The sequence below is a fragment of the Cervus canadensis genome, chromosome 1, assembly GCF_019320065.1.
Source record: "Cervus canadensis isolate Bull #8, Minnesota chromosome 1, ASM1932006v1, whole genome shotgun sequence".
NCBI classification, from domain to species: domain Eukaryota; kingdom Metazoa; phylum Chordata; class Mammalia; order Artiodactyla; family Cervidae; genus Cervus; species Cervus canadensis.
Genome location: NC_057386.1, coordinates 59,523,255 through 59,595,343, shown reverse-complemented (window position 1 = coordinate 59,595,343; position 72,089 = coordinate 59,523,255). Strand labels below are relative to the sequence as shown.

At 37.6% G+C, this 72,089-nt stretch overlaps 1 protein-coding gene and 4 pseudogenes across 1 annotated transcript; 2 read left to right on the top strand and 3 right to left on the bottom strand.

Moving 5' to 3' along the window:
* Positions 1 to 13,735: 13,735 nt before the first annotated feature.
* On the bottom strand, positions 13,736 to 14,683 carry LOC122452369 (olfactory receptor 8H1-like). The gene has a single exon (XM_043485950.1). The coding sequence runs from the start codon at positions 14,681 to 14,683 to the stop codon at positions 13,736 to 13,738; it is 948 nt and encodes a 315-aa protein (XP_043341885.1).
* Positions 14,684 to 28,347: 13,664 nt separating this feature from the next.
* LOC122438325 lies at positions 28,348 to 29,227 on the bottom strand (annotated as a pseudogene).
* Positions 29,228 to 35,119: 5,892 nt separating this feature from the next.
* Positions 35,120 to 37,243, bottom strand: LOC122438275 (annotated as a pseudogene).
* Positions 37,244 to 37,259: 16 nt separating this feature from the next.
* Positions 37,260 to 41,990, top strand: LOC122438215 (annotated as a pseudogene).
* A 20,450-nt stretch (positions 41,991 to 62,440) lies between these two features.
* On the top strand, positions 62,441 to 65,692 carry LOC122438145 (annotated as a pseudogene).
* Positions 65,693 to 72,089: the final 6,397 nt, after the last annotated feature.

Here is a 72,089-nt window from a genome sequence, read left to right as displayed (position 1 = left end):
TTCCCTTGGCAACATAATCCTCCTTAAATAAAAGGGGGAAATGAGAAAGTCAATTCCTCGGCAGATTGATAAGAAGTCCAGGGGTCCCCAAGGAGAGAGGGGTCTGGAATTCTCAAGGAGGAAGAAAGGACAAACTTTTTTTGTTCCTCTACATTCCTTAGGATTATACAGCAATAATGTATCCTGCTTGAGGACAGTCTCTGGAAAAAAAACTTTGGGCTAATCCTGTTATCTTAAGGTGTAAATTATGGGAGTAGCTCTAGCAAGGTCTTTACAACCTCCAGACATTCTTTTGATTCACTATAATAACTAATTACCTTGGACGTGTTGCAAGAGAGCATCAAAGGGCAGGCACACTGAAACCATAATCACAGGAAACCAGCCAATCTGATCACATGGACCACAGTCTTGTCTAACTCAATGAAACTAAGCCATGCTGTGTGGGGCCACCCAAGACGGAAGGGTCATGGTGGAGAGGTCTGACAGAATGTGGTCCACTGGAGAAGGGAATGGCAAAACACTTCAATATTCTTGCCTCGAGAACCCCATGAACAGTATGAAAAGGCAAAATGATAGGATACTGAAAGAGGAACTCCCCAGGTCAGTAGGTGCCCAATATGCTACTGGAGTTCAGTGGAGAAATAACTCCAGAAAGAATGAAGGGATAGAGGCAAAGCAAAAACAATACTCAGTTGTGGATGTGACTGGTGATAGAAGCAAGGTCCGATGCTGTAAAGAGCAATATTGCATAGGAATCTGGAATGTTAGGTCCATGAATCAAGGCAAATTGGAAATGGTCAAACAGGAGGTGGCAAGAGTGAATGTTGACATTCTAGGAACCAGTGAACTAAAGTGGACAGGAATGGGTGAATTTAACTCAGATGACCATTATATCTACTACTGTGGGCCGGAATCCCTTGGAAGAAATGGATAGCCATCATGGTCAACAAAAGAGTCTGAAATGCAGTACTTGGATGCAATCTCAAAAATGACAGAATGATCTCTGTTCGTTTCCAAGGCAAACCATTCAATATCATGGTAATCCAAGCCTATGCCCCAACCAGTAATGCTGAAGAAGCTGAAGTTGAACAGTTCTATGCAGACCTACAAGACCTTTTAGAACTAACATCCAAAAAAGACGTCCTTTTCATTATAGGGGACTGGGATGCAAAAGTAGGAAGTCAAGAAACACCTGGAGTAACTCAAAGGCAAATTTGGCCTTGGAGTACAGAATGAAGCAGGACAAAGGCTAATAGAGTTTTGCCAAGAGAACACACTGGTCATAGCAAATGCCCTCTTCCAACAACACAAGAGAAGAGTCTACACATGGATACCACCAGATGGTCAACACTAAAATCAAATTGATTATATTCTTTGCAACCAAAGATGGAAAAGCTCTATACAGTCAGCAAAAACAAGACTGGGAACGGACTGTGGCTCAGATCATGAACTCCTTATTGCCAAATTCTGATTTAAATTGAAGAAACTGGGGAAAACCACTAGACCATTCAAATATGACCTAAATCAAATCCCTTATGAATATACAGTGGAAGTGAGAAATAGATTTAAGGGACTCGATCCGATAGACAGAGTACCTGATGAACTATGGATGGAGGTTTGTGACATTGTACAGGAGACAGGGATCAAGACTATCCCCATGGAACAGAAATGCAAAAAGTCAAAATAGTTGTCTGAGGAGGCCTTACAAATAGCTGTGAAAAGAACAGAAGCGAAAAGCAAAGGAGAAAAGGAAACATATTCCCATTTGAATGCAGAGTTCCAAAGAATAGCAAGGAGAGATAAGAAAGCCATCCTCAGAGATCAATGTAAAGAAATAGAGGAAAAGAACAGAATGGGAAAGACTAGAGATCTCTTCAAGAAAATTAGAGATACCAAGAGAACATTTCATGCAAAAATGGGTTCGATAAAGGATAGAAATGCTATGGACCTAGCAGAAGCAGAAGCTAAGCTATTAAAAAGAGGTGACAAGAATACACAGAAGAACAGTACAAAAAGATCTTCATGACCCAGATAATCACAATGGTGTGATCACTCACCTAGAGCCAGACATCCTGGAGTGTGAAGTCAAGTGGGAATTAGAAAGCATCGCTAAGAACAAAGCTAGTGGAGGTGATGGAATTCCAGTTGAAGTATTTCAAATACTGAAAGATGATGCTGTGAAAGTGCTGCACTCATAATGCCAGCAAATTTGGAAAACTCAGCAGTGGCCACAGGACTGGAAAAGGTCAGTTTTCATTCCAATTAGAAAGAAAGTTAATCCCCAAAATGCTCAAAATACCACACAATTATGCTCATCTCACACGCTAGTAAATTAATGCTCAAAATTCTCCAAGCCAGGCTTCAGCAATACGTGAACTGTGAACTTCCAGATGTTCAAGCTGGCTTTAGAAAAGGCAGAGGAACCAGAGATCAAATTGCCAATATCTGCTGGATCATTGAAAAAGCAAGAGAGTTCCAGAAAAAAACATCTATTTCTGCTTTATTGACTACGCCAAAGCCTTCGACTGTGTGGATCACAATTAACTGTGGAAAATTCTGAAGGAGATGGGACTACCAGACCACCTGACCTGCCTCTTGAGAAACCTGTATGCAGTTCAGGAAGCAACAGTTAGAACTGGACATGGAACAACAGATTGGTTCCAAATAGGAAAAGGAGACCGTACATTGTCACCCTGCTTATTTAACTTATATGCCGAGTGCATCATGAGAAATGCTGGGCTGGAAGAAGCACAAGCTGGAATTAAGATTGCCAGGAGAAATATCAATAACCTCAGACATGCAGATGACACCACCCTTATGGCAGAAAGTGAAGAAGAACTAAAAAGCCTCTTGATGAAAGTGAAAGAGGAGAGTGAAAAAGTTGGCTTACAGCTCAACATTCAGAAAACTAAGATCATGGCATCAGGTCCCATCACTCCATGGGAAATCGATGGGGAAACAGTGGAAGCAGTGTCAGAGTTTATCTTTTTGGGCTCCAAAATCACTGCAGATGGTGATTGCAGCCATGAAATTCAAAGAAAATTACTCCTTGGAAGGAAAGCTATGACCTACCTAGATAGCATATTAAAAAACAGAGACACTACTTTGCCAACAAAGGTCCATCTGGTCAAGGCTATGGTTTTTCCAGTGGTCATGTATGGATGTGAGAATTGGACTGTGAAGAAAGTTGAACACCGAAGAGTTTATGCTTTTGAACTGTGGTGTTGGAGAAGACTCTTGAGAGTCCCTTGAACTGCAAGGACATCCAACCAGTACATCCTAAAGGAGATCAGTCCTGGGTGTTCATTGGAACGACTGATTCTGAAGCTGAAACTCCAATAATTTGGCCACCTGGTGCGAAGAGCTGACTCATTGGAAAAGACCCTGATGCTGTGAGGGATTGGGGACAGGAGGAAAAGGGGATGACAGAGGATGAGATGGCTGGATGGCATCACCGACTCGATGTACATGAGTTCGAGTAAACTCCAGGAGTTGGTGACTGACAGGGAGGCTTGGCGTGCTGCGATTCATGGGGTCCCAAAGAGTCAGACATGACTGAGTAACTGAACGGAACTGAACTGATCTGAATAACAATTAAAAGTAAAGTAAAGTTGCTCAGTCGTGTCCAACTCTTTGTGGCCCCATGGACTGTAGCCTACCAGGCTCCTCTGTCCATGGGATTTTCCAGGCAAATGTACTGGAGTGGGTGGCCATTTCCTTCTCTAGGAGATCATCCTGACCCAGGGATCTAACCTGGGTCTCCAGCACTGCAGACAGATGCTTTACCGTCTGAGCCATATAATTCCATTGCTAACACTTGCAAGGGGCTACTCTTTCTGCCCCCTTCTGATGCCTATGTCAGAAGCTTTCTCTATCTCCTTATACTTTAATACAACTTTATTACACAAAAGCTCTAAGCAATCAAGCCTCGTCTCCGGCCCCAAATTGAATTCTTCTCCTCTGGAGGCCAAGAATTCCAGTGTCTTTGCATGGTTCAGCAATACCTTTCAAGATCATCCTGGAGATTCTGGCCATGTACCCAAGGAACATGGTCAGATAGGGGGTCACCCTTGAGACTGTGGGCTTTTGACCCAGGTGCAGGGTGTTGGAGTGGCGGAAATCCTGGATAATTTGCACATGTGACCCCAGGTAAAGTGTCTGGGAGGTAAGGTCACCTTGGAGACTGTGAATATGTTACCCAAGGTGCAGGATGTGGGAGATAATGTCACCCTGGAGAATGTTGATTTCTAGCACAAGGGATAAGTTCTTGACATTGGTGTCTCATGGGAGACTGGATGATTCCGCTCAGACAGTGTGTGGGGATGGGATTCACCCTGGAGACTGTAGATATGTGATCTCAGGTACAGGATTTCCGAGGGGTCACCCTGGAGCCTGTGAATATGTGATTCCAGGTGCAGGGTCTGCGAGGGAGTCACTATGGAACCTGTGTTTGTGTGAGGTCTACAAGTTCACGGAGGGGGTCACCCTCTAAGACTGTGGACATGTGACCCTTGTTTCAGGGTCTGGGTTGAGGTCACTCTGGAAACTATTTGCTGTGTGACTTAGGTGCAGGTTTAGGGGATGCGTTCACTTTGGAGATTGTGGTCATGTGACCCCAGATGCACCATTTGGGAGGCAAATCATCTTGGAGACTGGATACGTGACCCTAGATCCAGGGTCTGAATGGGATCCCCCAAGGTGAGATTGTGAAACCTGTGTTTGTGTGACTCCAGGTGGAGGATCTGGGAAGTGACGACACTCTGGAGACTGTGAACATGTGACCCCATTACAGGGTCTTGGAGGGGGTAACCCTGGCACCCAAGATCATGGGACACCATGTTAAATGTCTGGGCGTGTGGTAACCCTGAGACTATGGAAGTGGGACCCCAGGTACAGGTTCTGGGAGTTGGGGCCAACCTGAGTGACTGTGGATGTTTCACCCTAGGTACAGTTTCTGGGAGGTGGGGTCACCCTGGAGACTTTCAAGTGACCCCAAGTGCAGAGTCTGGGAGGGGGGCTAACCCTGGAGACAGTGGACTTGTGACCCTAGGTACAGGATCTTAATGGTGGGGTCATCCTGGAGTCTGTCGACTTGTGACACCAGGTACAGGTTTAGGTGGGGTGTCACCCTGGATACTGTGGATGTGTGATCCCAGGTGCATGGTATGGGAAGTGGGGAAGCCTAGGAGACTGTATATATGACACTAGGTACGGGTCTGGGGGATGACACCATGGAGAATATGGACTTGTGATCCCAGGTGCAGGTTCACAAGGTTCAGGGTACAAAATGGGTCTCATCAGGCAGACTGTTGAACTGTGACCACAGGTTCAGGATCTGTTGGTGGTCACTGTGGCAATGGTGATCGTGTGAAATCTGGAACAAGTTCAGGGAAGAGGTCACCCGTGAGACAGTGGACATGTGACCTTAGGTGTAGGTACTTGTATGTGGTCACTCTGGAGACTGTGGATGTGTGAGTAAGGTGCAGGGTTAGGGGATGGGGTCACTTTGAAGATTGTGGACATATGACCCCAGATGCACTGATTGGGGAGGCAAGTCATCCTGGATACTGGACATTTGACCCTAGATGCAAGGTCTGAACTGGGTCCCCCAAGACACTAGGATATCTGAACCCAGGTACAGGGTCTGGGATGGGGGTGACCCAGGAAACTCTGTATATGTGACCTCAGGTACAGTGTCTGGGAGGTACGGGGTCACTCTTGGGACTGCAGGCATTTAATGGCAGGGAAATGGTCTGGAAGGGGTGTCACCCTGCAGGATGTGGATATGTGAGCCCAGGTGCAGTGTGAAGTGGGGTTCATGCTGGAAACTGTTGACATGTGACTCCAGGTGCAGGGTATGGGAGGGCGAACATCCTGGAGATTGTGGATGTGTGTAAATAAGCACAGGGTCTGGCAGGGGGGGGTTACCCTGGAATCTGTGGCCAAGTCACCAAAGGTATAGGGTATGAGAGGTGGGGTCACACCGGATACTGAGGACATGTGACCCAAGTTACAGAGACCAGGAAGGGGGTCACCACGGAGCCTGTGAATCTGTTAGCATATGTGCAGAGTCTGGGAAATGACATCACACAAAAGTCTGGGGACATGGGATGCCAGGTGAACGGTCTGGGAGGGAGTCACCCTGGAGTCAGTTGACGTGTGACCCCGGGTACAAGCACTTGTGGGTGGGGAAAGTCTCGAGACTGTGGACATGTGATCCCAGTTACTAGCCCTTGAATGTGGGTAAATCCAGGAGACTCTGGACATGTGACCCCAGGTACAGGGTGGGGAAGTTGGGGTCACCCTGGTGACTGTGCCAATGTGATCCCATGTACAGAGTCTGGGGAGGCATGTCTTCCTGGCCACCATGTACATGTAACCCCCAGGTACAGGGTTAGAGATACGGGGTCACCCTGGAGACTGGGGCAATGTGACCAGAATTACAATATTCTGTGAGGTGTAGTCACCCTGGAGACTGCAGAGGTGTGAGACCTGGTGCATGATCTGGGAGGCGTTGCCACCCAGGAGACCATGGATGTGTGACCCTAGGTTCACGGGCTTGGAATTGGTGTCACCCTAGAACCAGTGGGTGTTTGAACCCAGTACAATTGTTTGACAGGTGGTGTTACCCTGGGTGCTGTGGACATATGAACCCAGGTGCAAGCTCTGGCGAGTGGGGTCACCCTGACACTATCTACGTGTGACCCTAGGTACAGGGTTTGGGAGTTGGTGAATGTGCCCATGTGACACCATGTACAGTGTCTAGGAGGGTGTTCACCCTAGAGACTGTGGGTATGTGTCCCAAGGTACAGTGTCTGGAATGTGGGGTCATGCTAGAATCTGTGGACATGTGACGCTGGGTGCTGGGGTCAATAGTCCAGCATCTGGAAGACTGTGGTTATGTGAGCCCTGGTACAGTGATTTGAATGAGTCACCTGTGAGACTGTGGATATGTGGCTCCAAGTGCAGGGTCTATGAGGGAGTCAACCTAGAACCTCTGTTTGTGTGCCTGCAGGTGAAGGTTCTGGAAGTGATGACACACAGGAGACTGTGGACATGTAAACCACATTACAGGGTCTTGGAGGGTGTAACCCTGTGGACCAGGGGCATGGAACAGGTTCAATGTCTATGGAAGAGTGACTCCAGGTACGGTAATGGCATTCAACCATCTCATCCTCTGTCATCCCCTTCTCCTCCTGCCCTCAATCTTTCCCAGCATCAGGGTCTTTACAAATGAGTCAGCTCTTCCCATCAGGTGGCCAAAGTATTGGAGTTTCAGCTTCAGCATCAGTCCTTCCAATGAACACCCAGGACTGATCTCCTTTAGGATGGACTGGTTGGATCTCCTTGCAGTCCAAGGGACTCTCCTGAGTCTTCTCCAACACCACAGTTCAAAAGCATCAATTCTTAGGTGCTCAGCTTTCTTTATAGTCCAACTCTCACATCCATACATGACCACTAGAAAAACCATAGCCTTGACTAGATGGATCTTTGTTGACAAAGTAATGTCTCTCCTTTTTAATATTCCATCTAGGCTGGTCATAACTTTCCTTCCAAGGAGTAAGCGTTTTTTAATTTCATGGCTGAAATCACCATCTGCAGTGATTTTGGAGCCCAGAAAAATAAAGTCAGCCACTGTTTCCCATCTATTTGCCATGGAGTGATGGTATCGGATGCCATGACCTTAGTTTTCTGAATGTTGAACTTTAAGCCAACTTTTCCATTCTCCTCTTTCACTTTCATCAAGAGGCTCTTTAGTTCTTCTTTGCTTTCTGCCATAAGGGTGTGTCATCTGCATATCTGAGGTTATTGATATTTATCTCAGCAATCTTGATTCCAGCTTGTGCTTCTTCCAGCCCAGCATTTCTCATGATGTACTCGGCATATAAGTTAAATAAGCAGGGTAACAATATACAGCCTTGACGTACTCCTTTTCCTATTTGGAACCAGTCTATTGGTCCATGTCCAGTACTAACTGTTGCTTCCTGACCTGCATATAGGTTTTTCAAGAGGCAAGTCAGGTGGTCTGGTATTCCCATATCTTTCAGAATTTTCCACAGTTTATTGTGATCCACACAGTCAAAGGCTTTGGCATAATCAATGAATCAGAAATAGATGTCTTTTCTGAAACTCTCTTGCTTTCTTGATGATCCAGCAGATGTTGGCAATTTGATCTCTGGTTCCTCTGTCTTTTCTAAAATCAGCTTGAACACCTGCAAGTTCAGGGTTCACATATTGCTGAAGCCTGGCTTGGAGAATTTTGAGTATTACTTTACTAGCGTGTGAGATGAGTTCAATTATGTGGTAGTTTGAACATTCTTTGGCATTGCCTTTCTTTGCGATTAGAATGAAAACTGACCTTTGCCATTTCCGTGGCCACTGCTGAGTTTTCCAAATTTGCTGACAAATTGAGTGTAGCACTTTCAAAGCATCATCTTTCATGATTTGAAATAGCTCAACTTGAATTCCGTCACCTCCACTAGCTTTGTTCCTAGTGATGTTTCCTATGGCCCACTTGACTTCACATTCCAGGATGTCTGGTTCTAGCTGAGCATGAGTAACATGTATACTCATTTTATTTTTTCTTTATTGCCATACTTTGGTCTATTGAATGGCTATATCACACTTTATTTATTCATCATCTTCTGATGGCCGTTTGAGTTGTTTCTATTCTATAGCTGTCATTCATACTGCTTATGAACATTTTCACACATTTGCTTAAGTGGATTCATGCTTTCAGTTAGCTTGGCTAGATACTGAAGAGTAGATCCAGGCACAGATGTTTTTACTGGTAAATTCTACCAATACTTAAAAAAAAAAAATCAATGCTTTCAACAATGCAGAAGAGGGCAACATTTGGGAGCTAGCCAATCAAAAATATAAAAGAAATGTAATTTCCAGGATTATTCTGTGAAAAAGTCATCCAGGCACCCTAACCAGTTAACATCTAGGAGTTTGCAGCTGAGGCTATATTTTTTTCTTTATTGAGCCACTGTGTTTCTGAATCCCACTCTTACACCAGCATAGCCTGTTCCCTGACTATTACAGATGTTTTTTAAGAATAATACTTTTGAGGGATAAACTGTTCTTTATTTTACAAATTTTTTTCTTCTGTGAATAGGACTGTTTCTTCTGTGAATGTGGACTAGTTTCCACAGCTAGTAATGCCAAAACTACACTGTCTTCAATCAGCATTTCCAGAGAATGTCTGCCAGCAACATACATCTTTCAACAGCCCCATGGTATTTTCTTTAATGTTTTCTTTAATATAGCTACGAATTCTACTTTTTCAACTCTGATAATCATAGTACAATTTTGTTTAAAAAATCCAATCAGTGAGTGGTGATAAAGCATATTAAAACTAGAGTTAGGGTTTCTGGGTTCAAATGTGAGCTTGTTATTTAACTAGTGGAGTGACTGTGGACCACTATTTACTCTTTCTGCTCTGCAGTTTCCTCATCTGTAAATTGCAACCTTCAGATACATTTTGAGGCATAGATCTAATGCTGGGGATACAATGTTGAGCAAAGCAAGCAAGAATCCTGAACTGAATAAGTTTATATGACAGTGTGTGTGGGAGGGGGAGGAGCAGACAAGAAAAAAAATGCAAAAATGCTCTAACAAAATATTAATGATCAGATGTAGATACTTGGTATGGGAAACAAACATGAAAGGGAATACAGAACAGGTACAATTGTAAATAAAGTGGCAAGGATGTTTTTATTCAACAGAATAAGGGGGAAAAATGCAGTTGTCTATGAAGAGGAATTTCTGAATGAAGCAAAAATGGAAAAATCCCAGGTAGTATCAGGATTAGTATATACAGAAGAGATTAGTATATACTGAAGAAGATACCATGTGGTTAAATCAAAATGAATATAATTGATACAATAGTAAGGAATGAGTTCATGGAGATTAGGAGTGGATGCAATGTTTTTATGGATTAGTGGGATCTTATGAAGATTTTCCATTTTACTCTTAGTGAGATGAGACTTGTAAGTTTATTGAACAAAGTAATATATTCCAACTTACTCTTTAATAGTATGATCTCTCTGGCTCTTACATTGGCATTTAAATTCAAGAGGGACAAGGCCAAGCAGAGACAAGCCCAGACACCACAGCAATAATTCTAAGACTATGATGGTTCTTTGAAGGCAGCAGAAAAAATGTTGAGAAGTAGTCAGACTTCAAATATATCTTATATTTTGAATCTATATACTATCTTGGTAGATTGAATGTGAGGTGTGTGAGATAAAGAGAAAATTTCAGGATTCCTTTTAAATCTTTGAATGAACAATTAGGAGGATGGCCTTCCATCACCTGAAATTAACATGTAGATGTTGCTGTTATTTACCTGAATGTTATCTTGTGAAGAAAAACTCTTTTCACTCTATATCTAAAACCCTTTGAGTATTGGCTGGTAAATGGGAAATACTTAACAAAATGTATTATCATCATTCTATTTATCAATTATTTGACAGTAAATGCAGCTATCTATGTTTTTGGTATTTTTCTCTGTATCATACTTTTATTAAATAGCATTTTGGCATGACACTGTAAAAAAGTATATTATATTTTAAATTACTTCAGACTCCATTTTACATAAAATGTGGTATGCAGTAACATAACAAGGAGCATTTAGGAAAATGAAAATGGTTGACATATTTCATATGGCCTATAGATTACATAACATAATGCACATGTGTAATAACATTACTTACATTTATATTATCATAAAATATATTCTAAACTACATTATTATAAGAATAGTATTGTCAATGTATAGAGTTTAAGTTGCTTTATAGTTTACCTAATTTAAGAATTGTCCACATCATAGAATCTGTTCATCATATTTGTTTGCAGAAAATAAGAGGATACATTTCCTAATCATAGAAATGGAAATGAAAGCATAGTAAAAGCATAATTTACAAAAGTGGCTAGAAAACTGAAAAGGGCTCATATATATAGGAAAGGACATTATGCTTATGAATGATAACAAAGGAGACAAAAAGTATATTATTAAACTAATGAAAGCAAAAACAAGTAGCAATTACTCTAAGTAAAGAATCTAGAAATCATGGAAATCAGTCATGATAACTTCAAATGGCCTTGATAAATGATCAGTTTATCATGTAAACAAAGTATCCGAAAATAACATATTTAAAACACTTAAATTTAATAGTTTTGAATTAGTAAAAATAATGTAAACTTTTAACTCCTAAAAGAGAATTGTACTTCTGCATATTATTATTATTAAAATAATCAAATATAGTTTTTTAGAGAAAACAATATTAATTTTTAAAAATGAAAGTTTATAATCATTATAGTGTGAATAAAAATGATCTATCCAGTTACAAAAATTTAAACAAAAAATTTTAAATGCTTGGTAAATGAAAAATATGTTCTTAACCTTTAAATATCAGAGTAGATTCAGATTGAAATTCAATATTATATCCAAGAAAAACTTAAAAATAAGGGAAATTTTTAGCACTCTACCAGACTAAAATTAATGAGCTAACACAAAGTCTGAATTCATTGTAAATTTGTAGCTTTACAACTTATCTCTGTTAAGTAATTTAAAACAAATGAGTTAAGCACTTAATTTAATTAATTTAATTTTAATGACCATCAAAATTCTATAGAAATCAGGAGAAAGGCAATTATACTTTAAAATACACAGAGGTTCAATTTAAAAGCAATTTATTGAAGTTTGTTAACAGATCATAGAAAGGAAGGATTTTTTTTAATATTTTCAGTCACTAAAGAGATATAACTGTCTGCAGATTTTTTTTTCATTTATTTTTATTAGTTGGAGGCTAATTATTTCACAACATTGCAGTGGGTTTTGTCATACATTGACATGAATCAGCCATGGAGTTACATGTATTCCCCATCCCGATCCCCCCTCCCACCTCCCTCTCCACCCGAGTCCTCTGGGTCTTCCCAGTGCACCAGGCCCGAGCACTTGTCTCATGCATCCAACCTGGGCTGGTGATCTGTTTCACCATAGATAATATACATGCTGTTCTCTCAAAACATCCCACCCTCGCCTTCTCCCACAGAGTCCAAAAGTCTGTTCTGTACATCTGTGTCTCTTTTTCTGTTTTGCTTATAGGGTTATCATTACCATCTTTCTAAATTCCATATATATGTGTTAGTATGCTGTAGTGTTCTTTATCTTTCTGGTTTACTTCACTCTGTATAATGGGCTCCAGTTTCATCCATCTCATTAGAACTGATTCAAATGAATTCTTTTTAATGGCTGAGTAATATTCCATGGTGTATATGTACCACAGCTTCCTTATCCATTCGTCTGCTGATGGGCATCTAGTTGCTTCCATGTCCTGGCTATTATAAACAGTGCTTCGATGAACATTGGGGTGCATGTATCTCTTTCAGATCTGGTTTCCTCAGTGTGTATGCCCAGAAGTGGGATTGCTGGGTCATATGGCAGTTCTATTTCCAGTTTTTTAAGAAATCTCCACACTGTTCTCCATAGTGGCTGTACTAGTTTGCATTCCCACCAACAATATAAGAGGGTTCCCTTTTCTCCACACCCTCTCCAGCATTAATTGCTTGTAGACTTTTGGATAGCAGCCATCCTGACTGGAGTGTAATGATACTTCATTGTGGTTTTGATTTGCATTTCTCTAATAATGAGTGATGTTGAGCATCTTTTCATGTGTTTGTAACTTGATGAATTTACAAACACTTCATGTCCAAAGAATTGCAAAGTCTAAATCTTTCCCATGTATCAAAAAACACATTCATCTTAGAATTCATTGACAATTAAATAGTCAAAGGTTAATCTTGTAAGTGTACACTGTAAACTGCAAAAAAAATACATATGAAATGACAGAAGTATTGTTCTAACACTAAAGTGTGCATATATATACACATATATGTGCATACATAATTATCAATCTGGAAGAAACTGTACAAAGTTATTAATTTTTAGGACATTTCTGTTTCCTGAAATTTTCAATATTTTTCAATTTTCTCCAATATTGACAGGTACCATTTTAAATCCAAACCTGTGAGGTGCTGAGTTTTTTTCTTAGCTGTTTGTGTGTTTATCCTTTAAATTGACCAAAAGTAATTTTTTACAAACAAGAGAATATTCTGTAAGAATAAGATACTGCACATTAAAAATACTGAAGAAATAAACACTTACATCAATTATATGATTTAATCTTTACAAAAACTCTATGGACCTGGATTCATAATTTATTATGTTTGATTGAAGAAATATTTTATTTAAGGGTTACACAGCTGAAAGAGTTGCAGATCTAGAATCATAAGTCTGGAATGTTTGGTTCAAAAACAAGAGTATTCTGCTATACTGCTTTTCCACAAAGTAAATGAAATAAATTATAAAACTGCTAACATTGTTCCCAAAATGAAGCTCTTTTCCATCATAAAATTCTCTGGATCTTCATGATGTACTTTAAAAGGTGGTAAAAGTAATTTCTGTTTTGCTAATCAGTTACCCTTAAAAACAGATACATTTGCACCATGGATTTAACATGTGTCAGTGTTTCCAATTACAATGTGGATTTCTAAAGGCATATTATAATAAATGTCCAAGAAAATATTTAGTCAAGCAAAGGATAATTCTACTGAATAAAAGAATAAATAAAGAACAGGTGAAGTCTTCAATTCATTTTTGAAGAAAGAGGAAGGAAATGCTATAGAGGGAAGAAGAAAAAAATAGCTTAAAAGTTCAGCATCACTGTTATTTTAATTGCTTTGAAACCTTTCTTTTCTGAATGACTCTACTGACAGCATTTTTCACTTCTTTGTTTCTAAGACTGCATATGAGGGGATTCAGCATGGGGATGACAATAGTATAAAAAACAGAAGCTACTTGATCGTTTCCCAAGGAGTAGGACTTATTTGGTTTTAGGTAAGTGAAAATCATAGTGCCATAAAAGATGGTTACTCCCAGGAGATGGGAGGCACAGGTAGAGAAGGCTTTCCACTTCCCTGAAGTGAAAGTAATTTTCAGGATGGTGGACAGGATGGACACATAGGACATGGATATTGTGATAAGACACACCACTAGGGTACAGCCAGCAACAATGAATATCATGATTTCAATGTTGTGTGTGTCAGTGCAGGACAGGGATAGAATTGGGGATGTGTCACAGAAAAAGTGATAGATTACATTGGAGTCACAGAAATGCAATTTGTTCATGCAAAACACATTGACAAAAGAATCTGTAAAGCCAATCAAATAAGATCCAAAGACAAGAGAACAGCATCGCCTGATGGACATTACAACGGGGTAATGCAGAGGGCTGCAGATAGCTACATAGCGATCATAGGCCATGGAGGAGAGAAGGAAACATTCAGTGGCACCCAAAAAGACAAAGAAATACATCTGAGTGAAGCAGTTCAGGTATGAAATAGTTTTGATAGAAGTCAGTAAGTTGTCTAGGGTTTTAGGGGTGATGACACTTGAGTAAATGAGGTCAAGAAATGACAAATGACTGAGGAAAAAATACATGGGTGTGTGAAGCTTGGAATCCAGGCAGATTATCAGTATCATCCCCATATTCCCCAGCACAGTGATCAAGTACATCAGGAGGAAGAGGGTGAAGAGGACCAGCTGGATGTCTTCAGAGTCTGTCAGTCCCATGAGAAAGAAATCAGACAAAAGTGTGATATTCCTTTTACCCATAGTGTTCAAATGCTCTATACTGCTGAAAAATCCAAGTTGAAACCTATCAGAAATTATTTCAAAAAGCTTTGTGTTTCTGTATATGACATGACATATTTATATTTGTTTAGCATTTCCAAGAACTGATGATAATGAGGTGTGGACTGTGTATGAAGAGCAAAATATGAATTTGATTCCCAATATAGAAATAGATGTAAATTGACATTTGAATACAACAAAAGGTAGTATATTGAATAGTTTGTATAAGCCTGACACAGTTCTAAATGCTTCCCATTGTTAATACATCTAATGCCCATAATATAATTATTCCATAGAATTATTAACCACATTTTTCACATGAGAAAAAGGGAGCATAATTGGGTAATATATTCATAGTTAGAACCATTGAATGTTGGCTCTGTATTTCTACCAAGATAGATTTTCTCCAGAGAGCATGTCCATTACATTCCTGTCATAGTAATTTCAAATATGCCTATTAAAATGCTGTATATAGATCATAAACAATCATGATAGAATATTTTAATATACCATGCTTTTCTATTCCCCCAATATTATTTAATATTAATTAAAAATAGCTTTCAATCTTTGGACTTTAGTAGAGGTACCACATACATAGCATTACTTTCCAAAAGATACAAAGTTATCATAACCTGACCATTCAAAATCAAATTTCTTCCAAAACTATATTCCTAAATTGCTAAAAGACCATGATTATAAAAACTCTATATTTCTGGGTCCACCAGTCCTGGCACTACTGAAGGCAAATATATCTAAAATGATATCTGCATGCATACATTTCTGATATTATCCTTGCTTTATTTGATTTCAACTAAAACCTTCCAGTTTTGAAAATAATACCTACTGGGAGGCAAGGTTGATCAAAAAACACTTTTCTCCAAAATTATCTGTCTAGAAGTATGTCAACTTCAACATTTACTCACAAATAAAATATGAAGACCATTTCAGTTGAAAATTTTTGTACTATAATAATTTTTCCTTTGAGGTAAATTCTTTTTAAATTTTAGTGTAGTCATTCTGCTTTATTCTGAGGAAAAATTAATCAACCTAGAAATTTTGTTCAGTTCCTGATCAAATGTAAAATCTTCCAGGAATTTATGTCTAAAATGAGTATCAGAAGCAGAGCAGAGTATGCCTTGCCTCTTATCCTAATAATTCCAGGGCACCTCATATAGTGGGGATTGATTGCAACATTTTGTCATCCCTGTGGACCAATTTCCAAGGAAGAATTCTTGTCATATCTCCAAGGGCAAAAGGGACTTGGCATATCTTCAAAGACTAAATTGCAGGTATGCTAGGTCATGAGAAACTAAATGTCTTCCTTTCCAAGACCTACAGTGAAGGGCCTAATGATTTGATCTTCCTGTATGATGCTCTAAAATTTTGCCTGGGTGGTAGAGAAACTATTTCTAGAGAAATACTTACTTACTCATGCCTGAAACTGTAAGGGAAGGTATGATACATTTTTCACAATGAGTCTTTTATATTTAATTGTGTGATACTATATGGGAGGGGATATTTTCATTAGAAACAAATTGAGAATTTAACAAAATTGAAGGAATGATATGTATTTCCATACAAATTGTGAAATTATTTGTTCTAGTTCTGTGAAAAATACCGTTGGTAGCTTGATAGGGATTGCATTGAATCTATAGATTGCTTTGGGTAGCATAGCTATTTTCACAATGTTGATTTTTCCAATCCATGAACACGGTATATTTCTCCATCTATTTGTGTCCTCTTTGATTTCTTTCATCAGTGTTTTGTAGTTTTCTATATATAGGTCTTTCGTTTCTTTAGGTATATGTACTCCTAATTATTTTATTCTTTTTGTTGCAATGGTGAATGGTATTGTTTCCTTAATTTCTCTTTCTGTTTTCTCATTGTTAGTGTATAGGAATGCAAGGGATTTCTGTGTGTTAATTTTATCTCCTGCAACATTATTGTAATCATTGATTAGCTCTAGTAATTTTCTGGAAGAGTCTTTAGGGTTTTCTATGTAGAGGATCATGTCGTCTGCAAAGAGTGAGAGTTTTACTTCTTCTTTTCCTATCTGTATTCCTTTTATTTCTTTTTCTGCTCTGATTGCTGTGACCAACACTTCCAAAACTATGTTGAATAGTAGTGGTGAGAGTGGGCACCCTTGTCTTCTTCCTGACTTTAAGGGAAATACTTTCAATTTTTCACCATTGAGGGTAATGTTTGCTGTGGATTTGTCATATGTAGTTTTTAGTATGTTGAGGTATGCTCCTTCTATTCCTGCTTTCTGGAGGGTTTTTGTCATAAATGGATACGAAGGATTAATCTCAAAAATATACAAGCAACTCCTGCAGCTCAATTCCAGAAAAATAAATGACCCAATCAAAAAATGGGCCAAAGAACTAAACAGACGTTTCTCCAAAGAAGACATACAGATGGCTTACAAACACATGAAATGATGCTCAACATCACTCATTATCAGAGAAATGCAAATCAAAACCACAATGAGGTACCAATACACGCCAGTCAGGATGGCTGCTATCCAAAAGTCTACAAGCAATAAATGCTGGAGAGGGTGTGGAGAAAAGGGAACCCTCTTACACTGCTGGTGGCAATGCAAACTAGTAGAGCCACTATGGAGAACAGTGTGGAGATTTCTTACAAAACTGGAAATAAAACGGCCATATGACCCAGCAATACCACTCCTGGGCATACACACTGAGGAAACCAGACTGAAAGAGACATGTGCACCCCAATGTTCATCGTAGCACTGTTTACAATTGCGAGGACATGGAAGCAACTAGATGCCCATCAGCAGACGAATGGATAAGGAAGCTATGGTACATATACACAATGGAATATTACTCAGCCATTAAAAAGAATTCCTTTGAATCAGTTCTAATGAGATGGATGAAATTGGAGCCCATTATACAGAGTGAAGTAAGCCAGAAAGATAAAGACCAAGACAGTATACTAATGCATATATATGGAATTTTAAAAAGATGGTAATGATAATCCAATATGCAAAACAGAAAAAGAGACATAGATGTACAGAACAGAAAACTCTGTGGGAGAAGGCGAGGTGGGATGTTCTGAGACAATAGCATTGAAACAAGTATACTATCAAGGGTGAAACAGATCACCAGCCCAGGTTGGATGCATGAGACAAGTGCTCAGGGTTGGTGCACTGAGAAGACCCAGAGGGATGGGGAACACATGTAAGTCCATGGCTGATTCATGTCAATATATGGCAAAAACCACTACAATATTGTAAAGTAATTAGCCCCCAACTAATAAAAATAAATGAAAAATATATATATAGGCCAAAAAACTTAAAAAATAAATAAATAAAGTACTCATCTTTAAAAAAAATGATATGAAAATTTTCAAAACTTTTGTAACACTTTGATAAACTTCTCAGGATGATTTTTTTTTAATAGAATGATTGTTTGCATACCTGTAGAACTTCACAATTATTATCATACTGGATATTCAGTACTCATCCTTGTTTCATAACTTAAATTTCATAACATGCTATGGCCAATGTTATTCTAGCCTCTTATGAAACCAATAACTTCTTGTTTTATTTATTGACCAATAACCTATAACCAACTTTATTCTAGTGAAGTCTTCTTCAGATATTAAGAACTTTACTGAACATTATTTATGCAAGATGAGACAACAGAGAAAGACTATAGAAAGGATAGACTGAGAATCAGATGGAAATACTTTAATGAATCTTTCATTAATTCATGACAACTAAACCAATTTTCATATAGATTTAAAAGTTACTCTTACAGAAAACTCAGATCATACTCCAGAATTTCAGGAGATAATTTTTTGTTTGGAAAAAAGGGGAAAAAAAGGTGTATTTATTGTATTTTTAATGAATTTTAGAAGAGCAATATACTCACTGAAGCTTCATTCTGCTAGAACAGGTGTGAAGTAAAGTCTACATTTTTCATGAGACCAGAAAAATTATAAACAAAAATTTTCCTCTGGCCTTTCACCTCCTCTCTCATCTCTACTGTGCATTGTGTATCTGCATTACGCATTGGACAAACCTCCACCATCAACAGAAACACCTACTCAGCCTTAAATAACAACATTCTTCTAGCATCAACAAAGCAATTCCTTAAGATATTGCTTCTTGAGATTTATGAAATTTCCTTCCTTTATGAGATTTATGGGGGAAAAAATAATTTTCACTCTGTCCTTTCAGATTTTTGGCTAAAACCCACCTTCTTGTAATGAAAGGCAGATAACCAAGAGAAAAACAAATAGAAATTTAGTAATATGTATACCCCTTTTATACATGGGAGACACACAAGAAAACTGAGTAATTCTCCAAAAAGTTCCCAAACCCCTAAATACCATCTCCAGCTAAAGATAAAAGATGTGGGAGGGTGGGAGCCAGAGAAAGAATAGGAACCAAGAGTGCAATTGTTAATGCAGACTCAACTTCATTCCTTCTTCACTGAATAGGGATTTAGCCATCTTTCTCTTCCTGGTATAGAAAGGGAGGCAAAGTGAAAGTGATAGTCATTCAGTCATGTCAGACTCTTTGTGAATCTTTGTGACCTCATGGACTATAGCCCGCCAGGCTCCTCTGTCCTTGGAGTTCTCCAGGCAAGAATACTGTAGTGGGTAGCCATTCCCTTCTCTGGGGGATCTTCCCAACCTAGGGGTCAAACCAGGTCTCCTGCATTGCAGGTAGATTCTTTACTCTCTGAGCCAGCAGGGAAGCCCACAGAGAGGGAGTCATCCTTCCAAATGGAGAGTAGTAGTGTTAGTCACTCAACTGTGTCCAACTCTTTGCAACTCCATGGATTGGATTGTAGTCCACCAAGGTCCTCTGTTCATGGGGATTCTCCAGGCAAGAATACTGGAGTGTGTTGCCACTTCCTTCTCTAAGAGATCTTCCCCACCTGGGGACTGAACCCAAGTCTCCTGCATCTCAGGCAGATTCTTTATCATCTGAGCTACATGGACATTTCCTCTTTAAATGTAAATGCCTCCTACAAAAGGATAACTTCTACTCAATTTCCAGAACATCTTCTGTGTCTACTGTTTTATTTTATTTTTTTAAATAACCAGAAAATTCTTGAGCCTAGAAAGCATCTATTGGCATTGAAAACTCTGTTCCCTATCAGGTTGAATTTATTGTTTTTTTCTAGGACCTAGTAACACCTACTTGGCCCATTCTGGAAAGATGCATATTAGAGGTTTTCAGGGACAGTACAGATAGAGCAGTTCAAAGAGAAAATGATGAGAAGTCACCAAGGATAAATTTGAGGTGTATATCAAACTATGTGTACATCTGGACATTTAATCATAACTTGACAAATAAAATATATTTCTATATTTTATGATTAACTGGAAAATTGTGGTATATTTCTGCTCTTAGAGAGAGATTAACTAAGAAACATTAAAACATAAAAAATAACAATTGATATATAGTTTTATTAATACTAAATAAATATAAAGGCCTGGAATGATCTACAGAATACATACACAGTGTAAGTACAAATAATACATACAATTAGAACCAAGGAAAATATAGGTAAATATAAATAAATTTCAACAGCTGTCATTTTTCACACAATTATAAAAATGTGAGCATTATAGTTATAGTGCATAAATGAAAAGCTTTGATAGAGAAAAAATAAAGGGAAATATCAGTTTAATAATTTTCCATGATGATGGTAAAATATAATGAAAGCAATCATCTAAATCTGATATTGTGCTTAGAAGGAAAAATGTATGTAGGTTTAAGAAATGGAATGAGTGATGAGTTGTTAAGACAGCCTTAATAAGCCTTTATATATAATATATAAAATATAATATAGTATATCTCATCAGCTGTCACTTGCAATAGTTTATAATGTAAAATCACATTGTAAAGTGAAGTTTTCAGGAGTCAGATATCAGTAATGTAGACCAGAGAAGAAAATTAAAATTTCAAAACCAAATGTATACATTGTGTGTGCGCGCACACACACACACACCCCCTTTCACATGAATTGTCTTCAGCTAGTTCCAAGACTGAAGAACTGAAGACTGTTTATTTCTTCAGGAGGTTGGTTTGTGATATACATAAGATTATAAGAAGGCCTATCAGTTGACTGCACTGATTACAAAACACATCAACAAAGCATAAATCCACATACACTCATTTCCTTATCCTAATCATTAAAGAAAAAAATCATTTCAAAGGAAATCTATTAATCACTACACCATTTTTAATATACAAGTAAGCAATGTTTTTGAAAGAATTCTAGAAATAGAATTTTCAATTAATGTTTTTTGAGTGCTGATATGCACAGGGTTGTCTAAATATCAGACAAGATATAAACATGAATAAGATAGAATTCTTAACCTTAATAAATTCATCACTATGTTTCCACAAGCCAAAAAAGCAAAGAAAGCATTTACTTATATACTGCATATGTAACACATTTGTTCCACGCTGTGGAGAGCAAAACTATGACTAAACAAGTTTTTCCCAAAGAGCTTACAATCTTGTTGAAGAGAGAGACAAATATTTTAAACACATGTATTTTATCCTAAAAGAACTTCATTAAATTAATCTTTGCTTCCCTGGTGGCTCAGAGGTTAAAGCTTCAGCCTCCAATGTGGAAGACACGGGTTCGATCCCTGGGTCGGGAAGATCCCCTGGAGAAGGAAATGGTAACCCACTCCAGTGTTCTTGCCTGGAGAATCCCATGGACAGAGAAGCCTGGTAGGCTACAGTCCACAGGGTCGCAAACAGTCAGATACGACCGAGCAACTTCACTTTCTTTCTTTCTTTCACTTTCCTTTCAAAAAATGTTTTTGTTTTTTTGTGTTTTTTTGGGAATTCATTACTTTTATTTATTTATTTTTTCAGTGGGTTTTGTCATACATTGACATGAATCAGCAATAGATTTACACGTATTCCCCATCCCGATCCCCCCTGCCACCTCCCTCTCCACCTGATTCCTCTGGGTCTTCCCAGTGCACCAGGCCCGAGCACTTGTCTCATGCATCCCACCTGGGCTGGTGACCTGTTTCACCATAGATAATATACATGCTGTTCTTTCACAACATCCCACCCTCACCTTCTCCCACAGCGTTCAAAAGTCTGTTCTGTACATCTGTGTCTCTTTCTCTGTCTTGCATATAGGGTTGTTGTTACCATCTTTCTAAATTCCATATATATGTGTCAGTATGCTGTAATGTTCTTTATCTTTCTGGCTTACTTCACTCTGTATAATGGGCTCCAGTTTCATCCATCTCATTAGAACTGATTCAAATGAATTTCTTTTTAACGGCTGAGTAATATTCCATGGTGTATATGTACACAGCTTCCTTATCCATTCATCTGCTGATGGGCATCTAGGTTGCTTCCATGTCCTGGCTATTATAAACAGTGCTGCGATGAACATTGGGGTGCACGTGTCTCTTTCAGATCTGGTTTCCTCAGTGTGTATGCCCAGAAGTGGTATAGAAGGAACATACCTCAACATAATAAAAGCTATATATGACAAACCCACAGCAAATATCACCCTGAATGGTGAAAAATTGAAAGCATTTCCCCTGAAATCAGGAACAAGACAAGGATGCCCACTCTCACCACTCCTATTCAACATAGTGTTGGAAGTTTTGGCCATAGCAATCAGAGAAGAAAAAGAAGTAAAAGGAATCCAGATAGGAAAAGAAGAATTGAAACTCTCGCTGTTTGCAGATGACATGATCCTCTACATAGAAAACCCTAAAGACTCTTCCAGAAAATTACTAGAGCTAATCAATGAATATAGTAAAGTTGCAGGTTATAAAATTAACACACAAAAATCCCTTGCATTCCTATATACTAACAATGAAAAAACAGAAAGAGAAATTAAGGAAACAATACCATTCACCATTGCAACAAAAAGAATAAAATACTTAGGAGTATATCTACCTAAAGAAACAAAAGACCTATACATAGAAAACTATAAAACACTGATGAAAGAAATCAAAGAGGACACAAACAGATGGAGAAACATACCGTGTTCATGGATTGGAAGAATCAATATTGTCAAAATGGCTATTCTACCCAAAGCAATCTATAGATTCAATGCAATCCCTATCAAGCTACCAACGGTATTTTTCACAGACTAGAACAAATAATTTCACAATTTGTATGGAAATACAAAAAACCTCAAATAGCCAAAGTAATCTTGAGAAAGGAAGAATGGAACTGGAGGAATCAACCTGCCTGAACTTCAGACCTACTACAAAGCCACAGTCATCAAGACAGTGTGGTATGGCACAAAGACAGAAATATAGATCAATGGAACAGAATAGAAAGCCCAGAGATAAATCCACGAACTTATGGACACCTTATCTTTGACAAAGGAGGCAAGGATATACAATGGAAAAAAGACAACCTCTTTAATAAGTGGTGCTGGGAAAACTGGTCAACCACTTGTAAAAGAATGAAACTAGAACACTTTCTAACACCATACACAAAAATAAACTCAAAATGGATTAAAGATCTAAATGTAAGACCAGAAACTATAAAACTCCTAGAGGAGAACATAGGCAAAACACTCTCCGACATAAATCACAGCAAGATCCTCTATGACCCACCTCCCAGTATATTGGAAATAAAAGCAAAACTAAACAAATGGGACCTAATGAAACTTAAAAGCTTTTGCACAACAAAGGAAACTGTAAGTAAGGTGAAAAGACAGCCCTCAGATGGGGAGAAAATAATAGCAAATGAAGAAACAGACAAAGGATTAATCTCAAAAATATACAAGCAACTCTTGAAGCTCAATTCCAGAGAAATAAATGACCCAATCAAAAAATGGGCCAAAGAACTAAACAGACCTTTCTCCAAAGAAGACATACAGATGACTAACAAACACATGAAAAGATGCTCAACATCACTCATTATCAGAGAAATGCAAATCAAGAAATGTTTTGACTGCTCAATTTGTTTCATTACTTCTCAATGATTCATGCACAGTGAAGGCAGCAATGGAGATTTCATCTTTTCCAGAGGTCATTTTGTAACAATGCTGGGAAGAGTACATTAAACTGGGTTGTTGTTCAAGTCTCTTTTTAAGGAAAAATGAAAGCAAAACCCGGTTTCATTTTTAATACCATCAACTTAATGAACTTTTTCTGCCTGATTTGGAGAAATGAAAATCTCTAAATATATTTCCAAAATGACTTAGGAATTATTTTTCTCTGTTAAAAAAAAAAATTAGATGAACCAAGCATTCAGATTAAGAATTTAGTTTTAACAATCATATCAAACCTGTAGAAATCAGGAGAAAGGCAAAAATGTTTTAAAACACACAGAATTTCAACAAAGATGCATTTACTGAAGCTTGCTGACCTGTAACAGAAAGGTAGCCTTATTAAATATTTCAGTTGGAGAGGGTGTGCCAACCCAAGAGTGAAGGAATATACATATACTTATAGCTGATTCAGAATCTTTGCAACCCCATGGACCTTAGAGTCTATGGGATTCTCCAGGCCAGAATACTGCAGTGGGTAGCCATTCCCGTCCCCAGGTGATCTTCCCAACCCAGGGATTGAACCCTGGTCTCCTACACTGCAGATTATTTACCAGCTGAGCCACAAGGGAAGCCCAAGAGACCATTCAGGTATGACCTAAATTAAATCCTTTACGATTATACAGTGGAAGTGAGAAATAGATTTAAGGGACTAGATCTGATAGACAGAGTGCCTGATGAACTGTGAATGGAAGTTGGTGAAATTGTACAGGAGACAGGGATTAAGACCATAACCATGGAAAAGAAATGCAAAAAAGCAAAATGGCTGTCTGAGGAGGCCTTACAAATAGCTGTGAAAAGAAGAGAAGCAAAAAGCAAAGGAGAAAAGGAAAGATATCCCCATCTGAATGCAGAGTTCCAAAGAATAGCAAGGAGAGGGGAAAAAAAGCTTTCCTCAGTGATCAATGCAGAGAAATAGAGGAAAACAACACAATGGGAAAGACTAGAGATCTCTTCAAGAATGTTAGAGACACCAAGGGAACATTTCAAGTGAAGATGGGCTCAATAAAGGACTGAAATGGTATGGACCTAACAGAAGCAGAAGATATTAAGAATAGGTGGCAAGAATACACAGAAGAACTGTACAAAAAATATCTTCATGACCCAGATAATCACAATGCTGTGATCACTCACACTCAGCTAGAGCCAGACATCCTAAAATGTGAAGTCAAGTGGGCCTTAGGAAGCATCACTATGAACAAAGCTAGTGGAGGTGATGGAATTCCACTTGAGCTATTTCAAATCCTGAAAGATGATGCTGCAAAAGTGCTGCACTCAATATGCCAGCAAATTTGGAAAACTCAGCAGTGGCCACAGGACTGGAAAAGGTCAGTTTTCATTCCAATCCCAAAGAAAGGCAATGCCAAAGAAAGCTCAAACTACTGCACAATTGAACTCATTTCACATGCTAGTAAAGTAATGCTCAAAATTCCCCAAGCCAGGCTTCAGCAATACATGAACTGTGAACTTCCAGGTATTCAAGATGATTTTAGAAAAGGCAGAGGAATCATAGATCAAATCGCCAACATCCACTGGATTATCAAAAAAGTAAGAGAGTTCCAGAAAAAACATCTACTTCTGCTTTATTGACTATGCCAAAGCCTTTGACAGTGTGGATCACAATAAACTGTGGAAAATTCTGAAAGAGATGGGAATACCATACTATCTGACTTGTCTCTTGAGAAACATGTATGCAGGTCAGGAAGAAACAGTTAGTACTGGACATGGACCAATAGACTGGTTCCAAATAGGAAAAGGAATACACCAAGGCTGTATATTGTCACCCTGCTTATTTAACTCATATGCAGAGTACATCATGAAAAACGCTGGGCTGGAAGAAGCACAAGCTGGAATCAAGATTGCTGAGATAAATATCAATAACCTCAGATATGAAGATGACACCACCCCTATTGCAGAAAGTGAAGAGGAACTAAAGAGCCTTTTGATGAAAGTGAAAGAGGAGAGTGGAAAAAGTTGGCTTAAAGCTTAACATTCAGAAAACTAAGATCATGGCATCTGGTCCCATCACTTCATGGCAAATAGATGGGGAAACAGTGCAAACAGTATCAGACTTTGTTTTCTGGGGGCTCCAAAGTCAGATGGTGATTGCAGCCATGAAATTAAAAGACGCTTACTCCTTGGAAGGAAAGTTATGACCAACCTAGATAGCATATTAAAAAACAGAGACATTACTTTGTCAACAAAGGTCTGTCTAGTCAATGCTGTGGTTTTTCTAGTAGTCATGTGTGGGTGTGAGAGTTGGGCTAGAAAGAAAGCTAAGAGCTGAAGAATTGATGCTTCTTAACTGTGGTGTTGAAGACTCTTGAGAGTCCCTTGGACTGCAAGGAGATCCAACCAGTCCATCCTAAAGGAGATTAGTCATGGGTGTTCATTGGAAGGACTGATGTTTAAGCTAAAATTCCAACACCTTGGCCACCTCTTGTGAAGATTTGACTCATTGGAAAAGACCCTGATGCTGGGAGGGATTGGGGGCAGGAGGAGAAGGGGACGACAGAGGATGAGATGGCTGGATTGCATCAGCGACCTGATGGACATGGGTTTGGGTAGACTGTGGGTGTTGGTGATGGACAGGAAGGCCTGGTGTGCTGTGATTCATGGGGTCACAAAGTGTCAGACACGACTGAGCGGCTGAACTGAACTGAACTGATATCTGATTCACTTTGTTGTACAGCAGAAACTAACACAACATTGCAAAACAATTATGCATCAAAATAAATAATTATTAAGAAAATATAATTGATATATTCTGGGAGCCATAAAATTGATAACACTGCATGCAGAATTTTAATTTCATAAATTTACAAACATTTATGTCCAAACACTGTAAAATGAGAATCTAGATTCTCCCATTAACCAAACACAGTCATCTTAGATTTCAATGATAAAGGAATAATCGAAGATTAAACTTGTAAGTGTACACAGAAAACCTCAAAAAAGACATAGGAAATGATAAGAATATTATTCATATACACAATACACACACACACACTAACACACCCCTATATTTACATTTAAAACTGTCAATCTGTTTACAATCGCTAGGACATATAAGCAACCTAGATGTCCATTGGCAGATGACAGGATAAGAAAGCTGTTGCACATATACACAATGAAATATTACTCAGCTATTAAAATAATGCATTTTTATGCATTTTTTTTTACCTCAGTTCTAATGAGGTGGATGAAACTTGAGCCTATTAGAGTGAAGTAAGTCAGAAAGAAAAGCACCAATACAGTGTATATATATATATATAATATATATATATATATATGGAATTTAGAAAACAATGACCTTATATGCAATACAGCAAAAGAGACACAGAGGTAAAGAATAGACTTTTGGACTCTGTGGAGGAAGGTGAGGGTGGGATGATTTGAAAGAATAACACTGAAACATGTATATTACCATATGTGAAACAGATCACCAGTCCAAATTCAATGCATGCAACAGGGCACACAAAGCCGGTGCACTGGGACAACCCTGAGGGATGGGATGGGGAGGGGAGTGGGAGGGGGTTTAGGATGGGGGACACATGTACACCCATGGCTGATTCATGTCACATTATGGCAAAAACCACCAAAATATTGTAAAGTAATTAGCCTCAAATTAAAATAAATAAATTAATTAAAAAAAAAAACTATCAATCTAGAAGAACACATACAAAACCCTGAATAACTTCTTAGGCATATCAATTTCCTTAAATTTTTCAAATATCTCCAATATTGACACATTCCATTCTAAATGAAAAATTGTGAAATGCTAAGTTTTTATTTAGTTTCTTTTTGTGTGTTTGTCCTTTAAATAAACCAAAGCTAATTCATAAAACTACACATGAATATTTATTATGAAAAAGGCATTGGGCATTGAAAATACTGCAGGGATGTGAATGTTCTGATGATAATGGCCAATATTTATTAGTATCACCTTAAAAAGTTAACATCAATTAACTGATTTAATATTTACAGTAACTGTTTGGACCTGGAATTGTTACTTATCTGTACAGTTTAGGAACTCGAAACTTAGTTTCAGTGATTTTTTTTTTTAAACATTCAACAGGCAATTGTGTAGAAGGTTTGGAATCCAAATCCTTGAAAATTTGGTTTCCAACCAAGTACTCATAATCACTCTGCTATCTTGCTTCTCCACCAAGTAAAGGAAATGATTTCTGAAACTGCTATTGTTTTTTCCCGAAATGGAGCTCTTTCCAATCATAAAATTCTTTAAAGTTTGATTATGTATGGGGATTTGTACAGCACACTTTAAAAACTGACAACTATACTTTTCATTTTGTTAATCAGTTGCCCTTAAAAACATACATATGGAGACCATAGTTTAAACGTGTTTCATGGTTTCCAATTACAATGTAGATTTCTAAAATCATATTCTTAGAAAGGCCTGAGATTAGATTTATTCAAACAAAGGATGGATCAATAGAATAAATAAATACTTCTATTTGTTCTTGGAGAAAGAGCAAGGAAATACACTATAGGGACAAAAAAAACCAGAGGAGCTTAAAAGTTTAGGATCAATGTTACTTTAATTGTTTGGAGCTCTTTCTCTTCTGTAAGACTCTGCTGAGAGCATTTTTTACTTATTTATTTCAAAGACTGTATATGAGCATATTCAGCAAGGGGATGGCAATACTATAAAAAACAGAAGTCATTTGATCCTTTCCCAAAGAGTAGGACGTACTTGGTTTTACGTAAGTAAAAATTGTAGTGCGATAAAAGATGGTGATTGACAGGAGATGGAAGGTACAAGTAGAGAAGGCATTTTGCTTCCCTGAAGTGGAAGTAATTTTCAGGATAGTGGACAGGATGGACGCATAGGACACAGATATTGTGATAAGAGACACCACCAGGGTGGAGCCAGCAAAAATGGATATTATGATTTCAATAGCATGTGTGTCAGTACAGGACAGGGCTAAAACAGGGGATGCATCACAGAAAAAGTGATAGATTACACTAGAGTCACAGAAATGCAATTTGTTCAAACAAAGCACGTTGACAAAGGTGTCAATGAAGCCAATCAAGAAGGATCCAATAACAAGAGAGCAGCAGTTCTAGTGGACATAACAACTGGGTAATGCAGCGGGTTGCAGATCACACAGCAATCATAGGCCATGGAGCAGAGAAGAACACATTCAGTGACACCACGAAGACAAAACAATTCATCTGGATGAAACAGTTCAGGTGTGAAATATACTTGTTGGAAGTCAGTAAGTTGTCTAAAGTTTTAGGGGTGAGGGCGGTTGAGAATCTTGAGGTCAAGAAATGACAGGTGACTGAAGAAAAAATACATGGGAGTGTGAAGCTGGAGATCGAGGCAGATTATCAACATCATTCCTGCATTTCCCAGCACAGTGATCAGGTATATTAGTAGAAAGAGGGTGAAGAGGACCAGCCGGATCTCTTCAGAGTCTCTTAGTCCCATGAGGATGAAATCAGACACGTGAATGATATTCCTTCTGCCCATGGTGTTCAAATTCTCCAAACTGTTGAGCACTCAAAGTTGATTCTTAGCAGGAATGACTGCAAAAAAGATTTGTGCTTCTATGAACAACATGGCATATTTATATTAGCTTTTTCTGAAAAGGGATCATATTGGGGAATGCGTCAGTTATGAAGAGAAAAAAATCTTTACCTGATTGCTAAATATAGAAATGTGTATAAGTTGACATTTACACGTAATATACTAAAAACTACTGTATTGGAAAATTAGAAATAGTCTTATAGTGTTCTAAATATTTCACTTTATTAAAGCATTTAATTCCATTGAGAAAATTATACCATATATATTAATATTAGTCACATTTTTAGATTAAAAATGTACATAGAGAATTTATGTAATTTATCCAGAGTCAGAGCTAGTATGTGTTGTCTCAGTAATTCTATGAAGATAGATTGATCACAGAGTGTATGCCCATAGTACTAATTACTATTCATAATTAATTTCAGCAACTCTGACAAACAAATGCTAGATATAAAACAATAATTAAATAATTGTTTCAATACATTATGCACAATTATTTTTTTTCCAATATGATTTAATACTAATGAAATATAAATTTCAATCTTTGGATTTCAGTAGGGTGTGTTAAAAATCCTAGACCGTATATTAGGATTAACTTCCAAAAAATATATGTGTTTTCATAACTTGATATTCAAAACCAAATTTCTACAAAAATTATATTTCTAAAATACATACATTCCTTGAAGACCTTGATTACATCAGTGTCATCTTTCACAAGCCCTGGGTAAGGTTAAATAATATCTGTATGCCTGCTTCTCTCATGTCCCTGTTTTATTTGAACCTAACTAAAACTTTCTGATTTTCAAGATAATAATTACCAGCAGCCAACGTTGGTGGAGGAACAACTATTTCCAGTATTATCTGACTAGAAGTAGGACAGTTTCCCTCATGAATAAAATATGAAGGCCATTCCAACTGAGAATTTCTATTACATAGTATTTTTGATTTTTTTTTTAAATTTTAATTCTCTCATTTTGTTGCATTCTGTGGGAAAAGTAAATCAACATAGAAATTTTGTTCAACTGTTGTTCAAATGTAAAATTTGTCAGGAAGTTGTGTCTAAAATAGAACACCAGAGATCTAACTGTGTATGAATACAGAGTAGAATACACTTTGCCTCTCATCCTGGAAACTCCAGGGCACCTCATATACTGGGGATTGGTGGTTGTGCAACATCTGATCATCTGTATGGACAATTTCCATCAAAGATTGCTTTGCATGTCTCCACGGACAAGAGTTCAAGGACTAAATGCAGCTGTGCTAAGTTTTGAAAAGCTGGTTGTATTTTCCCTTAGGAGCCACACAATAAAGAGCTCAATGCTTTAGTTTTCCTTTGTGATAGTTTAAATTTATTCCAGTGGTGGTAGAGTAATCATTTCTAGAGAAATGGTCAATCTATGACTGTAACCATCAGGGATAGAAAGATACATTTTTTACAATGAAATTTCATAGTTATATTGCATATTTAAATATATGTGTGACACTATGCTAAGAGTAAATATGTCCATTAAATGATACAAAATGAAATCTCCAAATATAAAAAAGAAAATTCTTCCAGGGGTGATCAGAACTGATTTTTTAAGCTTTGCTGCTGCTGTTGCGAAGTTGCTTCAGTCGTGTCCGACTTTGTGTGACCCCATAGACAGCAGCCCACCAGGCTCCTCTGTCCCTGGGATTCTCCAGGCAAGAATACTGGAGTGGGTTGCCATTGCCTTCTCCTGAAGTAGAATTGATACAGGAAGATTTACACACATTTACTATATACTTATTAATGAATTTGGACATCTGCATATATTCAAATGCCATCACCACATTTAAGGTTCTAAACCTGGCCATCAGCTCCAAAATTTCCCTTGTGTTCTTCTATGCATGTGTATGTGTTTTGTGGTGAAAAAAAAAAAATGATTTCTAAAGATAACCACCACATACTAAAATATAGCATACCCAAAAAGAAAATGAATATATAACAAAATTCAAAAATGATATGAAGATAATCAAACTCAAATTTTGGTGAATGTCTGAGCTATTTTTGTTCATTAAATGCTTAATTGTATTATTCTCCATTTGTATACTTATACTATATAGTCAATATCCATCTGCATTTTATAACTAAAATTTCATAATATAATGTGACCAATTTTATGCTAACCTTTCATAAATCCCATAATTAAATGCCTTATGCATTGACTGATACCCCTTGACCAACTTTCCTCCAGAGTTCAGTTCAGTCGCTGAGTTGTGTCTGACTCTTTGTGACCCCAAGGGCTGTAGCATGCCAGGCTTCCCTGTCCTTCACCATCAGCTGAAGTTTATTCAAACTCATGTCCACTGAGTTGGTGATGCCACCCAACCATCTCATCCTCTGTCATCCCCTTCTCATCCTGCCTTCAATGTTTCCTAGCACCAGGGTCTTTTCTAATGAGTAGGCTGTTCATATCAGGTGGCCAAAGTATTGGAGCTTCAGCTTCAGCATCAGTCCTTCCAATGAATATTCAGGAATTATTTCCTTTAGGATTGACTGGTTTGATCTCCTTGCAGTCCAAGGGACTCTTAAGAGTCTTCTCCAACACCACAGTTCAAAAGCATTGATTATTTGGTTTTCAGCCTTCTTTATGGTCCAACTCTCATTCATATATGACTACTGGAAAAACCATAGCTTTGACTATACAAACCTTTGTCAGCAAAGTAATCTCTGCCCCTGCAGAAGTGTTCACCAAATATTAAATATCTTGCTGAGGATTATTTGCCCAATACGAAGAATACTCTAAAAGGGTCTAAATCTGACTAAATATCAGATTACAATATTATTATAAATTTTCTGCTGATTCATGATAATGAAATCAATGTTTATGTCGATTTAAACGTGAATCTTACAAGAAAGTTTGCTCATAAATCCAGAATTTCAGGTAATAATTTATTGGTGTTTATAAAGAAGCTACTTTTTTATGTGTTCTTCATTTGAGGCAGGGTAATTCTATTCATCAAAAGATAGCACTTCTTTGTCTCCTGCTAAAACAGGAATCTTTAGAAATTAAAACGTCAGTGTAAACTTATTTGAGGACAGACAACTTAGAGAGTTAAGCCAACTGAGAAACTCTCAGTTATTTTCAGTGTAAAGCCACCTCAATAACCATGGTGACTGCAAAATTAACAGAAGCAAGCTCTTCTTGATCAGTAATGTCCCAGTGTTGAAACTCATTTTGTTAAAGTTTAGGATTATGCTTTCAGAATATTTATTTTTTATTTGACAATGACCATTTATTTTGTCATGTTGATACAAAGTCCTCATAAAACCGAGCTCCTCTGCTGAGTTTATGATTAACATCTCTATCCAAAATGTTATTCCCTTCCTTGTCCAATACCTGTTCCCCACAAATTTGAGGATTATCAAAGAAAAGAGGGATTGAAGCCCGGTAGGACCTGTGGGGCCCTCCCAGGTACAAATGCATTTTCTTGTCCCTAGTTTCCTATTTGTAGAAAGAAGGTTTTCATCCTCCTTGACCTTTCCTGAGTTCTGAAGGACATATTCAAACAATAACTGTTTAGGTCAGTGAGCACACACGGAAAGAAACAATATCGTAGTAACAGGCCAGTGTCCTGCTTCCTCCACAACGGAGGTACATAACAATGCATGTCACTGAGATCTTCTATAGGAACTAAGGCCCCACCCAGGTGCAGGATGGTAACTTCAGGCTGAGCAGAAGCTCAGGGACACCAGACTGGCTGGTACCAGGAAGCAAACTCCTGGAACACCACCCTGTGACCTCACCACCAACCAATCAGAGGAAGGTCAAGTATCCTGCAGAACTCCCTGAAAATTTTGCCTATAAAATTTTTTCCTTGAAAATCATCTGAGAGCTTGGGTCTTTTGAACATGTGTGCATGTGTACTAACTCACTTCAGTCATGTCTGGCTCTGCGATGCAATGAAATGTAGTTTGCCGGCTCCTCTGCCCATCAGATTCTCCAGACAGGAATGCTGCAGTGGTTTGCCATGCCCTCCTCTAAGGGATCTTCCCCACCTAGAAATTGAATTCTCATCTCTTATGTTTCTTCCATTGGCAGACGAGTTCTTTACCACTAGTCAGCTGGGAAGCCGCTTGAACATGAACACCACATCCTCCTTGCTTAACCTTAGAATAAAGCTTTCTTTGCTCCAAATAGAAACATATTTCAATAATACCTAACCAGTGGAATTCAATTACTTAAAATCACCTATACAATGTATAATTCTCTATACACTAATTTCAATGTCCTAACCACTAAGGAAAATGTGATTTGAAAATATATTTACAAATGAAAGATGTTGTGGTGACCCAAGGACAAAAGAGCAGATAAAACCAAGGAAAGTCTTGGATTACAGGAACAGAAACACCAGATCCTTATCGTCCTTCCCTCCCCCATGCTGTCACTATTAATGGGTTTCAGGTCCTCCTGAGCAGCATAGCCTGTGTCCCCTCCTACCCCATAGGAGGGGAGAAGACATTCGCCTTACTCTTCCCCACCCCCACCCAGTATACATGCCTCATCCAATCAGCAAATAATCTGCCAGATCCTTATCCCACTCCTTGTACCATGGGTATAAAAGTGGACTAAGGATCCCTGTTCAACTTCAGTTCTCCCTTGAGCTGGTCCACTGTTCTAACAGCATCTCCCACTCTAATAAACTTTATTTCCCTCTTGCTCTGTCTCATGTCTAGAAGTTATTTTCCAACTCACACCCAGACCATGACAGATGTCTTTGAAATAATTTCTTAAATATAATTTTCAACAAAACTAACAGTTTTTGAGTGCTAATGTGCATGTGTACTCAGTTGCTAAGTCATGTCCAATTCTTTGGGATACCACAGACTGTAGCCTGCCAGGAATTCTTGTCCATGGAATTCTCCAGCAAGAATACTGGAGTGGGTGGCCATTCCATTTTCCAGGGGATCTTCCCGACCTAGGGATCAAGCCCCAGTCTCCTGCAGTGCAGGCAGACTCTTTAGCATATGAGCCTCCATCTCTATAGATACCTCCAAAATGCCTCAGGAATTGTGTATAGCCAGTGCTTTATTAATCTACACACACACACACACACACACACACACACACACACATGCAGTTTATTGAGTCTTTGAACTTAGGGAGTCAATCACTTTGTATTTGTTAAGAAATGGAACTCTGTGTTTTTTTTAAATATTCTCTACTTCATAAGATGAGGTTTCATAGATAAATGGTAAGAATTTCAACTGTCATGCAAAATGAATGCACATTACCAAGAGATTTCTCTGTATTACCCAACGTCCTCTTATCACTTGTGCTTACACCTCATGGAAATTAATACTCTAACCCTAACCATTCCCTTCTGACCACAGATTTATAATTGCTTTTATTATTTCTCTATGCTTTCACTTCCTCTCAGCTAATCAGCAATCATTTCTTGTTAATAATATTTGTGTCATCATTTCTTAGTCTACCAATTTTCTACTCTTAAATTGTTGATGGTGGAGAAAACAGAATGTCAAAACTTATGAAACATCAACTTAACAGTAGTTCAGCATTTTGCCGTGTGATGGCATAACCACAAGTGGGGTTTAGCCACCATTCAGATGCTTTACAACTCTGTGCATGTCTATGTCTGAATAATTTATTTACTGAAATGAACTCTTTCCATGGTGATCCAGGATTCTATATCAACAAATCAAATGATAATTCACCTCCTGCATATCATGACTCTGTTACCATTTATTTTGTCTTATTCTTTTGGGGGTTACTCTACTAGTTCCCAAATTTTTGAGCCATTGAATGCCTGAAACACTTCAGGTTTGCTTTAATTGCAACATGTACAGATTTGTCATGGAAACAGTTTTTGAAATGCTTTCAGGAGAGCATTTTTTTACATCTTTGTTGCTCAAACTATAGATAAGCAGATTCAGCACTGGAATGACAATGGTATAGATTACAGATGCCACCTGTGCCTGGGTCAAGGAGGATGTGTTATCAGGCTGCAAATATGTGAAAAGCAGGGGCCCATAGAAGACAGTCACCCCCATGATGTGGGACACACAGGTAGAAAATACTTTCTGTCTGCCTGCTGCAGACTGGATCTGCAGGATGGTTGAAATGATGGCAATGTAGGTGACTGTGATGATGAAGAGAGATCTAAGAAGGGTGAAGCCAGCTAAAACAAAGATCACCATTTCTGTGTTGAAGGCATCCATGAAGAACAGAGCTAGAAGAGCTGTGGTGTTGCAGAAAAAGTGATTGATGCTGGAATCACAGAATGCCAATGTGCTGATCACACAGATGGAGACCAGAGAATTGGTGAAGCCAATCATATAAGGGATGACTCCCAACCACCTGCACACCTCCTGGGACATGACCACGAAATACAGTAAGGGATTGCAGATAGCTACATAGTTGTCATAGGCCATGGACCCCAGAAGAAATCACTCACTACACACTAAACCCACAAAAAAAGTACATTTGAACAAAGCAGCCAATGAAGGAGATGGTTTTCTGAATTGACTGGAGATTTACCAGTGCCTTGGGTGTTACAGCAGAGGAATAAAATATATCAATGAATGCTAAATTGCTAAGAAAAAAAGTACATAGGTGTGTGGAGCTGAGAGTCGATTCTGATTAACAGAATTAGTCCAAGATTCCCCAAAACAGTGAAGAGATAAATAAAAAGAAACATCATGTAGAAGCTGAGTTGTAGCTTAGGGTGATTTGCAAATCCGTGGAGGATGAAGAACTGATTTCTGTCAACTCAGACCCTTGACTTCTATGCTGAAAAATGATAAGAAAAGTTAGAGGAAATTCAAGTCCAAAGGCATGATAAGCAGCACTGACCTAGATTCCCATAATGAGAGAGTAAGTGATGGTAAGCAGATATTAAGTGACTTCAAGTTAATTGAGAATTTGTACATGATTTTAATTAAAAAAAATAGAACTAACAAACCGTATTCAAAAATTCAAAGTTCACATTCATTGGAATTGGTTACACTCTTTAAAAAAAATCTATCTGGATTGCTTTTTAAAGCAATTTCTCTAGAAATTTCCTCTTCCCTTATCTATTACTGGGACCCAATTCATATACTTAAAAACTTACATACTATAATTGATTATGTATTATTCTTAGAAAACATGAAGCTCAGCTGGAAGTTTAAATTTTAAAATGTAATGATACCTTGTGTGGCAGTCATAAGATTTCAACAGCCAATAACTACTTTACAGGGTTGTTTTAGGTGCTTAATGAGATCTTCAATGGGCATATCTAATAGTTCCTTGGACTCAATAAGGCTTGCTAAATTTTGTAAATATATATGTATATAATTTATAAAATATATATTTTACAAAATATTATGTATAAACATATGCATATATTTACATATAGTAAGTGATATATATATATATATATATATATATATATATATATATATATATATATATATAATATGGAGAAGGGCATGGCAACCACTCCAGCATTCTAGCCTGGAGAATCCCATGGACAGAGGACCCTGGTGAGCTAGAGTCCATGGGGTCACAAAGATTTGGACACAACTGAGTGATTAACACACACACATATATATATGTGTGTATGTGTGTGTTCCCTAACATGAACCCCCAAGTTGTGCACTTTCAAAGATGCAAATGTGAGTTCACATGTTCACTCACATGTCAGCTTACATGTCTGTCAGACACTGTCCATCCTCTGCAATCGACTGCTCTTCTGTGTATATCACTGTGCATTGCTGTGTGGAGTACAGCAGTGCAGGATCTTTATTTCAGGTGCAGGTTGGGCGGAAGCAACCATAAAGGCAACAGTGATATAGCTGGCACTGCTCAGAAGAGATTCAGGAAATGGTAAGGGGATTTTATTTATTTGAGGAGGCACTGTTAGTTTTTTGAGGCTCAGGACCCAAATGTAGAATGGTGCATGAAAGCTGCAGCAGCCGTTCAGAATACAATCCATTGCCAGCCTGTCATCTATGACAAGAATAAAAGAGCTACTACTCAGACACCTCTGGATCAATTTTTCAAGAGGGTATTCATTGATAGAACTGAATCTGGCAAGGAACAAGAACCTGTGCATCAGCGTCAAGCCTGAGGACATCGCAGCTTGCCCTGTTACTATTGCTGACAGTCTTCAGCTCTGCCATCTCCCAGCTCCTCTCTTCCCTTCAGTCGGTAACTTTTCTTGTCTGTTCACTCAGTGCCGGCCCCTGTATGCCAACTGTTGTTCCGTAGTACTGCACTTTTCAAGGTACTGTACTGTAAGATTAAAAATATTTCCTTTCTCTTTTGTGTTTGTTTTTTATGCATTAGTTGTGCAAAAATTATTATAAACCTACTACAGGACAAAACTATATAGTTGATTGTGTTACCTGGGTACCTAGGCGAACTTTGTTGGACTTAACAAACAAACTGGACTTACCAGTGTGCTCTAGGAACAGAACTCATTCATATATAGGGGACTTATATATTAACATAAAAGGAAAGAAACATCCTGCTTATTTTACATGTTAATACTAAAATTCTCTATATTTCTTTCCTATCACATACCCTTCTTTCTATTGGTGAACATTTCTAAATGCGGAACATAGTCTATGGTGCAGCCAAATAAACCACAGGTTTTGCCTCTGTGGTTTATTTTCAACATGAAACACTTGGCTACAACATCAGGCAATTACTAATTCATTGCCCATAGCAGGATTCAACTCAATAATATGATGCAAAGAAGCCTACAAATGGTAAAATGAGTATGATTTGTTATGTTTAAAACAGAAAATTAAAATATACAGTGATTTAACTAAAAATCAAATAACTTATTTGCTAGTTATATTGACATAAACATAATAAATAAGTAAAACTGAAACTGGTGTGATATTAATGTGGTTTATTTCAGACATGTGGCACTCTGCTTGAGTAACCCAAAGGAATCTGTCTTATAAAATATACTTAATCCCTTAGTATCTCTCATGCTCACAGTGCTCCTATTTATTTATCCATTCATTCCTTTATTTAGTATTTAGTCAATGAAGACATTTTGTCTTGGCTGTCATTAAAGGCACTTTTCTTAAAGGTTGCTGGAAGGTGCAAGTATATAAAAATAAAAACTGTCTCATTGTGGGAAACACACATGTGGGAAATGTGGAGTCACTCAGTTGTTTCTGACTCTTTGCAACCCCATGGACTGTAGCCTACTACGCTTCTCCATCCTTGGGATTTTCCAGGCAAGAGTACTGGAGTCAGTTGCCATTTAACTATGCAATAATGAAAAGAAAAGGATGATACAATTAGACTTACCTGAGATTTACTCATCAAAAGGAAACTCCCTTTTCTTTCATGACTCTTCCACCTTTTTTCAGGTTTATGATCAAGCAACAGGAAGAGAAAATATTGTGTAATACTTGCAAAATCCATCACAATTTTTGACACATAACTATATTTGCCCCATCTATAATTCTGAACTCTATGAATTCCCAATAAGACGTCTTGTATCTGTGGCTATTTTAGCTTCTGCTGTGTCTGTTATCACAGAGCTCTATTTCTAACATAATGGGTCCCTAATGATATCAGGAAGTTGATGGGGAAAATGGTGGTGGTTTTGATGATGATTATGGAAAATACGTATAACACCTTCCAATGACAGGATAAAATAAGAGCCAAATTAGCAAAGTAATTGTTTATTTGCATGTATCTTCTCAAGAATTCAAATCTATCTTTTAGCTCAAATTTAGATTTGTATTCAGAATTAATTTTGTCCTCAGTGTTTTTATAAAGCAGTCTCATGATAAAGGATTGTCTTCAGAAATCTAGTATTAAACTGTCTTTTTATGCCATAATCTCTTTTTAAACTCACAAATGTATATCATAAAAGAATTGGTCAATTAACACCTTTGATCTCTTGAGATTTGTACTTTAATTGTACCCAAGGTTTATCTTTTTTTTGTATTTGCATGGGATACATCTGCAGTGAAAATGTTTGGAAATAAATAGTCCTTACTCATGTGTATTAGTTTAAATGTCCATAGTCATACTGAAAAATGCAATTTAATATAGTCTTCAAAATTATGTTTATTTTTATATTAAGTATTTAAATTATTAAATATTATATTTATAAATGTGTTTTGATTATTACATTTTAGACTTTCTATTATTAAATTATTGTGTATTATAAAACATTATATTTTATATCATTTATATTATATAAATATATATATATAACACCTTTTCTAAAATATTATGAAATGTATATGAGACACATGGTATTAGAAAATATCAGATAACTACTGCCCCTTTCTAAGCTTCCCAGGTAACTCTCCCAGCAAAGAGAAGTGAGTCTTCCTATCTACTGATTTAACACTGAAATCATGTTAACACTTGTGTTAATAAATCATGTATGCCTTTTTTAATGCAGCCATTCAGTGATTTCTAATTGACTTGCTCCATGGTATGTACACAAAATAATTGGCTGAGAATAAGTATGTCACCTAGAAAAATAAACACAAAATCTTAAGCAAAATTAAAATTTGTGCTCTGAGTTTGATGCTCAGCAGTAAGGTCAGTACTTTGAAAAAAAATAATTATATTATTATTGTTTCTTCATGTTCTAAGCAGCTTGGTAGGACACACTCTATAAAGATTCTAGGTTAGTAAATCTGTGACAGACCCACAAAAGTGAAATTTTTAAAGTGTCTCATGTCTATGGATTCTTTCAAAATACTAGCTTAGGAGGATCTCACAGATTTGTCTAATTGTTACTTTTCAATTGGTATCATTATATTTTGTTATTTTACTTACCTTTAGAAGGGATTTAGTATTACAATGATGAAACATGACAGATTTTTCACTGGGGAAGAAAAAAACACACCTCTAATTCTACTTGTCACACTAGAGATTTAAAAAGAGAAATAAAATCCATTACACATGGGCCATATAAGTTAAAGGTGGTCAGCATATTAAGATATTAGGAAGAAAGAAATGGCACTACATCCCCCCGCCACTATGTGTCTTGAAAAACTTAAACTTTGAAATATTTGGGCTGTTGGTGAAATCATTAAGGGGACATAAAACCGAGGCTTCTCTAATAAGGCGGGTGCTGAATCTCTCAGTTATGTGACTTGCGAGTCCATGGACTGTAGTCTACCAGGCTCTTCCATACATCAGATTGCACCAGCAAGGCTACTGGAGTGGGTTGCCAATTCTTTCCCCTGGGGATCTGCCTTACCCAGGGATTGAACTCATGCCCCTTGAATCACCTGAACTATCAGGAGGATTCTTTACCACTGCACTACCTGGGAAGCCTCTCTCTGATTGAAGAGCACTAAGGAAAAGTGAGAGAAAAACAGAAGACATCTTGAACAGTTAGAGTGGCCTGAACAAACATAAGAATTTGCAAGTGTAATCAACAAGTTCAATTAAATGAAGCTAAATAAAGTAATTATCCATGTGGAGAAAAGGGAGATAGAGCTGAGAAGGTTGAGAAAATTCAAACAAGGACATTTTCTGAGTCACCTTGACACTCAGTTCATCCCTATCCATCCTCTCCTTACCCCTCCATCAGAAGCTCACTTGCACTCTCCACACCTGTAGACACACAGTGTACCATTTGGGCTCCAACCATGTCTTATCTGCATTCCCGGGAAATCTCAGACTTCACCACTGCAGACCAATCACCTGTCCAGGCTGGGGAAAAGAGAAAACAACAACCCTCTATTTCTGTCCTGTCTGGTTGCTTAGGGTGAACTCTGATTTTCTCTGGCAGGAACCATAGTGATGGATGAGAGAAATCAGAGTGCTGGAATGACCTTCGTCCTCTCGGGCTTCTCAGAATATCCACAGCTCCAGGTGCCCCTCTTCTTGATCTTCTTTGCCATCTATACAGTCTCTGTGCTGGGGAATCTGGGTGTGATTGTGATCATCAGAATCAATCCCAAACTTCACACCCCCATGTACTTCTTTCTCAGCCATCTCTCCTTTCTTGATTTTTGTTACTCTTATATAACCACACCCAAACACTTAGAGATCTTCATTGTGGATTTAAGGACCATCTTCTACATGGGTTGCATGATGCAATTCTTCTTTGGTTGCACACTTGTGATTACAGAAATGTTCATTCTAGGAGTGATGGCCTATGACCGGTTTGTGGCTGTTTGTAACCCCTGTTCAACACAGTGGTGTGTCTCCTAAGCTCTGCAGCCTCCTGGTAGCTGGAACCTACACATGGGGTGGAATGTGTTCCTTGACAATCACATGTTCTCCTTTGGAGCTGTCTTTCTGTGGTTCTAACGTCATATATCACTTTGGCTGTGAGTATTCTGCATCATCTCTGCCTCTTGCTCTGACTCTTACTTCAGTCAGATGACATGTTTTATCATTTCTACTCTCAATGAGGTGTGTCACCTCCTGATTATTCTCACCTCTTATGTTTTCATAGTTGTCACAATCATCAAAATGCCTTCAGCCGGTGGAGTCCAAAAAGCCTTCTCCACCTGTGCCTCCAACCTGAGCGCCATCACCATTTTCCAAGGGGTCATCCTTCTTCTCTAATGTGTACCCAACTCCAGAAGCTCATGTCTCTTCATCAAAGTAGCCACTGTGCTTTTCACATTAGTGATCCCCATGCTAAATCCCCTATCTACAGCCTTAGAAATAGTGATGTGAAGGAGACCATCAGAAAATTAGCCAACACCAAAATCTTTTCTCACCCAATGTAATTTTGAGTGAGAAGAGAGATAAAGGAAAGCACTTTCTTAAGTGTGCTTTATACAGTGTGTTGATGGTTATTACATTTTTCTTCAAACATGTGCTTATTTGCTCATTCGTGTCCTACCCTTTGCAGCTCCATGGACTGCAGTCCACTAGGCTTCTCTGTCCATGGAGACTCTCCAGCCAAGAATAGTGAAGTGGGTTGCCATGCCCTCCTCCAGGAGATCTTCCCAATCCAGGGATGGAACCCATGTCTTCCACAGTGCATGTGGATTCTTCAGTGACTGAGCCACAATGGGATACAATCTTTTCAGGGGGAAAAAAAAAATATATATATATATATATATATATACACACATATACATACACACACACACACATATATATGATATCTATCCTATAACTCATATAAATTTAATGTGATTTTTAAACTTCACTGTTCTTTTAAAATATCACCTTCAGTTTAAAAGAAAAAAAAGTAAACTTCTGCACATGTCATACTTTCAGAGTGATATAGGCTAAATAATGATCATCTAATGTTGTCCATGGGCTTTCTTGGTGGCTCAGATGGTAAAGAATCTCCTTGCAATATGGGAGACCTGGATTCTTTCCCTGGGTTAGGAAGATCCCCTAGAAGAGGGCATGACAACCCACTCCAATATTCTTGCCTGGAAAATCCCCATGGACAGAGGAACTTGGTGGAGGACAGTCCATGGGGTCACAAAGAATTGGATAACACTGAGCATCAAAGCACAGCACAGCAAAAGGCTGTCCACACCCAAAAATCCTCAGAATTTGCAAAGGATTTCTGTTCCATGCCTCCTTTCTTTCCTTCTTTCTTTCTTTCTTCTTTTTCTCATCCTTTTCTTTCTCTTTTTCTGTCTCTCAAATTATGGAATGTGATAAACAGGTAGACAAGTAATTCTGTATAATCATCCTGTATGCTACTTTCTCCAAGAAATTAAAGACATTATCAGCTCTTTGCAGCATTTCTGTAAGCATTTTTTGAGTCACTGTGCCTCTCTGATGCCTCTAGGAGCAAACTTCATTGCTGTGTTCAAAACTTTTTCTTCTAATCGGAGAATAGGTTATGAGAATATAAAACTTAACTTTGCCGCTTTTGAAATTTATTTTAATGAAATTTTACACTGCATGCCCTTATGTCTGGCTAATTTGGCTTAGCAAATCAAGGTGAAAAGACAGCCTTCAGAATGGGAGAAAATAGTAGCAAATGAAGAAACAGACAAAGGATTAATCTCAAAAATATACAAGCAACTCCTGCAGCTCAATTCCAGAAAAATAAATGACCCAATCAAAAAATGGACCAAAGAACTAAACAGACATTTTTCCAAAGAAGACATACAGATGGCTAACAAACACATGAAAAGATGCTCAACATTATCAGAGAAATGCAAATCAAAACCACAATGAGGTACCATTACACACCAGTCAGATGGCTGCTATCCAAAAGTCTACAAGCAATAAATGCTGGAGAGGGTGTGGAGAAAAGGGAACCCTCTTACACTGTTGGTGGGGATGCAAACTAGTATAGCCACTATGGAAAACAGTGTGGAGATTTCTTACAAAACTGGAAATAGAACTGCCACATGACCCAGCAGTACCACTCCTGGGCATACACACCAAGGAAATCAGACTGAAAGAGATACGTGCACCCCAATGTTCATCGTAGCACTGTTTATAATAGCCAGGACATGGAAGCAACCTAGATGCCCATCAGCAAACGAATGGATAAGGAAGCTGTGGTACATATACACAATGGAATATTACTCAGCCATTAAAAAGAAATCATTTGAATCAGTTCTAATGAGATGGATGAAATTGGAGCCCATTATACAGAGTGAAGTAAGCCAGAAATATAAAGACCAATACAGTATACTAACACATATATATGGAATTTAAAAAATGGTAATAGCTCTGTATGCAAAACAGAAAAAGAGACACAGATGTACAGAACAGACTTTGGGACTCTGTGAGAGAAGGCGAGGGTGGGATGTTCTGAGAGAACAGCATTGAAACAAGTATACTATCAAGTGTGAAACAGATCACAGCCCAGGTTGGATGCATGAGACAAGTGCTCAGGGCTGATGCACTGGGAAGACCCAGAGGGATGGGATGGAGAGGGAGGTGGGAGGGGGGTTCAGTATGGGGAACACATGTAAATCCATGGCTGATTCATGTCAATATATGGCAAAAACCAAGAATTTTAAGTGATTTTAACAGTAGTTCCATTTTTATTGCTGAAGAATGTTACATAAAATAAATATACTGATATGATAATATTCATATTACAACTAATGGACTTTGGCTGTTTCCTCTTCCCTATTGAAGTATTATTGATTTACAGTGCTATAATAATTTTAGATGCATAACATAATGATTCATTATTTTTTTAAGATTATACACTATTCAAACTCAGTGGATAAAGATCCTGTCCGCAATGCAGGAGATGTCTGAGATATGGGTTTGATTCCTGCGTGGGGAAGATCCCCTGGAGGGGAGGAGGGAATGGCAACCCAAACCCCTGGACAGAGGAGCCTGGTGGGCTACAGTCCATGGATTGCAGAGAGCTGGACACGACTGAAGTGACTGAGCACAGCACAGCACACAAAGGATAATAGCTATAACTTGCGGTGCTATACAATGGTATCCTTGTTGCTTATTTTTTCATACAGTGTATTTTGTAGACTTAACAGCCCTAAATTGCTCCTTTGCCTTTCCTCTATATATAAAGTCTGCAGATAACAATTGTTGGAGAGAATTAGAGAAGAGGGAAACCTTGTGCATTGTGGATGGGAATATAAATTGATATAGCCAATTACAGACTTATTTTTTGAGGGGTTCCAAAATCACTGCAGATGGTGATTGCAGCCATGAATTTAAAAGATGCTTAATCCTTAGAAGGAAAGTTATGACCAACCTAGACAGCATATTAAAAAACAGAGACATTACTTTGCCAACAAAGGTACGTCTGGTCAAGGCTATGGTTTTTCCAGGGGCCATGTATGGATGTGAGAGTTGGACTAGAAAGAAAGCTGAGCACTGGAGAACTGATGCTTCTGAACTGTGGTGTTGGAGAAGACTCTTGAGAGTCCCTTGAACTGCAAGGAGATCCAACCAGTCCATCCTGAGGGAGATCAGTCCTGGGTGTTCACTGGAAGGACTGATGTTAAAGCTGAAACTCCAATACTTTGGCCACCTCATGTGAAGAGTTGACTCATTTGAAAAGACCCTGATGCTGGGAAAGATTAAGGGTGGGAGGAGAAGGGGATGACAGAGGATGAGATGGTTGGATGGCATCATCGACTCAATGGATTTGAGTTTGGGCAGACTCCAGGAGTTTGTGATGGACAGGGAGGCCTGGGGTGCTGCAGTTCATGGGGTCAGAAAGAGTTGGACACGACTGAGCGACTGAACTGAACTGAACTGAACTGACTGAATTACATACTGTATGGAAAACAGTATGGAGTTTTGCACACACACACACAAACATACACAAAAGCTAAATATAAAACTACCATATGATCCAGCAATTTCACTCCTGGTTATTTAATCTTTTTTATCTTTAACAGAAATGCTGCATGAACATTCTTACACAAGAATGTGCTGCATTGCACATGAGGACTCATTGTGTGAGGTTTGCCCTATCTCTGAGTGTTCCAGATCAAAGGGTGCTTTTTTTCTGATCTTTTGCTAGGTACCATCAAACAATTTTCCAAAATAGATAGATTAGTTTAAATTCCAACTATATTGCTTGTGGGTTCTAATTATTGCCCATTCTTGCCAACATTTAATATTGTCATAGCAAACATTTTAATATTTTCAGGTTGGTGGGTGAGTAAGGGTACTTCATTTTGGTTTTGAATTCAATTTCCACTTTACTAATGTGGTTGAATTCCTATAATTTAGTTATTAGTCATTTGACTTGTCTTACTTCTTTGTGAAGGGCCTGTTCAGGTTTTTTTTTTAACCTATTTTTATATTAGGTTGCTAATATTTTATTATGATATATGTATTTCATTATGCATTCTAAATAAAAATCCTTTGATGTGTGTATCATGAATATTTTCTCCTAGATTGTGGCTGGTCTGTTCACTCGCTTGGTGATGTACTTAGGTGTACACATTCCCTTATGTTTAATGAATCAATGTTTATCAAACTGTTTCTTTACACAGTGAAGTGCTTTTAATGTTTTATTTAATATCCACTTCTTACCTACAAAATAGTAAAGATATTCTCATATTTTATGTGCTAAATTATCACAAACTTCATACAGTATTTTATTTTATATTCTTTTTCCTATATTTTCAAATCAGGGTTTTATTTTCTCTTTTTACATTGATTTTTATTTATTTTATTTTTTTTTCACTTATTTATATTAGTTGGAGGCTAATTACTTTACAATATTGTAATGGTTTTTTGCCATATATTGATACGAATCAGCCATGGATTTACATGTGTTCCCCATCCTGAAACCTCCCACCTCCCTCCCAATCCCATCCCATCCCTCTGGGTAATCCTAGTGTACCAGCCCTGAGCACTTGTCTCATGCATCAAACCTGGACTGGCGATCTGTTTCACAATTGATAATATACATGTTTCAATACTATTCTCTCAGATCATTCCACCCTTGTCTTCTCCCACAGAGTCCAAAAGTCTGTTCTATATATCTGTGTCTTTTTTTCTGTCTTGCATATAGGGTTATCATTACCATCTTTCTAAATTCCATATATGTGAATTAGTATACTGTATTGGTGTTTCTCTTTCTGGGTTACTTCACTCTGTACGGTGGGCTCCAGTTTTAGCCACCTTATTAGAACTGATTCAAATGTATTCTTTTTAATTTTAAATTTGTTTCAAACTGAAAGTAAATTTTTGTGGGGCATGACTATAAGCTAATTTTATATTTTGACTTATAGGTGTATATTTACCCCAGAAATACTTATTGAAAAATTCACTCATTTTAACATGCTCTTTGGTGTCAGAATATTCATAAAGTAAGTATCAGTATATCTGTAGTTCTGTTTCTAGGCTTTCTGTATGTTTCTAGGTATTTTATAATCAGAACTACCCTTGACTAATAGGCTTTGACATCAAGTTGAGCAACTCCTAAAAAGTTACTCTTTATCTTGCAGAGTGTTTAATATATTCTTTATCTTTACCTTTTAAAACAAACTTTAGAATTATTCTTGTTTAGATTTAGTGTAGAAATACAATAGAATTGTAGATCTATTTGCAAAAATAAGTTTGCATCCTCAAGTCTTCCAAATCTTAAGCATGCTACATTATTATGTTTATTTAGATCTACTTAATGTTTTACAATATAAGATATATCATATTTTTTATAAAGTTCTTACATATATTTTTAAATTAATCTGGATGTGTGATTATTTTTCATACTATTTCAAATATCATTTGTAAAATGTGTATTGCTTTTCAATTAGGATTCAATGCATTTTGGCAACTCTAAAAATATCTCTTAATAATATTATAGTTTATTTGTAGATTATTTTGGATTTTCAACATGCATATCATACAATCTCTAATTAAACATTTTCTGGATATGTTATTTCCAATGTTATTCCTTTCACATTTTTTGTGTGTTTGGTTAACTAAGTGAAAACATTAGTACCATTTTGAATAAGCAGTAAAAGTAGGTATCCTTGACTTCCTCATCTAACAAGGAAAGTATGAATACTTAACATTTCATGCTTAAAATGTTAAGCAAAGTTATCTCATGCTTTTTTTTTTTGTATGTGTCTGTTTGTTATATTTTGTTTTTTTAGTGAGTGAATGTTGAATTTATCAAGCTAATTTTCCTCATTTTAACTCCTTTATTATTTTTTCCATTTATTTTTATTAGTTGGAGGTTAATTACTTTAAAATATTGTAGTGTTTTTTGCCATACATTGACATGAATCAGCCATGGATTTACATGTGTTCCCCATCCCGATCCCCCCTCCCGCCTCCCTCTCCATCCCATCCCTCTGGGTCTTCCCAGTGCATCAGCCCTGAGCACTTGTCTCATGCATCCAACCTGGGCTGGTGATCTGTTTCACCCATAATAGTATACTTGTTTCAATGCTGTTCTCTCAGAACATCCCACCCTCGCCTTCTCCCACAGAGTCTAAAAGTCTGTTATGTACATCTGTGTCTCTTTTTCTGTTTTGCATATAGGGTTATTGTTACCATCTTTTTAAATTCCATATATATGTGTTAGTATACTGTATTGGTCTTTATATTTCTGGCTTACTTCACTCTGTATAATGGGCTCCAGTTAATATTTTGATATGATAACTTATATTTTTAAAAAATTTCTAATCAAAATATGTGTTTTTTCCTAAGAAAATTACTATAAGCATATATTTACCTGTGTATTAGTTGATTGGTTTAATGTGTCAATATTTTATGTATAATTAAAATCCTATGATCATTAATAAGATTGTTCTGTAATTTCCTTTTATTGTCCTTTACCTGTTAGTTTTTGCCATCAAGATTATATTTGTCTCTTAACACAGAAATGGTAATAGAGTTTTCTTATTCAATTCAGTGAATATTATGTAGAAATGAAAAAGAGAGTGTGATAGGGAGATATACAAGGACAGTATTCATTCAAAAAATCAAAAAAACAAAAAACAAAAAACTGAACTATTCAGTTCAATTCAGTTGTTCAGTAGTATTCGACTCTTTGTGACCCTATGGACTGCAGCACACCAGGCCACCTTGTCCCTCACCAACTCCTGGAGCCTACTCAAACTCATGTCCATCGCATCAGTGATGCCATCCAACCATCTCATCCTCTGTCATCCCCTTCTCCTCCCACCCTCAATCTTTCCCAACATCAGGGTCTTTTCAAATGAGTCAGGTATTCACATCAGGTAGCCAAAATAGTGGAGTTTCAGCTTCAACACCAGTCCTCCAATGGATATTCAGAACTGATTTCCTTTAGGATGGACTGGTTGGATCTCCTTGCAGTCCAAGGGACTCTCAAGAGTCTTCTCCAACACCGCCGTTCAAATGCATCAATTCTTTGGTTCTCAGCTTTCTTTATAGTCCAGTTCTCACATCCATACATGACTACTGGAAAAACCATAGCTGTGGAAAGATCAGCGGAGTAGACTCTCTCTGGGAGACTGGCAAAACTTTACTTCTACAGCGAATTGTTTTATACATGAAAGCAAGGAAATAGCTTACAAAAACCAAGGTTACACAGATGAAGCTTGAGCACGTACAAAGTTGATAACAACTTTACAAAGTTCATGAGACACATAGACTCTATTTTCTCAGGATGAAAAGACAGTCTGTTTTCCTCAAGGTAAGCTTGTTATCCTCAGGACTAACTATGCATAAAAGCCATATATGCAGGAAATGTTTCCCAGGGCAAAACCTCGAGACATGCCTGGTGGCCCTGGCCCTTCGCCCGTTCCTTGTGAGGACCTTCTCCTCAAGGCAGTCATGTAGTTTCCCTCAACATTTCCTCCTTTTCTTTTTTAGTGTTAGGACTGCAACCATCAATTTTATTCCTGTAGCTTGGATTCGGGAGGATCTGATCCAGAGGCTTTGGAAGCCTATAATACCAATGCATATAATGAGAATTATTAGGACATATAAGACAATATGAGCAGACGAAACCCAAGATTGAGGGTCTAGTGATGAAAAGGCGGAGGTTAATGCATCATAAAACTGCAAACTATATAATTCTGGGGGTAAGTGAAAATAACTGTCACTTATTAGTTTCTTCAGTTTTTCAATATTAAGACTCATGTTAGTTTTTTTCTAATTGCAAATGAGCTTTAATCATGTCCCAAGGGTACTCAGAGGTGTTGTAGGGTAAATTAGTAATACAAAAATTTGTAAAGTTCCAATGACATTTCAGTTTGAGTTGTAATTGTAATTGATTTACTTAATCTCCTACATATAATAAAAGCATCCTATATTTCACCTAACCAGGCCTGGGTTTGCTGATCAATTTTTGCTTGTTGTGCCCACAGCTCATGGGAATCTTTATGCCATGAAGTGATGAACTCATGATTTTGAATGGGATTATATAAGGCCATGCCTGACACAGTGCCAAAAGACACAACTGTTATGAGACTAACAATGCCTAATATAATCCAACCGAAAAAGCGTTTAGTTCTTTTGACAACTCTTTTTAGTAAAAATGATAGAAACACAGAGTCAGACCATGGTTCATCAAGAGAAATAGGTATCCATAATTCTGCTCTATGTTTCATAAGGAAAATTCCCTCCCTACTATGATTGAATGGCAAACTATGGTTTAAGCAAGTGTAGAGTTTACAGTTTGTGCAATTGATGAGTTGTGTGGAGTTTGTAATAATGAATTATCCTATAGCAAACAGAAAAGGAGGGTGTACACATGCTTGAATGAACCCAGTGCTATTATAAGTGATAGTATAATTTCAGGGGCCTGAAGTACGAGCATGTCCTACAAGGGTAGCAAATTGGTGTAAAGAGGCAGGTATTTTCCAAATGTGCCAATGTTCAGGCCCGAGTTGAGGATGAATCATACGGTGCCTGGGTGGAGACAGGCCACCATTATACCAATTGAGGATATCATTCTGTTGATGCCATAGTCCCCTCAAAGAATGATTAAATCTAATATTTTTTGTCCCATTACAATTTCCCTCTTCCCATTCAGAGCAAACATTCCATGTGGTCCCCAATCAATAAAGGTAACATTCAAATAATGAGATATTTTTCCAATAATTCCCCAGCACTCAGACCAAAATAATGGAGGGCCCTGATGTTTTCTTTGCCAGGATACTGCTTCACAGGGAGGTTCCTCAGGTAAAAATAAAGCCTTTGTACTGTTAGAAATTTGCCCATGATAGTACTTTTCAGATTGATTCAAAAGAAATGAAGCAACAGCAGAAAAACCCAACCTAAAACCTGTGCCATTGTTATGAGTAACCCCACCATTGAGGAAATATAGACATGCAAGGAGGATTTACACCAAAGCAAATAGGCAAAACCTTATACCCTATGGATATATTGATTGCTTTCCCCTCTTGATCAGGATGAGTAGGTCCCGCTCTAGACCATGGAGGAGGGAAGTGTTGGCTATCATTAGTGAAGACCAGAGGGCTAGGTTCACCCCAGTCAACAAATTGCAACAAAAGCAGAGCAGGAATGTAAGTCCAGTATGTATAATTAGCACTTATCGCCGATGTATAGGACAATACAGCTAGCATACCCAAGAAAAGTTTATCAGGAGTTAAAGGGGTTCCAGTTTCTTTCAGTACATCTTCAGCTTTCCTTGTCAGGTTCTTTATCTGTGCCCAAGTGGGGTATGGTTGAGCTGGAGCTGCTCTCCTTCTTTTCTATTGTTTCTCTTCCTCCAGTGACATCGTGGTCATTCTCTTGGTGATGTGGGTCACCCATTTCTTTGCTCCCAAGGGATCCTGGTTGTCGAGGGTGTATACACTGCTGCAGAGCCCAGATGTCTTCTCCATCTGTAGAGACAAGACCATATTCTCTGCCTAGGAGCTTTAACACCCCTGGCTTCCAGTTATTGAATCGTTTAACCCAAACATCCAAATTCAAAAATTGTGCAGAAACATTAGTCTTGGGCATATTCAAGAAATGCCTCTGTCTCTAGTCATCTTTTCTGAAGATTCGTTCAAAAAATTTATGGTAAATAAAGTAAGAGGTAAATATCCTTTTGGGCCATATTTTGTATAGAGTGTTCCCCCCTTTTAATTTATTTAAAGTTAATTTAAGAGTCCTATGGGCCCATTCGATAGTGGCTTGCCCCTGGGGATTATAGGGGATTCCACGAAGATGAAGGATGTTCCAATCTGAAAGAAAGGCCGCAAAACCTTTTGTAGTAAAAGCGGGACCATTATCAGTTTTCAAGTTATGAGGTAGGCCTATCACTGAAAAAGCGGACAATAAACCCTGGATTGCTGCTTTGGTTGACTCAGAAGAGTCAGGAACAGCCCAAATGAAACCTGAATGAGTATCAACTACAACAAAAAGCAGAGAGGTACGGGATAAAGAAAAGTGGGTAAAATCAGCTTGCCACAATTCATTAGGATGGAGGCCACGAGGATTAGCTCTTGATGGTGACATCCATTGATGTAATGGGGAACATACAGAACAAGATCGCACAATATCGCAAGCCGCAGATAAAGGAATATGATAGTGGCCATGTGGCGGTTAGCATTGGTATGAAGAAGCTCATGTTCTTCTTTTGGAGAGGAGAAGAGAGCACTTATTAATTTATCAACCTTATTGTTTCCAGCTGCCAAAGGTCCAGGAAGGCCTGAGTGAGCACGGATATGTGTAATATAGAAAGGGCATAAAAGTGATTGAATGAGAGTCTGAACAGACAAAAAAATTGAGTCAATTCCAAATTGGAAGAAGAAAGTGGGGCTGTAACAAAATTGGGAAACATGGAGGCAATATGGCAGAAGAAGTAACTGAGCAAACCTGTCACCTTTCTGCAAATATAAATTCCGGGTGACTTGAACCATTACTGAAATTTCCCCTATGTAATCCTCATCAATAACTCCAGTCATGACCATGAGCACTTGCATAGTACAACTGCTATGACCTAAAATCAGTCCCACAGTTTGAGGTGGTATCAGGCCATAATACCCAGTTAATTTTATAAGGAGAATTTATCATTAAAAGTTCCATATCTCTAGGACAAGGAATATCAACACAAGCACTATGTTGGGTAGCTGCCTGCAACTGAAGAATATTAGGAAGATTCCCTTCTTTGTGTGCGGGGCTGAAGGGCAGCCCCTTTTTAGTTTCCCGACTGGCAATCTTTCTTTTGTAATAGTGGATTCCCTGCTTTGTCATATTTCAACTTGCATTCATTTAGCCAATGAGTCCCTTTTTTTGCATCACGGGCAAGGTCCAGGAGGTTTCCCTTTCTCTTTGAAATTCATAGTTGTAGGAGGCTGCCTTGGTCCAATGGAGAGGTAGCACTGCTTTTTCATATGGCGGGCTTCCCACAATTAAAACATTTCAAATTCATAACCTTTTGTGCTGCGAGAGTTTCCATGGCTGCAACTTTAGCTCTACGCTGAATGGAGCCAACTTTCATAAAATCCATAATAGATCCAGTTTCTCGAATTGGTCAGATCACATTCTGACAGTCCTCATTAGCATTTTCAAATGCCAATTGTTTTAGCAACATTTGCTGCAGATTAGCATCCTTAATGAATTTCTCTACAGCATCTTTAAGTTTTCCTAGAAATTGGGCATATTCTTCCCATGGCCCTTGAAATATTTTGACGAAAGATCCATCAGATAGATAGACAGAGCACTGTCAACCTTTGCCCAGGAATGCAAGGCAACCTCCTTTATCCAATATACCATGGGTGGAGCAGTATTCTGTAATTGAGCCCCTACCTCAGCCATAGTGCCAGTTCCTGTTAAAATGTCAAAAGTAAGTTGAGCAGGATTTCCACGACTTTGTTGTTCCTGTAAAATTTCTTTTGCCTCATCACTAACCCACATTTGCCACTGCAACAGTTGTTGAGGAGTCAAAACCATTTTACCTACCACTGCAAAGTCGGCAGGAAGCCAGTGATCTGCCCAATTCCGAAGGAATTAAAGACGTATGGAGAAGTGGGCCCATAAAGAGTGTGTGCTTTTTTGAAAGCAGAAACTAAAGTAAAATCAGCAGGGTTCTGCCGGGAGCCATTATGGGAGGTCCCACCCGTGACGAGGTCATGAAGAAAATACCAGGCAGGCAAGGCCGTCCGGGACCCCATCCATGATGAGGTCACAAGGAAAAAACCTGACAGGCAAGGCCGTCTAGGATAAGGGACCCTCCAGGTTGGCCTCGGCCTCTACCCCACACTGTATCCTCCCCCCTTTTTCTGCTGTTGTTCTTGTTTGCCTTGCTGCAGATTCTTGTGTTGCCTGTCGAGAGCTCTCCTACTCCTCTTTCACTGAATGAGGACCAACTTAAAACCCTAATTAATAAATCTCCTGGATGCTGCTACCCTATGAAGGGGCCAGGGATGAAGGAAATGCTTCAATTCAAACCCTTTTGCTGGCATTCTGGCTTGTTTGATAAATGTGTGCTCCCATTGCAAAAAATGCTCCTGATTGTTCTAAACATCCTAAGCACAGTATGCTAACAAAAGACACCATTAAGCATAGGTCCCTCCGCAGGGTGAGAAAAGCTCCACAAATATTATAGCCACAAATGTGCCTAATAAAAAATAGTTTAGATAGAGATTAGTTGGTGACTTCTTGCAAGTAGTTAACTTTTAGACTAAGAGCCTGTTCTGTGCCACATCTGCTGTTTTTGCAATCCTTTGCATTTCTGTTCTGTAAAAATGTAATCCTAACTAGTTCCCATGGAGATGACACCTAATAGAAAGAAAATAGATTAACCACAAAAAAGACAGAGTCGGCTATTGAAGTTGCTTAAAGTTGCACCAGGTGCAAGCCATAAATTGTCAATAGGCCTGAAAGCCAAAAGATATTATACATAGAGATTAACCATTAAAAAGGCCCTAATAGGCACAGAGCCCTTTGGAGGGTGAGGAAGCCCTATTAGAAAATACAAAACATATTGTTTTAAAAGTGGTTATTATATCAATATTTGATTGATATTAATGTGCTGAGGTTGTGCAGTGGAAACTATTAATATAGTTGGAGATCTAGGAAAATAAGAGTTTAGCCCTAGTGTAAAAACAATAAGAAAATTGTTAATTTTAACCAGGAGTGCTAAACAGGGGCTCCCTCACCAGAGCTGCAGAGTCTTTGTGTGCTAAACTTTTTAGATAAATTTAGCTGAGAACTTCTGCAAAAAGACTGACTTTTATGTTAACAGGATTGTATTTCTACTATGTTGCAACCTGCTGTATCATGAGACTGCCACTTTCCTGTTTTCTGCTAAGCTCAAGGCCAGAAGATAATGTACAAAAAATCTATGGGAAAAGACTCTCAGAAACAAAAATATACAGAGCACACCTGGTTTCATGAAGGACAAGCTGATGTAATGTTAAACTAAGTCTGTATGCTTATCTGCCCCTTAGAAATGTACCAACTTAGGGTATAAAGGCTATGGTGAAAAATAAAGCAACTGCCAGACTCTGCTGCATTCCTGGTCTGGTCTCTTTCTTTCTCTCCTCTTTTCTTTCTCTCTCTCTCTCTCATTCTCCAATGCCATTCATCCTGAGGGTTCCCCTGGATCCTGCTGGGGCTGGACCCCGGCAGGGTTCTCGGTAACATGACCTAGTTGTGGTTGGTTAAATACAATGGGGAATGTGCATTTAATTAAGTCCCGCAGTGGTAAAGCATCAAGGGAAACATGGGAAAGGAGTGTTAGAGCAGGAACGGACGGAAGAGCAGTGCTAGGTAATTCTTTTGGCAGTGGGGGAAAATTACTTTCAGTTTTAGGAGACCAAAAATCACAAATAGCAGATGGTTGTTTGCTCTCATGGCCAACATCAGTGGGTTCCTTCTGATTAAAAAGAACATTCTTATGAAGTAAAGAACCTTGCATATCCTTTTCATCCAATTCATGTTCATGTAAAGATTGCATTGTTTCTACTTCTACATCAACCTTTTTGCCATCAAGTTGTTCGATAATGGTCCGAATCAATGCCCAAGTAACCCAGTCAGGGAGGAATATCACCTCGGCGATACGCAGTTAAGACATTATTTCTAATGCGTTGCAGTACTTGTTCATCTAAAATCCCTTCCTCAGGAAACCAAGGATTGTATTCTAAAACAAGCTGATAACATTCAGTTAACTGATCAACAGAAATATTAGTGCCAAATTGTTTCAAAAATTGATGCTTAAGTGAAACAAAAGGTATCTGACTTGCCTGGTGTCCCATTGTCTGCTTACCTCCTTCTGCAGGAATCTTTCTCCGTGTTCAACTCGTTGTGACTTCGAGCCCCACGTTGGTCGCCACTTGTGGAAAGCTCAGCGGAGTAGACTCTGAAAAAAGGACACAGACAGCCTGTCTGGGATACTGACAAAACTTTACTTCTACAGTGAATCACTTTATATATGAAAGCAAAGAAATAGCTTACAAAAACCAAGGTTACACAGATGGAGTTTGCACAAAAACCAAGGTTACACAGATGGAGCCTGAGCACATACAAAGTTGATAACAGCAAGTTTACAAAGTTCATGAGACACATAGACTCTACAGGATCAAAAGACAGTCTGTTTTCCTCAATGTAAGCTTGTTATCCTCAGCACTATTATCATGCAGTCGTAAAAGCCATATATGCAGGAAATGTTTCCCAGGGCAAAACCTGGAGATATGCCTGGTGGCCCTGGCCCTTCGCCAGTTCCTTGTGAGGACCTTCTAAAGGCAGTCACGTAGTTTCCCTCAACAATAGCTTTGACTAAACAGACCTTTGTTGGCAAAGTAATGTCTCTGCTTTTTAATATGCTGTCTATGTTGGTCATAACTTTTTTTCCAAGGAGTAAGTGTCTTTTAAATTCATGGCTGCAGTCACCATCTGCAGTGACTTTGGAGCCCCCCACCCCCCCACACACACACAAAAATCTGCCACTGTTTCCACTTTTTCCCATCTATTTGTCATGAAGTGATGGGACCAGATGTCATGATCTTAGTTTTCTGAATGTTGAGCTTTAAGCCAACTTTTTCACTCTCCTCTTTCAATTTCATCAGGAGGCTCTTTAGTTCTTCTTCATTTCCTGCAGTTCACTTTAGTTCACTTCACTTTCTTCACTTTGGTAAGGGTGGTGTCATCTGCATATATGAGGTTATTGATATTTCTCTTGGCAATCTTAATTCCAGCTTGTGCTTCCTCCAGCCCAGCATTTCTCATGATATACTCTGCATATAAGTTAAATGAGCAGGGTGATGATATATAGCCTTGATGTGCTCCTTTCCTGATTTGGAACCAGTCTGCTGTTCCATGTCCAGCTCTAACTGTTGCTTCCTGACCTGCATACAGATTTCTCAAAAGTCAGGTCAGGTGGTCTGGTATACCCATCTCTTTAAGAATTTTCCACAGTTGTGGGGATCCACACTGTCAAAGTCTTTGGCATAGTCAATAAAGCAGAAATAGATGCTTTTCTGGGACTCTTTTGTTTTTTTGATAATCCAGCAGATGTTGGAAATTTGACCTCTTGTTCCTCTGCCTTTTCTAAAAGCATTTTTAACATTTGGAAATTCACAGTTCACATATTATTGAAGCCTGGCTTGGAGAATTTTGAACATTACTTTACTAGCGTGTGAGATGACTGCTATTGTGAGGTAGTTCAGGCATTCTTTAGCATTGCCTTTCTTTGGGATTGGAATGAATCTCTGACCTTTTCCAGTCCTGTGGCCACTGCTGAGTTTTCCAAATTTGTGGGCATATTGAGTGCAGCATTTTCACAGCATCATCTTGTAGAATTTGAAACAGTTCAACTGGAATTCCATCACCTCCACTAGCTTTGTTCATACTGATGCTTCCTAAGTCTTACTTGACTTCGCATTTCAGGATGTCTGGCTCTAGGTGAGTGGTCATGCCATCGTAATTCTCTCAGTTGTGAAGAACTTTTTTGTATACTCTTCTGTGTATTCTTGCCACCTCTTCTTAATATCTTCTGCTTCTGTTAGGTCCATACAATTTCTGTCCTTTTTTGAGCCCACCTTTGTATGAAATTCTCCCTTGGTATCTCTAATTTTCTTAAGAGATCTCTAGCCTTTCCTATTCTGTTGTTTTCCTCTATTTCTTTACACTGATTAGTGAGGAAGGCTTTGTTATTTCTCCTTACTATTCTTTGGAACTCTGCATTAAAATGGGTTATATCTTTCTTTTTCTCCTTTGTTTTCACTTCTCTTCTTTTCACAGCCATTTGTAAGGCCTCCTCAGACAACCATTTTGCTTTTTTGCATTTCTTTTTCTTGGGGATGATCTTGATCCCTGTCTCCTGTACAATGTCTCAGACCTCTGCCTATAGTTCATCAGGCACTCTGTCCATCAGATCTAATCCATTGAATCTTTATGTCACTTCCACTGTATAATCACAAGGGATTTGATTTAGGTCATACCTGAATGGTCCAGTGATTTTTCCCCTGGTTTCTTCATTTTCAGTCTAAATTTCACAATATAAACTTCATGATGTGAGCCACAGTCAGCTCCCAGTCATTTCTTGCTGACTGTATAGAGCTTCTCCATCTTGGGCTGCAAAGAAAATAATCAATCTGATTTAGGCATTGGCCATCTGGTGATGTCCATGTGTAGAATCTTCTCTTGTGTTGTTGGAAGAGGGTGTTTACAATGACCAGTGCATTCTCCTGTCAGAAGTCTATTTGCCTTTGCCCTGCTTCATTCCATACTCCAAGGCCAGTTACTGTACTCCAAGCAGTTACTCAAGTAATGGCTATTCCTGGTGTGCTGAGTCGCTTGGTTGTGTCTGACTCTTTGTGACCTCAGAAACTGTAGCCCACCAGGATCCTTTGTCCATGGTATTCTCCAAGCAAGAGTACTCGAGTGCGTTCAATGCCCTCCTCCAGGTGTTCTTCCTCACCCAGGGATTGGACCCATTTCTTCCACCTTGCAGGCTGATTCTTTACTGTCTGAGCCACCAGGAAACCTATTAGGGGAGGAGACTGTAAAGCTCCTGTGATTTTCTAGTATCTATTTATGTGAAGAATATAGTGTTCAAACCCTGACTTCACATACCAATTTTCTGGCCCAGGAAACTAGATTTGTTGTGTCTTGCTTACTTCTTTGTGAAATGTGTATAGTGTGTTGGCCAAAAAGTTTGTTCTGGTGTTTCTGTAACATATTATGGAAAAACTGGAATGCACTTTTATGCCCAGTCCAACATTATTAGGAAATTGTAAGTTTGCATTCACTAATTAGTTGTTATTTACTTAATAAGAAGTTTAAAAAAATATTGCTTAATACTTCCAAAAACTACCTCTCAACCTGGACCCAAAACACTGACAGTCACAAAGACTAAAAGCAAAGTCTGGCAAATGTTGTAGCAAAATGATGCAAAGTGGAGATACTGAGAGCTACTTATTACATTTACACTTTTTCAGTTCAGAATTGATAGTATGTTGGCATAAAGCAGAGCTGGTTGTAGTATTGGAGATACAATAAAATGGGACTGCTAATTAATGATGACATTTTAAATGATGACATTTTAAAAATAAATTATATAATTTTTAATTTAAAAAGTAAGATGCAAAGATATTTCAGAGTTTTCATCACACCTCACTGTACATTGTTACTGGGAATGCAAAATGTTGCAGCTGCTATGGAAAATGATATAAAGGTTCTTTATTAAGTTGGAAATTGAATTATACATGATCCTGAAATCCTGATTATGGGTATTGTCCTAAAAATTTGAGATCAAGCTTTCAAAAATATGTTAGCATTCCCACATTCACTGTAGAACCATTCACAATAGCCAGGGTGTGGAAACAACTGAAATGTCTATAGACAGATAGTCAGATAAAATAATGTGGTGCATATGTAAACAGTAGAATACAATCTGATCTTTATAAAGAAGGAAATTGTGTAATATGTGACTACATGGATGAAACTTGAGGACATTATGCCAAATGAAAATGTCAGTCATAGAAAGACAAATACTGCACGATTCCACTTATGATATGTCAGAATCAAGGAGTGGAATAATAGTTAACAGAAGCTAGTGGAGAGGGAAGCAGGAATTCACAAATCAATGGTTAAGAAGTTTCAGTTTAGCAAGACACACACAGTTGTACTGTACAAAATGATATGTGTAGTCAACAGTACTGCATTGTACACTGAATAATATCTTAAGAGGGTGGATCTCATATTGTGTTCTTACCACAGTAAAATAAAATATAAGAAAGAATTAATGGTATGTTATGATGACTAAAATTTAAATTTTATTTGGATTCCATCCGGTTTGTTTTTTCCCACAAATACACTCTTTTCTTTCTGAGATGTAATCCGGGGTACCATATTGGATTAGTTTTCACGTCTTCTCAGTATCCTCTGGTCTGAAACAGCGTTTCACTCCTTTCTTGTTTTTTCTTGACTTTGACAATTCTAAGGAATATTGGTGAGGTATCCTAAAGAATGTTTCTGGATATGGGTTTGCCTTATGATTCTGTCACATTAAACTGGGATTGTAGATTTTCAATATGGCTTTATCACAGAGGTGAAGCTTTTCTCATGACATCATATCAGGGGTGAATTATATCCACATTACATCACTGGAGAAGACTACCTTTATCTTTTGCTTAATGCAGAGCTGGCCAAGTTTCTCTACTCTATACTTGAAAACTGGGTTTGAAATGCTATATGCAAAACAGAAAAAGAGACACAGAAATACAGAACAGACTTTTGAACTCTGTGGGAGAAGGTGAGGGTGGGATGTTTCAAAAGAACAGCATGTATACTATCTATGGTGAAACAGATCACCAGCCCAGGCTGGATGACTAAGCATCATTAGTCATCAATGACATTCTTATTAAAATTACAACTTAAACCACAAAGAGAAACTACTGTACTCTATTTAGAATAGCTAATATGAATGAGTTTCAAATCTTGGTGAAAATGTTGAACAAGTTGAATGCTTATGCATTTCAAATAAGAATACAAGGTTAAATAACTTTGAAAATACTTTAGCAGTATCTTATAAAGTTATGCAAACACTTCCCAAACTATTATGGTACAGAAACTGTGATAGCAGTTGAAGTCTCTAAGTTGGTGGCAATTTGTTGTACAGCATGGAAAACTAATATCCAACAAGGTTGCTAACTCTGGGTGACTAGAGTGTAGATATTGGCTCAAAAGTTAGTCCAGGGTACAGAGGTGTCAGAAATGGGGGAAGATGCATTAAGGACCTCAAACTTATCTCAGTGAAAGAATAGCCATCATGACTTGTGGGATTTTGGATCAACATAACGCTATGTACAATAATTCTGTGCCTGATGGGAAACAGCCTCTGCTGTGTTATGGCTTCCTGGTAGAGTCTGGCAAGGGTTAATCAGGTTGTCAGGAGCCTAGGGAAAGCATTTGTTGTTGTTATTTAGTCAAAAAGCTATGTCCAAATCTTTTGCAAATACATGGATGGCAGCCCACCAGGCTCTTCTGTCCAATGTATTTCCCAGGCAAGAATGCTGGAGGGGGCAGCCATTTCCTTCTCCAGGGTTTCTCCTTGACCCCAGGTATAGAACCTACATCTCCCACATTTCAGGCAACTTGTTTTTTACCGCTGAGCCACCAGGCAAGTCAGTGGATCTAATTGTGTGACATTTCAGTGTTGTGAAACCAGTGGATTGATTGACACTCAGAGGTTTTAGAGACTTAAATATTCACCATTCATCACCAAGATGCATTCAACATTTTTAAGAGATTATATGATTTAATTGTATTAATATATGCTTGGAAGTGTGTATAGCTCATATTTAGAAGAAAAGAAAATTTAGTTTAAATAAAGAACATCATTGTTTCTGCAGACAATAATATTCATTTAGGTTAGGCAATAAAACCAAAGACCAAGTTATGTTGTTCATACATCTCAAAACACATGGCATTTCATACACACAGAATGGGACAGAAAAATCATACAGTAAATATATATAATAGCAGTTATTAATATCTCTGAAAGATTATCTTATTTATCTTTCATTTTGGATTTTACTGTAGTCACCATGTTTTCTTATTCAGTTCATGTATTTTTCTATAATTATTTTTAAAGAAATCCATGAAAGAGGCTATTGAGGCACTATCTCCAATGATTTAGAAGAAATTACCTTCTTGCAAATTGCCACATAGAAAAGCATTCCAGCTAATTTCTGGATGTGGGATATAAAAAGAAATAGCTCAAGAAATACTCTCTGGGGTCTAAATCCCCAAGGTAATGGAAGCATACATAAGCCCTACATTTTGTTCTTAGGAATCAGATTCAGCTCCAAATCTCTCTCTCTTTCTCTTCCTTTCTCTGAGTTTTCCTGGATGTTAAGAAAGAATTATATTCCAGTCCCATTAAATTTTTGTTGGCTCCTGCTACATTAACCAACTCCTTAATATTTTACATGATATTTGAATTCAGAGTGGGAACTCCCCTGGAGACAATTAATAGTAGAAACAGGATCTTCAGGTGAGTTGGTTTCAGGTGGGATGTTCTATTGTGTTTCTTTTCTCTCCTTTGGGGAACTCTGAGATCCTGAAACCTCTAAAACAGTGGAAACTCTTTGTCAGTCTTTGTGTGGTGATGTCTCCTGAGTCCATTTTCCTGAAGGCTGAGCTTTGATCTCCTTCTCCTTCACTGGGGTATCATCCTGATTTTTGCTCTGAGGATATCCACATTGTGCTTAGCAGAATAGTCACAATGAAATTTTTAAAAATACTATAATGCCTGAGAATTCCTCAACACCTCAAAACTTAGTCGAAAGAAGGTAAGAATCATATGTAAATAATAATAATGAACACCATAATATACAATTCCATTTTTCTGACAGTAATGTCTGCAGGTATGTCAAGGGTGTAGGAAATATGGTTGAAGTGAAAAGGAAAAGTGTCCTTATGATACCAATTTTCATGAAATGTTTTGTATATTGTTCATCGCTGCATCAGTATGTAAGAAAAGAGGAAATTACAGGCATTATATTCTAAGAATACTGTCTTGATTAGGTTGAAAATTGAAGAATATAGCTAGGATAAGGCTTTATGTAAAACTGAGCAGAGAAATTTAGACTTGATAAATTAGTTAATAGGGAGAAATTAAAGTTTTAAAGAGACAGAAACTGTCATAACAGATAAAGTAATTAAGAAGAAATTAATTTTCTCACAGTTCAGGGTAGCACCACTACAGGGAAGTTGGCTAAACCTAGGTGACCATGAGATTAAAACTGGATGATTAGTAAGAGTCAGATAATAAAGAGAAAACAAAGGGGAAACAGAGACAATTTATTGAAGGACAGTGATTGATGAATTAACATGAACAGGGCCAAGAGGAAATTCAGGAAAAAAAAAAAAAAGTTGAGCTATTCTTCGACATCACAAATTATTCCTGCATTTTTGTTGCTGCCAACTTTGGACCTTGACCTGTTTCTTAGATTGTTTAAAATAATATGTGTTTAAAGATAATACCAGTTACTCAGAGTATTAAGAATTAAAAGGGATGAGGGTGGGAAAACTTATATATTTTGAACTCCACAACTACCAGACTTTGTACTAATTATATTAATGTCATTTCCTAACTTAATATTTATACATCTATAAAATATACATTATCATGTACTATTACTGATAAAGAAGTTGAGGTTCATAAAATCTGAGTGATTCACCAAAGATCATACAGTGAATGCCAAAGCTTGCAACTGAATTTCAATCTATGTTTCCAACTCCTTGCTTCTTTCATTGTGCCAGTCTGTCTGTCACTAACTCTTTTCCACTCCCCAACCATTCCCTTTTCTTCATATAGGAAATACATCTTTTGAGTGTCAAAAGTACCACGAAGCTATTCAAGAAATAATGAATTTTATTTCTCCCTTCACATGGTCAGACAAAACTAAAATTGCATTTGTGTTTATGAGAGTTGAACTAATAGTCCCTTTATTAATCTGAATATTTCAGATGTGTGCTTGTTATTGGTTAACTTATTTTAAAATATTTGCTAAATAAATATACTTCTGTTGTGATAAACTGCTTACCAGTACAAGATGCATTTGCTTTCTCAAAATAATGTATACAAATAATTGTATAACTCAAAGCAAGATTATCACCTGTGGTTTTAATCAAACTCAATATTCCTGTCACCAGTTTTGTGGGTCATAATGTAACCTTGTGTTTATTACTGTATTGTCTAATTTTCTTGAAAAACAGTATAGAATATGGAAAAGTTGAGCAAAATATATTTTAAGTTACTCTATAATTCAGATATTCTATAAGCATTTAATGCTATAATATTCCTAATAAATTTATTAGATTGATTAAATATTGATAGCAAGTTAAGAGATATTGATCAAAGAATTTAAAAGACTATATTGAGAGCATCAGTTTCACTATGTGAGACAAATTATAACTAGTGAAATAGGAAAGAAAACAAAAGTGAGGGTACCACAAATTATAACACAACTTCATTACTTTACCAGGTTGCTGCATTGAACACAAAGCCAATAATTTTAGCATCAAACTGGAATCACTGGAAAACTTGAAGATAGAGCTTTATTTCCCTCAATGTCCATTTATGTTTTCCAAAATGTGAAAATTCTTGTGGTGACTCATGACCTCTGCCTTTTTGATGATCTTCTGTTTGAACATAATGATAGAAGTATTACTGCCTCTAAAAAGATTACTCCTCCTGTTTTTAAAATAAATTTGAGTGTTATGTTTTCATTTATTGTTATGTTACTCCCATTAAACAGCACGGACCTTAAGAATGATGGAACTGTGAAAAACATGTTTTTCTATGACATTATAGAAAATATTTCTCTCTGACTCTAAACTAAATTCAATTTCTGTCACTCATGGTCACTTCAAACCTAACTCATCACCAGCAGGCTGTGTTAATTCAAACAAGTTTCTTAACTCATATATGCTTCCATTTCCTTTTGTAAAATATGAAACTGTTTGTTTTCAAATTCATAAATCTTATTTAGTGCTCAAAACTAATGTACCAATATTTTAACACAATGTCTGACACACAATAAATATGATATCCATGGACTATCATCATTGTTATCATTTTATTATCACTATTTCAAATTTTCTCCAACAACAATTATGTGGTTTGCTGAAGGAAATCAGAGTGCCAGAACCACTCTCTTAGGCTAAGAGAGTGGCTAAGCCACTTAGGCTAAGCCTAAGCCACCCTCTTAGGCTTCTCAGAATATCCCGACCTCCAGGTTCCTTTGTTCCTAGTTTTCCTCACCGTCTATGCAGTCACCGTAGTGGGGAACCTGGGCATGATCACCATCATCAGGATCAGTCCCAAACTCCATGCCCCCATGTCCTTTTTTCTCAGTCACTTGTCCGTTGTTGATTTCTACTATTCCACCACAGTTACACCCAAACTCTTGGAGATTTGGTTGTGGAAGACAGAACCATCTCTTTCATGGGATGCATCATGCAATTCTTCTCGGCTTGTATGTTTGCAGTGGCAGAGGCATTCATGTTGGCAGTGATGGCCTATCACCAATTTGTGGCCATTTGTAAGCCTCCACCTACACAGTGGTCATGTCCCCAAAGCTCTGTGCATCATTAGTGGCCTGTCCCTACACGTGGGGTGTGGTCTCTTCCCTGACACTCACCTGTTTTCTCCAGACATTATCCTTCTGTGGGTCTAACATCATAAATAATTTCCTCTGTGAGCACTCTGTTATTGTCTCTGTCTCCTGCTCTGATCCCTTCATCAGCCAAGTGCTCTATTTTGCCATTGCCAAATGCAATGAGGCGAGCAGCCTGGTAATTGTCCTCACTACTTATATTTCCATTTTTGTCACTATCATAAAAATGCCTTTTGCTGGGATTCGCCAAAAAGCCTTCTCTACTTGTGCCCCCCCATCTGACCACCATCACCATGTTCCATGGGACTGTCCTGTTCCTTTATTGTGTACCCAGCTCCAAAAATTAATGGCTCATGGTCAAAGTACATTCTGTATTTTATACAGTGGTGAGTCCCATGCTGAACCCTCTGATCTATAGTCTCAGGAACAAAGAAGTGAAAGAGAGTGTCAGGAAATTAATTAATCACTTAATACAATTTAGTTGAAGATCTGTATGTCCAAAAGAAATTTGATATATTATGTACTGTTGATTAAATCTTCTTGTAGAGATGATGACTTAAATTATGTAGTCAACTCACTAGATCATAAATTTAGAGTCGTAAATTGGCTATTTCATGTTTTAGTTTCTGTTCAGTTCAATGTTGAATAAAATAACTGTATATCATGTGTAAAATGATGTGTGTTGTGGGTGTATGAAAAGCGAAAATGTGAGGTGTTCAGTCATGTCTGACTCTTAGCCACCCCATGGACTATAGCCTTCCAGGTTCCTCTGTCAATGGAACTCTCCAGGAAAGAATAATATAGTGGGTAGTCATTGCCTTCTCCAGGGGATCTTCCTGACCTAGGGTTTGAACCTGGGTTTCCTGCATTTCAGGGAGATTCTTTACCTTCTGTGCCACCATGGAAGTGATGTGGATGAATATTGTCCCCCAAATATCCATGTCACCCAGAACTCAGAATGTCACCTTATTTGAAAATAAGATCTTTGCAGATGTAATTAAGGTAAGAGTCAAGATGAGCTTAAAGTGGACCCAAAATCCAATGTGTGTCCTTTTAAGAGACAGAAAAAGATACACAGAGACACACAGGGAAGGAGGATGTGTGAATTCCACTCCTCTCTCTTTCCTCCTAAACCACACACAATCCTTAAAAAAAAAAACAAAACTCATTTTTAGTATTGTTGGTACATAACTGCTTTCTGGATGTTTGTAATCCTGCACTTTACACAGCTGTTGTGCCCCAGAAGCTGTGTTCCATCCTTCTGGCTGATGCTACAGCTGAGCATAGACTATTTCTTGCACTCATCCTTTAAGTTGTATTGCCTACTGTGAGTCCATCATAGTTAACAAAATTGATATGAATATTCTGTTGCCCTTTTGGATCTTGTTTTACTTTAGCCAATTCAATGAATTAAGAAAGCTCAGTCATCATTTCCTAGCTTTCACTTCAGTCACTATTTTAAAGATAATTTCTATCTGTTGGCATCACAGAATCCTGTCTACCTGTGCCTCCCACACATCATCATCCTTTATGTCTATAGTATGTGCTTGCTGTGTGCTAAGTCACTTCACTCGTGTCTGACTCTATGAGACCCTGAACTGTAGCTGCCAGTCTCCTCGGCCTATGTGAATCTCAACGCAAGAATATTGGATTGGATCGCCATGCCCTCCTCCAGGAGATCCTCTGGATGCATGGACTGAACCCGAGTCGCTTATGTCTCCTGCAGGTACCTTACCACTAGAGCCACCTGGGAAGTCACTCTATAGTATTCTCAGTTCCAAATTCTCATAAATAATTGTTCAAGTAGAGTCTCTTTTAAACCATGCTAATCCTCATGCTGAACTCATTGACATAAAGTATACATACTTATATACTCACTGACATAATACTTGAAATACAAAAACATGAAACACCTTGTAAGGAAGTTAATAGACTCCAAAATATTTAGCACTAATAATAATAATACAATGAAATCATGTATGTGCCTATTCAACTATCACCTTCCAAGAAAGGTCTTTTCTGAAAACCTAATATAATGAGATAATCACTCATTATTCCCTTAACTTGATTTATATTTTTTTCCTAGAAATAGATGATATGTTTAATACATGCAGCAATTTATTTGTTTCTTATTTCCTTCTCCCTGTATACACTCCAAGAGAGAAGAAATTTCTGGTTTTATTATTGCATCTTATATCTCTAATGCCTAAAAAATTACCTAGAAACATGTTTGGCCTTCAGTGAATACTTGCCAGATGAATAAAAGATGAAAAGAAATGAAAATTTTTGACTAAATTCATAATAATTAGTACTGTGCTCACCTAGGTAAGGTAGCTTCCCTGGTGGCTCAGATAGTAAAGAATACTCCTGCAATGCAGAAGACCCAGGTTTGATCCCTGGGTTGGAAAGATCCCCTGGAGAAGGAAATGGCAACCCACTCCACTATGTTTGCCTGGAGAATCCCATGGACAGAGTAGCCTGGCTACAGTCCATGGGGTCACAAAGAGATGGACACGACTAAGTGGCTAGCACTTCACCTAGGTGATGTCTCTTTCATGAATATAGTTGTCACCTGAAATTTAAAAATGTAAAATAGCATAAATAATACACTCAAAGATAAAAAAAAATAGCCATACTTATATAAATGCTTCTATTGCTGAGTACTGTACCTTGGAATATATTTTTTGTCTAATTTTAAATATTTAGTTATAGTTACATATTCTATAAACATTTGACTCTTGCAGTTTTCAGAATCACAGAAATGACACTTCCATTATCAAAAGTGTCTCATAATTACGCCTTGAATATAATTTATTAAAACTGATCATGTTAAATTTAGGGATCTTGCCCTTTCTAAGCTAATACAGATTTCAGAAAATCTGAAGAGTTTATTCAGTAATGTAGTTAATAGTTTAGGTAATATTAGTTCATTTGAATTACTTGGATGCAGAAATTCAAACTTGTAGAGTGCTAGACATAATTGATAAATAATATCCCTGATTAGGTTGATTCTGGTCCACCACAATTGGAGAAATTTGTTTATAACTTGGATTAAAAGCCAGAATGATACTGGATCATTCCACTTATTTCTAGATAAACTGCTTTGGGGTACCTAACAAGTGATAACTGTGCTCACTGGAAAGATTGAAATAGTGCTACTTGCATTCCTGAAGTATAGCACCTCAAAAATATTTGGGTTCCAGAAAAACCATGTATGATTCACAAGAAAAAGTGTCTGAAATATGTAAACACCCTGTAGAAAGTCTGTGAAAATCTCTCTTTAAGCAACTATACTTACTTTTTATGCTAATGTCTCAATTAAAAATTCTTATAAAAGTTGGTCACTCTTAAGGTAATGAACAAACTATGAATTCAGAGCAGGTAAATATTAAAAACTAAAATAAATGCACCATGTTAGAATTAAAGTATGTTCTATTGAAGCACATGGAAACATTAAAAAGAAACCTCAGAATGAGAGAAAAAAAATAAATATATTTAAGAAGCTGAAATTACAGCATACTAACACATATATATGGAATTTAGAAAGGTGATAATGATAACCCTATATGCAAAACAGAAAAAGAGACACAGAAATACAGAACAGACTTTTGAACTTTGTGGGAGAATGTGAGGGTGGGATATTTCAAAAGAACAGCATGTATACTATCTATGGTGAAACAGATCACCAGCCCAGGTGGGATGCATGAGACAAGTGCTCCGGCCTGGTGCACTGGGAAGACCCAGAGGAATCGGGTGGAGAGGGAGATGGGAGGGGGGATCGGGATGGGGAATAAGTGTAAATCTATGGCTGATTCATATCAATGTATGACAAAACCCACTGGGGAAAAAAAAAAAAAAAGACACAGAAAAAAAAAAAAAAGAAGCTGAAGATCAATATCTACAATCAGTATCTACTAAATATCAATATTATAATATCTATGACAAAATAATTAGGAAAATACAATAAAGAGGTGATAAAACTGAGAAAATATGTAAAACAAATCATCTTCAGTTTTTCCTTGTGTATTCAATAGGTATTTTTTTTTCTGTGTATGTCATTACTTGAAAAATCATAGCAAATCACTGCTCTGGAGAAACTCAAATATACACAAAAAGATGGCAAAAACCACTAAAATATTGTAAAGTAATTAGCCTCCAACTAATAAAAATAAATGAAAAAAATGTGCAGAAACATTCAGCTGCATATAGATTGCAATAACAAAAAATGGAAATAGCCTAAAAGGACATTACAAAAATGGTTTAGTCACACAATTAAATACTGTATAAATCAAAATTATTACATTAGAAAAATGTACTAGTTAGCATAAATATCCTCCAAACTCATTTATATTCAAAAGTACAGTGAATGCTATATATCTTGTTTATAAATATTCACAAAATATTTATATAATAAATATTATATTTATATATTTATATTTATATAATAAATATAATATAAATACATATAAATATATTTATATATTTATATAATATTTATATATTATTATTTATATATATATTTGTATATATTTATAAACAATATCATGGGAGTGAAAATAATCAAATTATAGATGGAGTTAATCACCAAGGCATAAGAGGGGAATGAAATGCCATCCTAAAGGAGATCAGTCCTGGGTGTTCATTGAAAGGACTGATGTTGAAGCTGAAACTCCAATACTTTGTCCACCTCATGTGAACAGCTGACTCATTTGAAAAGACCCTGATGCTGGGAAAGATTGAGGGCAGGAGGAGAAGGGGACAACAGAGGATGAGATGGTAGGATGGCATCACAGACTCAATGGGCATAGGTTTGGGTGGACTCTGGGAGTTGGTAATGGACAGGGAGGCCTGGCGTGCTGCGGTTCATGGGATTGCAAAGAGTCGGACACACTGAGCGACTGAGCCAAACTGAACTGAACTGCGAGGAAGTTATGAAAGGATCTTTGATCTATGATGTAGTGTTCTAGGAAAAATAAACAAACAAATGTTATTATTATTATTATTATTTTTAGATTGGCCTCTCAGTGTTTCAAAGGGAAAGAAAAGTCAACATAGAAAATTTCAGTGTTCTTTATTTCTTCCCCAAGGGAGATTGTTAAAAGTACCAAAATATCTTTTTCTAGGAAGCAATTACCTTTTGATGCTCAGGGAGTTTGGAGTAGATAAAACAACCTGTCTTCATTTTCTTGTTTATAGCCAGTGTGACATAAATCTCTGGTGTAAATCCAAAACCATTTAGACATTTCACATGTGGAAGATTTAGAAGTGCTGTGAATGGTAAATGGTTTTTATCCAATGATATATTGGTAAAGAAAAAAAGCAATCTATAGAAAAATAAATGATGAAACTGCTCTTTAACTGACCTTACTATTTAGTATTCTGAAATGTTTAACTCACTGAAAAAATTAAAGTCTTAGCCAAAAGGCAGAGTCACCTTGATTTACAGCATAATTATAATGATATTTTTTCCAGAAGAGAAACAGCTTATTTCCAAATAAAACATACACATAGACAAAAGATACATGAAGGCGTGTTCAAAATCACTGAAAATTAGGGAAATACAAATTAAACCCAAAATGAAATATCACCTAAAATTTTTGGAGAAGAAAGTGGCAACACACTCCAGTACTCTTGACTGGAAAATCCCATGGACAGAGGAGCCTGGTGGGCTGGAGTCCATGGGGTCGTTAAGAGTTGGACGTGCTAAGGGGAAGGTTCATAGCATTACAGGCTTACCTCAAGAACCAAGAAAAAAGTCAAACAAATAACTTAACTCTACACCTAAAACAACTAGAGAAGGAATAAATGAAGAACCCCAGGGTTAGTAGAAGGAAAGAAATCTTAAAAATTAGGGCAGAAATAAATGCAAAAAAAACTAAAGAGACCATAGCAAAAATCAACAAAGCTAAAAGCTGTTTGTTTGTTTTTTTTTTTTTTTGAAAAAATAAACAAAATTGACAAACCATTAGCAACTCTTATCAAGAAACAAAGGGAGAAGAACCAAATTAACAAAATTAGAAATGAAAATGGAGAGATCACAATAGACAGCACTGAAATACAAAGGATCATAAGAAACTACTACCAGCAGCTCTATGCCAATAAAATGGACAACTTGGAAGAAATGGACAAATTCTTAGAAAAGTATGACTTACCAAAACTGAAACAGAAAGAAATAGAAGATCTTAACAGACCCATCACAAGCAAGGAAATCGAAACTGTAATCAGAAATCCTCCAGTAAACAAAAGCCCAGGACAAGATGGCTTCACAGCTGAATTCTACCAAAAATTTAGAGAAGAGCTAACACCTATATTACTCAAACTCTTCGAGAAAATTGCAGAAGGTAAACTTCCAAACTCATTCTATGAGGCCACCATCACCCTAATTCCAAAACCAGACAAAGATGCCACAAAAAAAAAGAAAATTACAGGCCAATATCACTGATGAATATAGATGCAAAAATCCTTAACAAAATTCTAGCAAACAGAATCCAACAACATATTAAAAAAAAAATCATACACCATGACCAAGTGGGCTTTATCCCAGGAATGCAAGGATTCTTTAATATCCACAAATCAATGTAATACACCACATTAACAAATTGAAAGATAAAAACCATATGATGATCTCAATAGATGCAGAGAAAGCCTTTGACAAAATTCAACACCCATTTATGATTAAACCTCTCCAGAAAGCAGGAATAGAAGGAACATACCTCAACATAATAAAAGCTATATGTGACAAACCCACAGCAAGCATCACCCTCAATGGTGAAAAATTGGAAGCATTTCCCCTAAAATCAGGAACAAGACAAGGGTGCCCACTCTCACCACTCCTATTCAACATAGTGTTGGAAGTTTTGGCCACAGCAATCAGAGCAGAAA

Bases quoted from the DNA above. Each gene is read 5' to 3' on its own strand.
- LOC122452369 (XM_043485950.1), bottom strand. From the start codon at position 14,683: ATGGGTAAAAGGAATATCACACTTTTGTCTGATTTCTTTCTCATGGGA.